The following is a 72,089-nucleotide window of genomic DNA, read 5'->3' as shown; positions in this document are numbered from 1 at the left end:
ATCCCTGGTCAGACCACACATGGAATATTGTGTACAGTTTTGGGCACCAGTGTATAAAAAGGATATAGTAGAGCTGGAACGGGTGCAGAGGAGAGCAACCAAGATTATTAGGGGAATGGGGGGATTAGAATACACTGACAGATTACAAAATTTGGGATTATTCAGTTTAGAAAAAAGACGACTGAGGGGAGACCTCATTACAATGTACAAATACCTGAACGGACAGTACAAGGATCTCTCCAAAGTTCCTTTTATACCCAGGCCTGTGACCAGAACATAGGGGGCATCCTCTGCTCCTAGAGGAGAGGCGATTTTACCATCAACATAGACAAAGGTTCTTTACTGTACGAGCATGGAGACTATGGAACTCTCTGCCGCAGGAGGTTGTTATTGCGGACTCTATGTACATGTTCAAGAGAGGCCTGGATGCCTTTCTGAAGAGAAAAAATATCACAGGTTATTGGGATAAAACATTTATTTAATTCTTAAAGGTTGGACTTGATGGACTTGCGTCTTTTTCAAGCCTTATATACTATGATACTATGATACTATGTATGTATGCTAAATTCAGTGGGGGGGCCTCCCAGCAAGATAATGACCTTAAAAATACTGCTAAGGTGAGCTCTGTCTTGGTAAAGAAATTGAGGGTATAAGTTCTGGACTGATCAAGCATGTCTCCAGACCTAAACATGTTTGAGCATCTGTGTGGCATTCTCAAACAGAAGGTGGAGTAGCACAAGGTCTCTCACATCCACCAGCTCCACAATAACATCACAGAGGATTCCGGTGACAAAAAGTGAAGCTCTTGTGAACTCCATGCCCAAGAGAGTTCAGACAGTGATAGAAAATAAGGCTGCCCACATTAAATGTTGACACTGTGATCACAATTTGCTAATTTTCTCTTAGGGATGTATTCATATGTGTTGCCAGTGGTTTTGAAATTATTGGTGCAGATTTACTTACCCAGTCATGTCGCAATCCCGAGGTGCGTTGTCCGACGAGGATTCGGGTCTGCTGCGATTCACTAAGGGCGTGCGTCCAATTTCCTGCATATGTCACTTCTGTGCTGAGATCCACCGGAGTTCACCTTTTTCATCCTGATGTATGTGAGTGCTTGATCTTGTGACACAATTCCATTTTTAAATATCACGGTTTGTTCGAATCTGTCGCGTTGTCCAACAGCCACGCCCCCTGATTTATGTCACATGCCAGCCGGCTCTGCTGCGCCACAAGACCCGGGGCAATTCAGGGCAAAATGGAAATATTTGGGAAACCCGACGGAATCGCGGTCCGCGAGCCCTTAGTAAATGAGCCCCAATGTGTTGACAAGTTTTTAGGGCACACCAAATTTAGAAACATCAGAATTTATTTATGTGCATGAGAGGGAAGAAACCACCTGCACATACAAGAACAAATAAGGAGACAACTCATCTTCTTCTTGATCAGTAGAGGTAAAAAATTAGGAGCTAGAGTTTTCATTAAAGGAATGATTCCAGCATATGGCAACACACCAAACTCAAACTGCGACTAAACCTGTGCACTGACTACTTTACTTTGTAACAAAGTGCATATATCAGTGATGACCCATGGAAAAAAATATTATAAAAGATTTCCAAAAATTTGAAGGGTGTATGTACTCACTATACCATAAATCAGAACCAGCCGGTTCGAAACATGTAGGTCCAGTCCAGTGTCACCAAGACGCCTGTACAGCTTACTATAATAATAAAGTTTTGATGTTTTATGGAAGTGCTGCAGCTCCTGCAAAATATTTTCTATGCATGTACTCGTATCTTCATATCAACAACAAAGTGTACATTAAAGAGCAAAAATATTGAATGAATTATGCAATGATAAATGATGTCAGTTTCTGTATCACATTTTCCTATATCTTCCGTAAATGGCTATCCGTGACTTATCGTGTTGTCGTAAACTTTATTTGCATAGCTGTTATTAATAAAGTGAAAGGTAAAGTCTATATACATTTAACCATAGAAGATTTGATGAAAGAGACTGGGCACACATCAGTGTAAAATTTGCTGTTTATTAGATCCTTCTAGTTAAATATTCCTCATCCTTCATTGACTTATAATTATGGAATCTGAAGGCTTAATTAAAACCAAAGCATCATCAAAATTCTCAGGGCAATAAATGCACAGTAAATGTTTGCGTAAGTGTCAAGTTTAATTTCACTTCGGCGTAACTGTCTGCTCTTGTATATTTAGTGGGAATGAAGAACAAATGGCTTTGCATAAAAATGACTCTTTGACTAATGCAAAATGTTTAGAAATTAGTAGCATAGGTAACGGGCGGTAAGTGCCATTCAGTCTGTTTAACGTCCCATTCATTAACCTTTTCCAGGAGCTCTTCAAATCTATAACAATGGTAAGATGGACAAAATCAACAGGACGCTCTGTTTGGTTTTCTTGTTTTCAGTAAGACCAGGGATTGAGCAGAGCCTCTTAAGAGTTATCCTTGTAACAGGGCTGGAAATGGGGCCGTTTTATGTAACACCACTGTCTATATAATGCACAGAGTAGTGCATCGGTTACAGGATATTTTTTGACCCATAATGGTGGAATCTTGGTGCTCATTGTCGCCTCTTATCCACTTTGTGGCCATTTCTCCATCTCCTCGAGTTCCAAACTAGTCATTTTTAGTACAGTATGTTTTTTCCAGTTTGGAAAACTATTTTGCCCTTTTTTTTGGAAGGCATAGAGCTTTATATTTCATTTAAATGTCAGCATTTTCAGCTATTTAGAATATCTGGAAGAATGTTAATGGCAGGTAGAGAGTACTAGGTTTCCACATATTTGTATTGCCACAAACTGCAACTAAAGTAATATTTCAATTATTATGCCGAACTGACCATAATAGATGTCATAAATTGTACATTGATGTCAATGGGATTTCTAATTGTTAGGTTAAACCTCTGTTCTTTACTTGGTAAAAAATGGATGTTTGAATGGTAGTGTGAACTTAGCCTTAATCTGTTTAGTACAAAATTTAAGGTTGTCGAGCAAGGTGTGGTCCGTTTATAAAGTTACGTGACACATTTATTTCTGTATTCCTTGGAGTCAGATCAAGAGTTTTCCAGAAGGTAGCAATAAAGTCAGATTCACTGCAGGAACAAGAAGAGTTTTTAAGGAAATCCACCATCAAAACCAAGCATGGAGAAACCAGGGACACTTGCTCATAGATACAGGCACCCTGACTGTGGTAATCTTCTTTTATGTGTTATTCATGGCCTCCTTCCTTCTAAAATCAACTTTAAAAATTATGCTAATGAGTCAGAAGGGTTCTGGGGGTGTTACCAGGCCCCACCCCCTTGAACCTTCTTACAGTGATACCTGGCATAGGAAGAAACAGAAAAGGAAGCAAATTCTGACCAGAATATAAAATCATTTAGAGGAAACCTGTCACCAGGATATCTATTTTTAGCACCCCCCACCTCTCCACAGAGCATAGTACATACACTGCAAAACTGTTTTTGCTGAAAAAAAGATATGTTATACTGTATTATTCAATTCCATGTGAGCTGTGACTATCCACTTAACCCCTGGGCTGGGAGTTCCGCCCCCTGTTCTATCCCCCCATGCAGAGGTCATAGATGTTTGGCCCACCGTCTGCAAGTAGTATATAGGCACTAATTTACCTAGCACCTCCTGCTACAAGCAGCGTGTAGAATGTAGAATCTGTTCTACTACATGCTGCTTCTACATAGGACATTGGGGCACATTTACTTACCCGTTCCTTGGAGTTCACAGAAAGTGCATTGTCCGATGAGAATGCACTCTACAAAAAAAGATTGTGCGCCCGATAACCTGCATATGTCGCTTTCTCGCCCAGGTCCACCGGAGTTCAGTATTAAAGTGCATCGCCTTACGACACAATTTGAATCTTAAATCCCGCGCTCAGTCCAAATCAGTCAGCACGCTCCTCCTCCACACCCCCCCATTTCTGTCACATGAAAGTCAGTAAAGCTGCGCCACAATTCGATCGCGTACCACACAATGTCAGCACAGACCCCTTTTTTAAATACCTGTAAAAGTTGCGCAAATCCCAAAACCGCCAAACAGTCCAATTAAAGTGCAATCCACAACCATTATGTACATATGTATGATGTGCATGCAGTATAGATCAAGTGTGATATAGTTGGAGCTTTGAAATCTATAGCCTCTATGTAAAGATTATCCTACACTACTAATTTATCAAATATTATGTACTACTCATGGCTTTATTAAAGGTTTATCATTTATTCTATGTAAACGCATGATATTATGCTATACTATGCTGTGTAGGACATGCACGGTGGTCATGTCCAATCTATAGAGTACGGCAATGAAGAAACACTGAGTGGACAAACAGGTGCTATTCTTCTATTCCGGCACGTGAGGCCATTTCTTAACACAGCAAATAAACAATAGGAGTCATTTTCCTTTTCAGCCCTCTCATTGACCACCCAGCAGGGAGAAACTTTTTTTTTCTTCTTTTCTTTCTTAAGACAGTGAGAACACAGCATTGAAATCTCCTACTGAATGCAGGTGTGCTCCTTGACTGCAAATGTTTCATCTGACTTGCCGAGCTATTAATTTTCTGCATTGTTGTAGTTTGTTGCCTATTCACAACTTAAAACCGTTGAAACTAACCCAGCCGTCCACTATAGAACTGCACGTGGCTCGGCCTTGCCAAAATCAACAACAGAGCCAGCGCACAAAGGGCAGAAGTACACATCAAAAGCAGAGAAATTTACATAAATAGCTCAAATTTCGGCTGGTATTTTTAGTCATTTTCAATTTTATTTTTATTATCACTATTTGTAATCCTTTACATCTTTTAGAATTTTATTTATTCTCAAAGTCAAGCTTTATCATCTCAAAAAAATGTACCGCTCATTGGAAAAAAGAAATGTATAAAAGGCGGCTTAATTTACTCTCAATGAAATTCCAATTAGACGAGGAGGGTGGGATTTAGATATACTGTATAATATAAGACGAGATGGGTTTAAGGTCTGACTTAGCTACAGAACTGCAGCTGTGCTCTTATCTGGCTGGAGGGAAAGGGATGAACAACAATAGAAGCTAAGAAGCCCAAGTTGATGCATGGGAAAGCCATTGGACGACCATTGTAGCTGTCCTTCTGCTGAGCAAATAGTTCAAACTGTTCATTCCCATCTTCCATTCTCTCCCCGGAACATTGTTTGTGTCCTTGCATTTCATTCTGCAAGGAAGATTGCTCCCTGGGCCTATAAGCAAACAGTCCAGAAAAGAGCCAACTATCCTGTTCTTCTCCCTGGAGATCTAGCATTTTTATTTCAGCTCCAAGCTGTCAAAGAACTGGAGAGTTTATGTCAGTGGCATGAATTCATTGTGCTAAGCCGGGGCATGCGATATGTGTCACCAAATGTCCAGAAAAATAATTGTCAATAATGTTTCCTTTACTATTTACCTCCAATCTGTTCATTCGCCCAGGACGGCGTTTTAATACTGCAGCCGTGTATTAAACTCTGCCAATTTGAATGAACATTGCGAATGACAAATGGACCAGCTTGGCAGTAATAAAGCTGGGCACAAGGAGCCAAGTATATAAAAAGGAGATTCAGCAAACTGAACAACATGTCATAGAGGACAGCAGCGGTCCGGGTATAGAGGGCAAGAAGAAATCCAGCCTCATTGTTCATTGTTACCCAAGCATTTCTTTGTGCCGCTGCCAGGAAATAAAAGTTTGGTGATTTTGGTGTTAGAAAATATCATATATTAAACTTATCCAGATCTTAAGTCACATTGAAGAGCTTCTCAATATTTGCTTTAAATAAGCATTACATTCTGAAAAGCATTGTTCATCTCATTGATCCAATTTTGAGTTCATTTTTTAAATATGTCCACCCGTTGAAAGTATAGTATATAGATGAATTAAATGACACTAGTCATGGGGGTGGTAACCTTTCTTTTTCACCTAGGATGTGTCTGCGTGCTGTATAAAAATCAAAAATTACCACCCTATTTTCTAGTATGAGCTAGAAAAACTATATAGCCAATCCTTGACTTAAGAACACCCGACTAACAGATGACACCCAGTTACAAATAGACCTCTCTGCCCACTGTGACATCTGGTGAAGCTCTCTGGATGCTTGTGATTTACTGAACTTTAGCCTCCAGATGCAATGGTCAACTGTAAGAGTTAGCAAAGGTGTCTGGAATTAAGATTTATTGTTAATCCTTGTTCCTATGACATCCCAAAATATTGAAAATCCAATTGTTAAATGGACTCTCTGGAGTTACAAATAAAAAATATACAAGTTCTGACTTACATAAAAATTTCAACTTAAGAACAAACCTACAGAACCTACCTTGTATGTAACCTACGTAACCCAGGGATTGACTGTACTGCTGCTTGAAATGTTTAAGGTGACTGACCAGATGTAGATTTCCAGGTTAATGAGAGATTCTAATATGTTTCCAATGTCCTCCTGATAACGTATATAGGATAAATAAAGCCAACAGAGTCATACAAAGTTTGTTAAAGCCAGTCATCTTGGCATACCTTGATTGGGAGTCAAGGACATATATGTATATAACAATATGATATCGCTAACGACTCTCAGCTGTCTGAAACACGGCTACATGCACAGTGCCATGTGCTCGCCCGGCCGAATCCTGGGCAACCCGAGCACTCCTCACTCCTCCCATCTGCATAGAAAGCCGAGCAGTGCAGTGAGACAAAGTGTGCTCAAAGCACCTTAACCTTGACCTCTATTATGGCCTGATATGTGTTAGCTAGATCACAGGCACATTGTATTTTACAGGATCTGCTGAATAAATAGTTCAAGTTTTTTTTACACCTTTGGATGCTTTCATCATCTTTCTACACAATTTGATTGCAAAACCCAGATTTGGAGAGAAGCCACCTCCAGAACTAAACATTTGCTCATTACAGGTTCCATATCTCATCTCAAGCCTATTCTACTCCACAGTGCATGAAACTGCCAGCATAGAAATGTCTCCATAAGATACAGAAATATCTGATGGTGGTTTACTCCATTCTAGTCATTCACACCACATACACGCTCAGCTAATAGGAGCATGCATGTGGTTAAAGAGTTTGATCAAAATACCAAACTCACATTTAAAGGAAATCTACCATTTGTTTTCATGCATTATGAACCTAACATACCTTGAGAATGCTGTAGCTACAATGATGCAGAAACATATATTGTTTAATCCCTTATTTGAGTGGCTTTGCTGAAAAATAAATATTAAATTATGCTGTCACTCCTGTTGCTGGCTGGGCGCTTCTCCTCTTACCCTAATTATGCACTGCTCCAGAGAATGCTGTAATCACTGTGTTGTGCCTGACAGGCAGAAGTAATCAATCACTGCACCATCCCCCAGCTGCTGTTTATGAGTCATCCAGCTCAGGTTGATTATTCCTGTCTGGACAGTTTAACCCCTTATCACCGACACTAGTTTTCAGCTCAATGACCAGACTCGATTTTTCAAATCTGACATGTCTCACGATAATTGGTTATAACTTCGGAACGCTTTAACATATCCTGGTGATTTTGAGAATGTTTTCTCGTGACACATTGTACTTCATGTTAGTTATAAAATTTAAGTGATAAGTTTTGCGTTTCGTTCTGAAAAAAAGTGAAAATTTGGCAAAAGTTTGTAAAAATTCTTCATTTTCCAAGTTTGAAATGTTCTGGTTTCCAGACAGGAAGTAAAACTACCCAAAAAGTTTGATAATTAACATTTACAGAATATCTGCTTTATGTTGGGATGATATTTTATCCGTCCTCTCCTTTTTCTAGGATGTTATGAGGCGCAGAACTTTAGGTGCGATTTTTCTTATTTTCATGAAAATTGCCATAACTCACATTTTGAGGGACAACTCAGCTTCCAAGTGACTTTGAGAGGCCTAAATAGTAGTAAAACCCCATAAATTACCCCACTATAGAAAGTTCACCCCTCAACGTATGTAAAACAACTTCTATTAACCCTTTAAGTGTTTCACATGGGTTAAAAAATATGGACCTGCGATTTAGAAACTATGGAATTTTTTTGGAAATACATTCATTTAGGCCAAAACTGACATTTTCAGGAATAAATTAAATGATGAAACGCACTGCAACGCTTGATGCCCAATTCCTCCCGAGTGTACTGATACCCCATATGTGGTGGTAAACTGCTGTACGGGCGCACGGCCGAGCATAGAATGAATGGAGGCGCCATCCACAGCAGATTTGTATTGTCACATTGTACGACCTATAAATTTTTATTTTTTTTGGTAATGCGATCATATGAGGGCTTATTTTTTATGGGATGAGATACAATGTATAAATAATTTATTTTGGGAGTCTAAAGCTTATTCATGAGATTTTATTAACTATTTCAAGGGGGACACAAACAAAATCATCAATTTTTATTTTGGATTGTGAGCATACCCCCCCCCCCCGCTCACCGTAACGTAAAAATAATATTTTATCTTTATTCTCTGGTTCACTACGATTGCGGTGATACCTCATTTATATAGTTTTTCTTATTTTGCTCAATTTTCCTGAGCAAAACCAATATTGGAGAAAATCGCATTGTTTTTACTATTGACAACTTTTCAGGGCCATAACTTCTGTATTTTTCTGTTGTCAGATCTGGTTGAGGGCTTATTTTTTGCGAAAACAGTTCTTTTCAGTCGTATCATATTAGGTACCGTAACTTTTTTTGATCACTTTTTAGAACATTTTTTGTGATGGTGTTTGATGAAAAATTGTATATTATGGGAAGTTTTTCGAGTTTTTTTTTTACGTAGTTCACCGAGCGGGTTCAATATTGATTTAGATTTATTGTACAGATTAATACGGATGCGGTGATACCAAATATGTACGTGTTTTGTGTTTTATATACTTTATTTGCATTTTATGTGTTACTGGGGAGATTATGGGACTTTTATTTTATTTATTTATTTAATTATATTATAAAAAGATTTAATTTTTTTTTTTTACTTTTTTACATTTTCTACTTCTTGGCTTGAATAAGCGATCATCCGATCGCTTATTCAAGCCTTTACACTGCAATACACTTGTATTGCAGTGTATAGTGAAAGTAACTGAGCATGCTGCGCATGCTCAGTTACTTACAGCCGGGTCCTGCCAGGAAGGCAGGACCCGGTGAGAAGAGGAGCCGACAGCCCCGGGTCACTCGTCGGAACCCGGGGCAGTGGCAGGAGGGATCGGATCCCCCGGTAAGCACACCGGGGGGGTCCGATCCACGGGGGACACACTTGCACGCCACGGTCATGCTTGACCGCGGCGTGCAAGGGGTTAAACACCCGGGATCGGAGTTTTTCCGATCCCGGGTGTTAGTGCCGGGTCTGGGCTGTGATATCAGCGACACCAGCGAGACCCGGTGTCCCGAAAACTTCTTCTGATGCGCCGCCGTAGAAAGGCGTCGCATCAGAAGAAGTACCCTTAATGACCGCCGTAAAAACCCGATAGGGCGTTCATTAAGGGGTTAAGAAGCTCTGTGTAATGTGTTTATGAACGGCAGGCAGCTTGCAACCCAGCTTTCCCAAGGTCCTCAATTTTATAATTGTATTTTGAGCAAAACCACTCAGCTCAGGGATTAAACTAGATATGTTTCTGCACCAGTGTAGTTACAGCATTCTCAAGGTATGTTTTGGTCACAATGCATGAAAATAAACTTTAGATTTCCTTTAACCAATAGTTATAGTATCTTGATACATCTGACAAAGCTAAATCTGTACCCTGCCTCCCAATTACAATTTGTAGTTTAAAGCATCGATCCCCTTATCTGGGGACGGGATGATTTATAAGGTTACTGTATGCCTCTATTGGTGCCACTCAGCCCATGTTATTTCATCACTACTAGAGATGTGCGAATCTATTCATTGGTTCGTACATTTGGTATAATTCCTGCATTTTTCAGACTCTGAATCAAATCTTAATCTTTTCTGATTTCTTTTAAATGAAATTTTTTTTTAAATTATACAAAATTTCCAAATGAGATAGGAGCTTTTCATTAAAAATAATTTTTTTAAAGGATTAGGAGGATTTCTATACTTATAGTATTACCGGGTTAATTGGAGAAACATTAGTACAGATCCAATAGATTCAGACCTGAACTCGAATCTATAGAAAAATCATAAAAATTTTCTACAAAGTGAATCTTTACTCTCTAATCACAATCCATCTTACCAAATGGTACTCCAAATAGTATTCAATATAGATAAGCATGGTACATATTCAGTATCTAAAAAATGGCTTACTCCTAATAGATTCCACATCATGAGACCAATCCAACCTGCACATGGTTCCTTCAGCCATAAAAATCCCATTTCAATATGGAGTATATATCCAGGTTGACTTTTCCTTAGCATTTCAACCTACGCCTATGAGTTCTCCCATTATTTCTGGACACAGTAGAGATTATTTTTATCTGTTTTCCTGCAAGGAAGTTTTTTCTTTTTGGTCTTCGAAATAGCATGATCAAAACCTGCGCAAGTTCAGCAAATAATAATCCAATTTATATACCGGTAGAAGCCCAAGATCGTGAGAGCCATTGTGTAAATTTTCCACTTGACTTTTCATTATCTACCTGAACAAAATCAATCTATATGTATGGGATCACCGTGCAATTCATGAGATAAATGTTAAGTACAATACGCTATGCATATCCCACAGATAAATGTCTCGGTATGACTCGGTACTTGTCTCTTTTCTGTTTTGTCAGATTAATTTAAGGACAGATAATTTTTCATCCCAGGCGGGCCGCCATATGTTTGCTTATTTGTTTGCAATATCGACCCTGTAAAATTGTGCTTGTTAATATGTAACTGTAGGCAGATATGGACACCACTTCTACTAGTTGAGCTGGATCTTCTTGCTCTTACCGTTCTCTCAAGCCCTGTCTTTACTTTTCCTATACCATGACCTTAAACAAACAGGACTTTTAAATATACATCAAAATGCAGTAAAACCATATAAACTGACAATTACTCAATACCGTCTTCTTTACTTTATGTCAAGTTTGATTAATTTGTTGCCACCTTTAAAATAAATCTCAGGTAGGCGCACAGGTTATTTTGGATGAAAATAGATTTTGACTGGAAATGGATTATAAATAGTGCAGACCCACAAAATGCGAAAAGGCCCCCTGCAGTCACACCCACGATCGATGCCACCACTGACCGTGCGGGCATACTGCCGTGTGCTGGAGAGGAGGAGGAGGTGACCCTTCCTCCCTCCATAGAGAATAGCGGCGCACGGCCGCACACACGCCGAAAGATAGAGCATGCTCTATCTTTTTGCGGTGTGCGGCCCGGATCGGTGACACACATGTGAGGCGCCGTATCTGCGCCGCTCCGCTATTGCCGTCTACGGGGACGTACATGCAAATTTGCGGCCGCATGTACGTCCCCGCAGACGGCCATGTGAATGTGCCCTAACATGTAATGACAGATTGTTCTCCTGTCTAATGCTGCACTGAGCTCCACTCTGCACTTCAGTCCCTCTCCTTGCATTCCAAGACAAGCTCACACACACACACAGACTTCCTGCTTACAAACAGCAGTGTGAGGAGAGTAAATCTACAAGCTACAGGCAGATAAGGTCTTTATCCGGAGGGGGGGGCATGGTGTTTGTTATGGCTGAGATATAGTAGAGCTTAGAATGTAATGATGTGTTAAATGCATCTCATGAATCTCATCTCTGATCTGTCTTATTTCTCTTTCTATGTATCAGATGCTAGTGAATGTTCAGAAGCTAAATGAAAGTGTATATAAACCTGGACCCTGATAATCTAACTACATTGTCAGCACACAGCACCTCATACCCCTAGAGGGATCATAATGTGGCTGCTTCCACTCTGGAATTTTGTTGAATTGTAAAGTAAGGAGTTAAAAATGATCTTTATTGTGTAAACATCACTAGGGGATTGAATTTGAAAATTGTCTTTCATGAGCAAACCCCTTTATGTTTTCTGTGAGAAATGGTACAAAACTGAAACTCTTCACATACTTTGTACATCTATTGCCAATACTTGAGTGGTGCCCAACACTTTTTATATATTTTCCTTGAAATTTACCAAAAGTCTCTGAAAGTAAGGCAGTGCAAAGTAGACGGATAGTCTTAAACTGATGATAAATCTGGAGAAGGACAGGACTCTCTAACTTTGCACCTCCTATTGTGTAATTAAAAAATACATCCGATTTTGCTACATTCTTGTCAAACTTTGGAGCAATATATTACACACCCCTATTACAGAGGCCACGCCTATTTGCCACACTATACAGATTGATACTTTTGCCTCTCCATTTTTTTTAATTCTATAACATCTCCTGCAGCTGGTTTAATTTCTTATTCTCTCAGACAACTCTTTAGACATTTTCCCTTTTCCCATTAGTCAGATTATCTGACATTGATACAATAGGTAGTGGGGTGAATATATGATAAATGGTGCAGATGATGTAAAATGTTGCCTGACATCTCTTTGGCTGAAGAGAGGGTGTTCCATATGACTCACTAGAAGGACTAAGTTCACTTCTGAGATAGATCCAAATTCTTATAAAGCCTTCAAAGCCTAGCGCTTCGGCCCGTGAGAGACAAGTCGCAACTGTGATTCATCATGCTGACACAAGTTGTTTAAATCTTTTGTGCTAAAATATGTGGGGTGCCACAATGTAGAGTAATGTTCATGACATTGGAGTTTGCCTATATATAAATATATGATATCCAAGGTTACTAGATACAAGTAGCATACCAAATAGTATCTAAAAAGCAACACACACAAAAAGGTAACATTGGAGCAGTCATTACTCCTGGATTCTAGGGGTACATTATGAGAAAGCGAGTGTGCAAATAGTTGAGGGAAAGAGTGTTATGTTGTGCTAGTTGTTTTTATGAGTCGTTTTTATGTAACATTATTTTTCAAAAATATGGCCCATAGTGGTTGTTCTTCTGGGAGTTTTGGGAACCTCTTGAGTGACAAGACATAAGTCTTGTTATAATTTAGATGCGCAGCTTGCCCAATCCCTGCACAGATCCTGACAGGCAGTTTCCTGGTGTGTTGATTATAACCCTGATGGAGGCCGGTGATCCAGCCCATTACCGGCCCACGCATGAAGGAAGGGTCAACAGTATCAGATTGGTGTCAACGCCTAGGACCGCACAGATCAGTTGTCAAAAGTTGAAAAACTGAGAATGGAACCAGAACCAATAGCTCAACCGATGTAATGGCGGAACCAAGTCATTGCCGTAACCTCACGCTGAAATGGATCAGAGCTGATCTGCATTACTCTGGTCTGACCACATGATTATAATAGTATTAACACCATAATCACATTGCCTGCAGAAACATATTGCTAAAATAATAGTGGGGATTTATCATACAATGGCGCAAAGTGCACCAGCATATGACACATTCCTCACCCCCACCTGGCACCCACCTGATTTATCAGGAGGCTGGAGCTCCTGATAAATCCAGCGAGTGCCAGGGAAGGGTGCGGGTGAGGATTGCAACAATCTGGGTTGGGCTGCTGGCATTTCTAGGCAAGATCCCACCAGAAACTGGTGCAGGTTATGCTGACCGTGCCCCACTTCACACACGTCCTGGCTTGTGATAGACACAGTTTCTGGCCATACCCCAAGAACTGTGCCTATTTCAGAGCTTGTACGCCAGAATTCTGGCACACAGGCTTGGGCAGGGCAGGGGGTTTACTGATTCCCAATGCAGAGCCAGGAATTGCACTTATATCTCCCTTTACTCCACTTGGGCAATTTGGGGGTGGGGCCAGGACATGGCGTCTGTGCCCTAGCTATAGCCTGTGGTAGGTTTGGGCACAGGCTAAAGCTCAGTTCTACACCAGCAAGGGCCAGCGTGGAAGTCAGCTGAGCACACAATGCACCCGGCAGCTGTGCACCGAATATCTAACTAGAGGGCGCAGCCCCGGATTCATCAGGTGTGTCGCAGGGGGTGGGGTTTGAATCCAGCCCATGATGCACCAGCGTATGATAAACCCCTCTTAATGTAACAGATAAAAAGATGAAGATGCATAAATATATGGATGACAAATATACACTGTAGAAGAAAGAAAGAAATGTGGGGTAGAAGATAGATGTCCAAATGTCAATGGTTTTCTGTAGAAAACTAAATATATTTATATAGAAATAAAGAAAAATAGACAAACAGATAAGCAAAGAATTGTAACATAAATGTTTATAATTAAAAAATCCCACTTTATTTTTCCTGATCACAAAGTCTGAATACACTGGGTGTATATTTCTCGACATTTTTTACAGATTTTACAAAGTTCTCTTTATTCATACACTTTATACCTTGTACCTGGATGTTACACATTTTCTGTATGCTGTTTTCCACCTGTAATGTCATCTGTGCAGTCAATATTCCCATGGAAAAGTTGGTGCAGAGCAGCCACACATCCATCCTCCATAGCTCATTGTGAGCCTGCAGTTCTTCTCCAGAGATCCCACATCAGGACAATGTGCAGCTCCTGACATCCCCTGATGAATGGAGGCCAGGCAGGTGCATCTGTGCCATTATACCAGGCTGCCTTGTCATTGTCACAGCTGCAAAGGGAGAACCAGGGGACAATGAGCCTGGACTTCCATCTACATTCTTCTTATTGTTTGTTTGTTGTTCCTCATGCATTTGGCTCAGGCACTTGTAGCACTGAGAAGAAATTAAAAAATGTTTATCTCAATGACAGTTTAAAGGCAGAAGTTGGGTTTGGAGACCAGGAATCTGCATTTTGTATTGGCTGAATAGGAGGGAAATAACTGTGCTATATAAATGAAATGCAAAAATAATATTGTATTTATTGTTACAGTTACAATTATATTAGCTAGTAATGTGGATGAATTAAATGTTATATGCTGCTATATAATAATGTAGTACTATTTTTTTACTAAATATATTAGATAGATAGATAGATAGATAGATAGATAGATAGATAGATAGATAGATAGATAGATAGATAGATAGATACTGTACATATTCTTTAATAAAGAATTTGTGACCCCAATTTCAGAAGAATCCTCATCATCCTCAATCCATTCTCCTCATGTGGAGGCCGATGATATAAGGGCTTATTAGCACCCTGCTCTCATGAGGTTAAGTGTTGATCCAGATACTTTCACCAATGACACTCTGGAGACCCTTCAATTACAGATAAGAGGCAGTCACTTCCTTCAGGTCCGTCAAAGGAATATTCTAATATCAAGATCGAAGCTAAATAATGGTCCAGGAACTTGAGGACATTCAAAGCTTCACAAACAGTATGATAGATAGATTATAGAAAGATAGATGAATGGTAGGGAGATTGATAGGTACATAGATAGATAGATAGATAGATAGATAGATAGATAGATAGATAGATAGATAGATAGATAGATAGATAGGAACGTAAATTATGGGAGGTAAGAAAGAGAAAGAAAGAGAGAGAGATAAGAAACGAAAGAAAGGGATTCAGTGAGAGAAATATAAGTAAGAACTATCCTATTAAGATAATGAGATAGATAAATATAAAAAGATAGATATAGAAAGATAGATAGATAAATAGATACATATATATATATATATATATATATATACATACATACATAAAAAGACACACTTGCAACCTATATTGTCACTAGGTTTTTAGGTATCTGAAAGATCATCGATTGATACATTAATAAGAAGAGAGACTGACAAAACAATGTGAAAGGCAGGATACAACGAGAAATGTAGGATTAGAAAAAAATTTATATGGAGAGCCATGTAGAAATATAGACATAGATGATGATAGATATGAGATAGATGGCTATAAATAGACAGAAGAGATAGATAATACAGTTATCTTTTGATGATAGATGATGAAGATGTTGCAATAGATAAATAGAAAGATACATCATAGAAATAAAGATCTATACTTTACATATATTAAGAGACATATAGCCATGATAAAGTATAGATCTAGAAATAGATGGATGATAAATAAATAACAGATAGATAGACAGATCGATAGATAGATAGATAGATAGATAGATAGATAGATAGGATATAGATGGATGGATGGATGGATGGATGGATGGATAGATAGATAGATAAATAGAAATAATCCATGAGATTATCCTTTTTTTAAACCTCGCAGGCTAGTATGAGGATGAACAGTTTTAAAACTCACAAAAATCCTTTTATTTTTAAAGAAAAAATATTTTAAAAATCACACATCAATTAGTGAATTAAATCAACAGAAAATCTTCCTGTAGCACAATCTCCATACCGGCTGAGCCTGGTGTCAGTAGGGTTTTACCTAATGGCAGAAAGTTAACAGCAAATACAAATGTAATTTTTCCGCCTACAATGTGATATTTCCTGGTCACGTCCAGTACATCGCGGATAAAGATTTATCTGTACACCCCAGTGTCACATTACCTGTCTGCTATTTCATTATTATTTTCTGAAATGTTGTATTTTTATTGTCTTTTAATTCCCCATCGCATTTTCTTTAGATTAGATTTGTTATTTTTTTTTCTAAATGTTTAAACAATAAAGCATTCCCAAAATACTATTCCACAACACAAGTGTTCTGTTATTGGGAGATATTTCTAGCTGTCCCTTAGTTCATTAAGGTGGTAAATATTAATTACCATGTAAATAGTAAGTGTGCCCTTCCATCCTGGGCGCCATATGCTGGAGCCTATAAACCTCTCTGTCTATAGGTCCTTATTTAGGTCCCTGCTGCTGTTATTGCTCTGACCCTTCACGTTGATTTAATCTGCCATTTACAATGTGACTTTATGTACTGCAGCAAGGAAATGAAATTACACAGGGCTCTTACCAATGTGCTGAGCCAGTGATGCCTCTTATGGGAATTATAGACAGCAAAATGACCTTATAATGGTTTATCATATTATCCTCAGTTCTCTAAATGGCTCCCTCTAAATTTTTATCTGCGAAGTCCCTGTCCACAAGTAATAATACTATTAATAATAATAGTGTATTTAAAAACAAATTGGAGACATATTATATTTCACATATGTTGAATTTCATTTTCTGAATTTTATCAAAACGTTATAGCAAAAATTTTTTAAATATAAAATTATTTATATATCAAATAAATTACAGAGAAAGAACGGGATATAAGAAATTACATGATCGATTACTAAATCGATCACAACATCGTGTAGTTAAGTGGAAAAAAAATAGTCATGATAGCAGAAGAAGTAAATTATGATTTATGATAAATGAAATATATAATATTGGCGGAAACAAAAAATAATAATAAAAGGTAACATAAATAAAAATATAACATATAGAATTAGACCTATTGTTACACACAAAATGATTACAAAATTATATATATATATATTACTTAAAAAACACTAAATATTATAATTATTATCATCACCATTATTGTTTTATACCTAATATGCAGGAATCTAATAATAACGATAATAGTAATGACCATGATAAAAAATAATTAATAACAATAGCAAAATACCCAATGTAACATAATAATAATAATAATAATTATTATTATTATTATTATTATATGGGTGCGCAATTTAAAATATTAATGTACCTAATATACGGTAAACTATAGATATACCTAAATTAAAAAAAACAATTGCAATAAACCAAATAAACATTAATGCTGCTACACTATTTGTATAATATATAGAAGATATATTTATATATATATAATAGAGCAGTAAAATGACAAATATATATGTAATTACAATGGTGTATTATCTTCCAGCCATGTCTTCACCTTCACCTCCAGGGTTACAGTTACACTAGTATCACTATCTCTCCATATAACCTGACCTGTATGTAGCTCTATTTCCTGTCCTGACTCTGTCATCTTTGTCACCAGTGTGTGAGATGTGGCTTTCAGAGCAGTCAGTATGCAAAACCCAGACTTCTAATAATAACCCACACGGCTCCACTTAACATGTCCCCTGCCAGAGGAGAAGGAACCTATGCATGGCAATGGCAGCAATTCATTCATTGTTCTCTCTCATATCCACTCCCTCGCCTATTGTTTTATGTTGTCTGTGAATATTTAGCAGCTACTTATGCACCTGTAAACTTGACATAACATTAAGGTTATGATGATGGTAGTTCTTTCACTTCCACATTGGGTGATATAAATATAATCATAATGAGTAGATGTATATTATGGCATATGGGTAAACATATCAAACAAAGTTTATTGGTAATATACTATACACTTGTGTGTGTGTGTGTGTGTGAGTGTGTGTGTGTATAGATCATATACATTGTGTACAAGTGATTTGTTGATCCAGCAGGAAAATATGGAATACCCTTGAATAAGCTTTCTATAAGACTGAAGTTTTATTTACTTATTTACTTTATTTACTTTATTTCTCTATACTGCAAAAAAACTACAGAAGTGAAAATATAGTTTGAAGGTTTGCACTTCTCTCATGTCCATTCCACTTAGTTCCTGGACAGCAAATGTAAATACTATAATGTAAATATACTGTAAATACATTGCATTTGTGAATGATTCATTCTAGAGATGGATAAAAGAAAGATGATGGTAGATAGAGAGAAAGATAGATAGATAGATAGATAGATAGATAGATAGATAGATAGATTGATTGATTGATTGATTGATTAATTAATTAATAGAGAAATAGATATCAACATTTATAGAAATAGATTGATAGTTTTGGGGAGAAAGGAGATGTAAAATAGAAAAAGATGCATAAAATAGATAGCAAGATATATAGAATAGGTGGATATGGATATATGGATAGCTTAAAAATATTTGATAAAAAAAGAAAGATTAATAGAAAAATAAATAGACAGACAGATAGATAGATAGATAGATAGATAGAAGTACAGAATAATTTTGACCTTAAAATTATAATGTTAAATTCTCTTATATAACTATAGTTAGAATTTTTTTTTAAGTGACAGTGAATAAAAATATGATTTAATTTCTTACATTTTCCATGTAAGCCATGTACAAGGGGTTAATCCTATTAAATGTTCCCTACCCTCTATATGTCCCTATCAAATATTGCCCAACACTTTGTCTTCAATTAGAAATGTGGATAAAGCATGAAGGATTTGGCTGCATTAAAGGTAAAAAGGTCAACCACATATCATCAGGGTGTCTGTCACTAAATGAGTATTTGGGCATCTTATTGCTAAGAGTATCAAGGGGATTCCAGTGTGAGGAAGAAGCAGGGCTGGGAATGTGACGCCTGGGTGCGAGACTCTGGCCCGATGTCAGTGGGGAAGGTCATCCTTTAGCTCTTCAATCCAATGTTGACTTTTCCCCTAAAATACAAAATGGTTTTTATTTACTGGGTATGTAGGGAAGGCGTCAGCGGGTTGGGGGTTGCTTGGATGCCTGTCGGTGTAATAATGAATGTAATATTGGAATGTAAGGAGAAAGAGACAAGTGCCCAGACTCAGTGGTGTGGAAAAAGACATGGGTTCTTCTCCAGTTGTTTACAAAGGAAAGGAACGAGCAAACTCCGGCTCTAAACCAATCAATGGCAGAATGGAGTCTCCAGTTACAAGGCTGACCTCTGGAAATGAGGCCTTCCTCCTGATAAGTGCAGGTTAGACACCTGAGATAAACCCCTTTCTGCTACTCTGATGGGGACTCAGATAGGGACAGCTCAGTCCTTATCTGCAGGGAGATTTAATTGCTTGTGAGCCTCTGTATAATAGAAAGGAAACTGTAAAAGGAACTTAATTATCCTCCCTCCAAGGGTAACTGTTATTGCAATGCCTTATACAGCAATACATCTTCTCAGGATATTGCCGAATATCCATGGATCCAGACTATGGACCCATAAAGAGCTGTATGCTAAGTGCTCCGGGCCCAATTGCTTTATTGTCATTTCAGCTATGACACAAATTAGGCCGGAGCCTTGTAATGTGACAGGGACAAAGCAGGTTAAGTAACATGAGAGAGCAGCAGGAAGTTCTGGTGCCAAGTATTGACCACTGAATGGGTGGCAACTGTGCCATGTCTGATAATATCATCATGCATCGGTTGTTTAGGTTCATTTTAGACTACAGTTCCTTCCTCCATTAAAAAATTAAAGAATAAAGGTTTAACAGAGGTTTAACATATCACTTAAAAATCTTATTGACATCAATGTAAATTTGATGTTATCCATTATGTTCCTTTATTCAGGTATCCGTCATCCATTAGTTTTTTGGATGGAAAAAGACGCCTGGATAACAGATCCATGCCAAACTGACCATAACGGATGACATATAATTTTCAATAGTGTCAATGGGAGTTTTAACTGATACGTTCAACCTCCGTTAAACCTCAGTTTTTTACTTTTTTAACGGAGGGAAGGAACGGTAGTGGGAATTCAGCTACTAGATGACATATTTACATACATGGGGATGGCTGTGAACTGAGCCTTTCCAGTAGGAAAAGAAAAGCTATAAATAGGCAGAGGTGTAACGTCAAGCTACTGCACCCCAATGCAAAATCTGTACCAGACCCACCAGCAATAAGGCATTGTTTGTTCTAGCATTCTCTTCATATAGGGGCCCCCTAAGATCAGAATCAGAAGATGGGTCAGCACTCCTAAGAATGCAGGAATTCAATGTCACCTATCACAGTCAAAACTGCAAGTCCAAACTGGGTGAGTAGACATTAATTAAATCCTTGAAAATTACACAACATAAAGATACAAGTATATAACAAGGATGCAAGTGCCACTAAACTATGGGCAAATTTTGATCATATAACCTTACGTTCCTGTGGACGCCAGTTATAAACTGTGGTTACCATATTTGATTTGCCTATTCCTCCTCTAGTCTGACAGAATACTCCATGGGGGTTGATTTAATGGCTTATGTCAAGCAGTAAAAAAAATAAATGAAAAAAATAGAATCAGGCCCTGTTGGGGTGGTCTTACCGGTAATGGATGATGTTATCTGTCCTTTTTTCTGTATCCATGTTGGGTATCTATTGATGTCAAATTCAGTATTTTTAAAGGTTCTTTATTGCTTAGGGGAATAAGGCGGATAGTAACGCAAATGGTATGGGAATTGGGGTTAGCGTGTAGGAATAGGGTCTAACTGTCCTTAATGGTCCCTATTCCGAGGCTAATTTACCCTCTATGTCCTACCTATCCAGATATCCCTTATCAGTTATTGTATAAGCTTATTATTTCTGAACCTCCCGACATGCAATGTTTGACTCACTTCCGGCACTACCGAGGGAGTAGACCAGAAAAGTAAACCAAATATATAGGCCTCTAAGGTTTAAGGAGCTAGTTGTGAAATCTGTATTTGTAGCTACACACGGTGCGTTAGATCGATTAAGCCCTAAGGTTATAAGATGGGTCTATCTTAGAGATTCTGTTTTTAAATGTGCTATCAACACTTGTAATGTAAGGAAGGGGGGCTTTCCTTGTATCCCTACACTATAAGCGGTTTATGAAAGTGAGGCACAGTCCGTAAGCTCTAGGAATTATAGAGCTGATAAAAATAGAGCAGTGCAAGCAGAAGTTATTGGTTTCAGTTCTTTCATTGAAGATTGTGTATAGGACCATAGCTGTCGGCTTGAAGAACATTTGGCCAACATCTATTTTCCTTGAATCTTTCATACACATCCATGATTGCCTCAGCAGTAAGTGGATCTGTAATAAATGGAGAGCAAGAATTCTTCCAGGCATGGCTTATATATCTTGAGCAAGGTCTAAAGGGGGGATCATGACTCTAAGTTCTAGCATGGTTTTAGAAATACAATGAAAATGAGACATGTTCCTCCCTTCAGACCTGGCATTAAGCTTTATTCAATGAATTACCTTTAACTGGAGTGTTCCTTTAACCTTGTAATTGTAAGTTAAAGAAAAGAGCTGGCACAACCAAAGTACAAATGGTCAACGCATCCAATAAGAAGCAGATGGATGCGTATGAACACACCCAAATATGTGTAAAAAAAACTGATTGATTGTTTACACATATTTGGGTCTGTTCATACGCATCCATCTGCTTCTTATTATTTTCATTAACCTAGTAATTGGTCATACACAGAAAGAGACAGCCCTCATTTTGGATTTAGCCAACCATCTAATGTATATGCTGACCCACAACTCTCCTCCATGATGTTGGGGGCCATAAGGATCAGTTAGATTTTATGACACATGCATGATCGGCCGAGCTGGTATGGGTATGGGGAAATTGGCCAAACAAGCACCAAAAATGGAACACCAGCTTTAGTCTGGAATAACAAATTGCGTTTTTTTTTTCTTAATTCTTTTGAGCCAAAAACAAAAAGGGAATTAAAACAAAAATAAAACATATAAAAGAAGGACTGCTGGATCCATTTCTGCAGGTTTTTTGCCCAAAAAATAGATAAAGAAACTGTACCTTTAATTCGTGTAGACTATAGTCTAATTGGGTCAGTGAAATACAAATGCAAATAAACCATAAAAAATTAACAGGGTCAACAATCGTCAAAAGTCTTGCAAATATAGTCTAAGGCTGCATTAAAAACTGCAGTAGTCACTGGTCATATTTTTTACTTTTTTATATTTTATATTTTTATGTATTTAATAATAGCTATTTATATTCATCATTATAGTGTGTTTTACTTATGAATTATGAAATAGCCTTTTTGGGGAAAAAATCTGGAATAATATTTGTTTTACGAGGCATCTGGAGTACGAAGGTGCATCCTTGTGCTACGTACTAAGGAGTGGCCACTATGTCCGGGCAGCCGGCAGTCAGTGCCATAATAAGCCCTGAAAGTAATAGAGGACCTGGTGTTTGCTGAGTCCATCAGGTAGGGTCAGGCAGAGTTCTGGGCTCCCTCCTTTCCCTGCCTGTCACTTTTTTTTCAGCAAGCTTGAAAATTAACTTCAGCAAAGAGAGATTATTGTTGTTTTCCGAGCATTCCAAAGCACTACAAACTAATAAAAGCCTAATACTCCTAGCAGGCTACCCTAACATATGTAACCCAGGAAGGCTCAATAAAGACCTATTTCATATTTACATAGAAAACAAGAGGAAAATAGCAGCTCAAGCCACGCTGTGTACCTTTGCAATTTACAACTTTACTAGCAAGGTGTGAACTTTACCCAGTTACTTACCATGTTTAAATATGAGTAGGTCACTGCATGTGAACATGAAAGCCATTGGCTAAAGTTCACACCTGGCACAACATCCTGTAAGTGGGAGACGTACTATTAGTCAGCTGCCTCTCACATCAATGACTCATTCTGGAATTGTGCCCCTTGTCCTGGATTTTTTCTATGTGCCTTTTAGTAGAACAGACTCTTTTCTCTATTATTCTGTTTTATACATTGTCCTTTTGCTTTCACTATTATGGCATTTAACCATTAAGGATGCAACAAGTGAAAATCATCCTCCATTTGGTAACATGGAAGCAAATGCTTTTAAAAAATATTAGTCGGATCTCCTAAAATATCAGTCTTTGGTCTTTTTGTCCGATTTGCACTTTCTCTACTTGCACATGTAAGTGTCTGCAACACAATTGTGTCATGGCTGCACTATAACTGGTGCCAGGGCTGGTACCAGCACTGGGCATACTTGGGCAAGTTCTGGGGCCCAGAGCTGCTTGGGGGGGGGCACATAAGGCTGTAGATAAGGAATATATGGGGGTGAGGGGAACTGTATCTAACTAATTCATAGGGAGTGGTGGGGGCTTTATTTAAAATAACCATGAGGCGGCTGTGTATGAGATAACCATGAGGGGGCTGTTTGGGATGATAAAGTAGGGAATATTTAAGGGAACAGGAGACTGTATTAGTTTCTGAATTTTTAGTGCCGCCATTTGAGTTCACTGCAAAGGGGCCCACTGTGGTTCTGTCACCAAGGGCATACTGAAATCTGGAGCTGACCCTGCCTGATGCAAAATTCTGTTGAACCGTGCACTTTAGGGGCAGTTAACAATGTTTTTGATAAATGTGGCCCATTGACTTTTAGGGGATACAGGATGGGGGTGTGATCTCATATACAGGCCAGTTACCTACAAGTTCTGCAGGTTTATTCTTAAGTCAAATTTGTATCTAAGTCAGAACTTTATACTTTATAACTGTAACCCCAGACAAAAATTTTTTGGTCTCTGTGACTATTGGATTTTTTAAACTTTTGGATTGTCATAAGAACAAGGATGAACAATAAATCTTTAGTGTAGACACCTTTGATAGCTCTTACAGCTGATCATTGTAGCCTTGGACTAAAATACAGTAAATACATCCAGAGGTTCGTTTGTAACTAGGGGTTGTCTGTAAGTCAGGTGTTCTTAAGTAGGGGACCACCTGTAGTTTGATTCTGTCCAACAGTGTTACCAGTGTCCGTTTCTTTTGATAAATAAAATGACACCCAATAACAGAAGGAAAGCACAACATAGAGTTCTATGAAAAGATGCTCCGGATTTATCAGATAACAGATAGGTCAAAAGAGGTGACAATTCTTCTTAAAGGAAACATGTACCCCTCCAAAATCTACAAACAGTACCTTGTCCAGCAGGTTGGAAGTCCTCGGTATGTTGTTATAGGTGAGGAATGTTATAATACAACCAAAATTTTGAATAGAATATAAAAAGCAGCAATAGAAGTATGAAAACAGAGAGTGCCAAATGATCACAAAGTCATAAGCTAATTGAGGAAATCAGACCTGGTACATAGGGTATGGTGTAAATCAGAGCCAAAATAGAGATCCCATAACTAAAGGGGAAACATTAAACCTCATATGGAGCTAGCACTGAGACATACTGAGACCAGTAAAGCCGGCACACGCTGTACACCCTGACACATGTTTAGCAAGTAGCTTTCTCTAGTGGAGGAATGTTGCTTCATTTCTCCAAAAACAAATTAAATATGGAGGTAGGCTCGAAAGTGGAATTGGCCGGCACTAGACGGGGTTGCTTGACTGCATCTTGGGCAAGAATAAAAATAGTTTTTGGAGAAAACAAATAATCAGGGGTCCTGCAAAATGTGGAGCCCTGCCAAAGCACTTCAGCTTAGTTTGGATATTCTAAAGTGATATTTTGGCACAAAAGAAGCAGCTGGAAAATGAAAACAAAGGTATGGGTGACACATGTTGTAGTAGCCCTATGTAAAATAGCAGTTACTTCAGGTAGGTAAATTGTGATGACGGTTGCCCTTTACAGCCATAGGGGCACATTTACTAAGGGTCCGCAGCCGCGAATCCGTTGGGTTTTTCCCGAATATTTCCGCTGTGCGCTGTATTTCACTGGATTGTGGCGCACGCTATCGATTTTTGGCGCAATCGCGCCGACTTTCGCACGACAGAAATCGGGGGGCGTGGCCACCGGACAACCAGAAGGATTCGGAAAAACCGCAGAATTTAAAAAGCCATTTGTGTCACAAGATCAAGCACTCACATACACCACAAAAAAGCAGGTGAACTCCAGCGCAGCAGCGACACCTGGTGAATATCGGCGCACGAACCTTAGTGAATCCCGGCAGAACCCGAATCAGCGTCGGAGAACCCGCCGCTGGATCGCGACTGGACCGGGTAAGTAAATGTGCCCCATAGTCTCCAACTTTTTGACTCCACAATTAGTGCTTTATTTAGGAACTTTAAAATGACAATTATATATATTTCCCAAAATTAACGGTTATGATAATTAAAACAACTATCTCAAGCAGAATCGATTTCTGTTCAGAGATATAAATGACTAAACAATAAGGCACTGGAAGGAAATTGAGGTTTTTCAGGGAAGTAATTCTTGACCACAGTCCTGTTGCTGGTTTATGTACATACAGCACTCATCAGGACTGTATCGAAATGGGAATAAACCAGTTGTTCATACTTATATAGATTTACTCATCTGCAAAACATTTTCCATAGGCACATGGTATATCTGGCAGAAACATGGCTGGTCAATACACTTTCCCATAACAGGTAAAACCTGTTGTTGGACAAGGACTGGTTACATATGTTAAAGACAACATTTTATTTTAAAATTAAATAAATGTTGAAGTGTCTTTTCCCCTTTTAAATGAATGAGTCCGAAGACATCCCCATTTGCACTAATAGATGTGAAACTATTTCTAGACTTGTCCCCCATTGTCTGGATAAGTGGTTTCTGCTAATGACAGCGCCAGCAAGTGACAGTGTTTGTTCCCAGCTGTGTACACTGCACTTACTTAAATACTTTTGTAGGACTAAGAGGGACAGCGTTTCACTTGAGCCCATGCAGCAAAATGACCACGTTCACCCCTTAATGACAGGTAAAGTCATTAGTGACAGAGTGATGGTCAGGCAAAAATTTTAGATGATAGGCAACTTTTGATATCCTTGGGGAGTTTTTGAGATAAGTTTTGTACCTTTCTGAAGTTTGTACCAACTTTATCATACATTGCATCATATATTGTATGATGCATAGAATGCATACATTGCATACATTCCCCACACCCCCCTCCAATCACTGATAGGGCTATCATGGTGCAGACAGTATTGACTGCCTGCCCACCTCTATTCCCCGGAGCCAACAGGATACAAGACATCACAGGGACACGGCCGGCTAATCGTGTATATACACATAGTACACAGCACACACTCATATATACTGCGCCATCCCCAGAAATACATATACAGCCTCCCCCAAAACACATCTGTATGCACAACCAGTAACACATCTATATACAGCCTCCCCCAAGTAACACATCGGCATGCTCTCCCCAGTAACACATCTATATACAACCTCATCCCCAGTAACACATCTATATACAGCCCCTAGTAACACATCTACATACAGCCTCATCCCCAGTAACACACCTACTGTATATACAGCCTCCCCAATGTAACATATCTGCATGCAGCCTCCCCCCAGTAACTCATTTGTATGCAGCCTCCCCCCAGTAACACATCTATATACAGACTCCCTGATGTAACAGATCTGTATGCAGCCTCCCCCCAGTAACACATCTGTATGCAGCCTCCCCCAGTAACACATCTACATACAGCCTTGCCCCCAATAACACATGTATATACAGACTCCCCCAGTAATACCTTATATACAACCCCCATAACACATCTATGTACAGTCTCATCCCCAGTAACAAATCTATAAAAGCCCCCCAGTAACACAACTGTATACAGCCTTCCCCCCAGTAACATATCTATATACAGTCTCCCCCTCAGTAAAAAATATGTATACAGAATCCCCTCTTATCACATCTATATATAGCCTCCCCCCCAGTAACACATCTATATACAGCCTTCCCCGTAAAACATCTATATACAGCCTCAACCCTGTTTTTTCAGGGCTGCCAGTCAACAGTCATTTCAGAAAAATCGAAGCTGCACCATGTGACCACTCGAATCTCCGAGGGTAGTATAAATGCATCAAATATAAGAGAAAAAAAGAGAAAAGCCTAAGATAAATGACCCCCAGTGACTCCCAAGCAACACTTCCTCAACCTCCATAGAAATAATATAATTATACCTGTTGGGTAGAACTTTGGATGGAATTGTCCACGTTTAGCCTTAATTATATAATTATTAAAACTAAAATAGCCAAAAAAACAATAAAACCACGTGTCACAACTATGACGTCAATGGTCTTCTGAAAAAATGATTCAAGTAGGTATCTCCTGTTAATATTTGTATTAACCTTATTTCTTTTTTCAGCAGAATATTGGGAAGGAATATGAATTTTCACTTCTCCTACTTAAACATAACAGCTCAGAATATTTAATTCTGTTTAATTGCCTATGGGAAGGATATATAAATTTCAGCCGTTCGCCCTTCATTTGTATCACTTACATATAATTAAGAGCTTCAATTGCAAAGCAATTTCTTTTTCAAACAGGTCACTAGCAGAGATGATTGCAATGCAGCTCCGGGACCAGATCCACCACTAACAAAGGGCTAATCCATTGGGAATAATGCAGTCGGCTTGTAAAGACAGCATGATCAAAGTAGCCTGTTAGAAACTGAATTTTAAATGTCCAAATTTCTAAGATTTTTAGAGACTGAATGGCACTGAGCTCCGTAAGATGTCAGGTAATAATAGGGGAATACCATATGACACTGTGAGCTGTTACCCTTTAACATCAACAATGTTGCAAGTAAATACCCAATTGAAAAAATTATTCCCCCAAAATTCCAACATTTTGTGATGTTTCCCTACATAATTATTTGGCCTTTACTTGAAATCTGGGTAAGAAAAACTAAGAATATTGGAGATTTTGTGACCACTACAAATAAAAGGGAGATATCATTTACGATGAAAAGTCAGACAAATTTCAAATATGTCCTGAAGGAAAACTTTATATTATTCACAAAAAAGGGAATATTTTGTATATTAACTATTCATTTCAAGAACAGGTTAATGAACTAGGAGGAGATTAAGGGGAATTTTTCCCTCCAAAAACCTGGCAGAGGGGCCTTGACCCCATTTATCAATTGCTTAGACATTATTATAGCGGTCACACCCCCACATCGCAAATAATTAGGGTCTTGATCTATCCAGTGGGCGGTGTGGCCGATGAGCAAACAACACGGTCGGACCTGGCATAGTTTTGCATGAAAACCAGGAAATCAAAGTTTGCGAGTTTGATAACATAGCCTGCCCCCTCCACCAGCTGCCACGCCCTCTAGGCCCCCTCCATGCCCACATGGCTTGGAGGTGGCATATTCACGATTTTAAAAACTGGCGTAGAGGCAGTGATACATTTTCAGATACGGCTCAGTTCACACCTGCATCGGGGTTTACGCTGTTCTCCTCAATTTAAAAGAGTGTAATGAAAAAGAATGGTAGACATGGGGGGATTCAAGCTGCCATGGGCCCTGGGCGGTATGAATATTTTAGCCCCTACAAGTCTAGTCCGTCCCTTCTGCCTGCTCGGTTTCCGGAACTTCAAAGGTCCTAAAATGGCTCTTGTGTACATGAGTAGGAACAGATGTACAAGTATTTTCATGGGGGAAGGTCATTTCTCAGTATAAAATTTGGTGGCTGATTTGGGTGGCCAAGGGACCTCTTGAAGGCTTGGGACAGGCTACTGCCCAAACCGCCTATATTGTAATCCACCACTGATGGTATGTGAATGAAAAGTCTCCTTTCACTTTATTGACTCCAATGTACAGAAGTTTGCCTTCCTTGTAAACTACTTGACTCACATAGGTAGAAAGGTGGTTGGGACAAAAGAAGGACTGCTACAGTGGTAAACATATATATATATATATATCTATATATTGTGGGGAATTGCTCTGGTAGTTGACAGGTAGCAGTGCAAGAAGCAGTGACACACGCAGGTTTAAAAGTCCAACTTAAGTGTTTATTCACACTTGCAAAACAGAACACAAATTCAGCCTTGGCTTAGGCACATGCAAAAACATTATAAAAGTAATTCCTGCCCGGCTAGGCGCTGTCTAATACATTTGGAGGACCCTAGCTATCCGGGTACCAGGCTGCCTGGCACACGCTCTGGGCCAGCAGCAAGACAGGAGACCCTCAGTTACCTTTGCTGTGAGAATGCAATCTTGCTTTCAGCTCTCCAGGTAGGGCCTCTCCTACTGCTTCTGGCCTGCAGACTAAATCAGTCTCTAACGAGGCCTGTGACCTGCACCTGTGGGCTATACAAAAGCCCAGGACCGAAGCCCGGGTGGAGTAGGAGTCCCACTACCAGCCTACCCCTACTCCATAATAAGCAGGCCCAGTACGGACATTACCAATGTGTCTGTGTTAGCTAGGCCAACACAGACAAAACAGACTATTCCTGCTTATCATGTCTGCATTAACCCTTGGGTTACTGCAGACAAACCCAGGGCTTTTACCACATGTATTTCATCTGCCTGTAGGACAGATAGCGGTTTTCCCACACAATACCTCTTACTTTCTCACATACCCTCCCCCTCAGTTCAGACCCACCGGGGCGAACTCCTGACATTAAGCAATGCGTTCGGGACAAGGCATCCGCATTGCCCTGTAGTTTCCCGGCTCTGTGCTCCACCGTAAAGCTGAAATTTTGGAGGGACAAGAACCACCTAGTGACCCTGGCATTCTTCTCCTTAGTTCTACTCATCCACGTGAGAGGAGAGTGGTCAGTTATTAGACGGAACCGTCGTCCCAGCAAGTAGTACCGTAGGGACTCTAATGCCCACTTTATCGCCAGACATTCCTTCTCTACGATACTGTAATTTTTCTCTGCTGGCGTGAGCTTCCTGCTCAGGTAAGTAATGGGGTGTTCCTCGCCATTCACCTCCTGAGACAGGACAGCTCCCAGTCCTACATCTGACGCATCCGTCTGCACAATAAACTCTCTCTTGAAGTTTGGCGCAATGAGGACGGGAGATCCACACAACGCAGACTTCAATGCCTGAAAAGCACCTTCTGCTTGTTCATTCCACCGCACCATGACAGGCCTTTTACCCTTCAGCAGGTCTGTCAGGGGAGCGGACATGGTGGCAAAGTTTGGTATAAACCGTCTGTAGTACCCTACAATGCCCAGGAATGCCCTGACTTGCTTTGTGCTCACTGGTTGAGGCCAACCCTGTATAGCGTCAATCTTGTTGACCTGAGGTTTAATTATACCTCGACCAATCACATACCCCAAATAGTGTGTCTCCTCCATTCCCAGCGCACACTTCTTGGGGTTTGCAGTCAGGCCCGCTGCCCTTAGAGAGTTCACTACGGCCTGTACCTTGGCCAAGTGACTCGCCCAGTCTTGGCTGTAGATGATAATGTCATCTAGATAGGCTGAGGCGTATCTCCTATGTGGCTTTAACACTATGTCCATTAACCGTTGAAAGGTAGCGGGGGCCCCATGAAGCCCAAATGGTAACACAACATAGTGAAAAAGGCCCTCAGGGGTGATAAAGGCTGTCTTTTCTTTAGCCCTATCTGTCAGGGGTACCTGCCAATATCCTTTAGTTAGATCAAGGGTGGTGAAGTACCGAGCACTCCCTAGTCTCTCAATAAGCTCGTCCACCCGGGGCATGGGGTAGGCATCAAACTTAGACACCTCATTCAATTTTCTAAAATCGTTGCAAAATCGCAACGTCCCATCCGGTTTGGGAATTAGAACAATTGGACTGGCCCACTCACTTTTGGACTCCTCAATTACCCTTAGCTTCAGCATCTTCTGAACCTCCTCTGATATGGCTTGTCTACGAGCTTCAGGGACTCTGTACGGCCTTAATCTTACCCTTACCCCTGGCTCAGTGACAATGTCATGTTTAATTACAGATGTGTAGCCTGGCAACTCTGAGAACACATCTGTATTTCTTGCTACAAACTCTCGAGCCTCTCGCTGTTGCTCTTTGGTTAGGGTATCGGCTATTCGCACTTCTGCCTCCGGCACAGGCTTACCTGCAGCCTGTGAGGGTATCGCAGGAGGTGGACTAGCCAGAACCATCTCTGTATGCAGACTCTCTCTGTCTTTCCAGGCCTTTAACAGATTAACATGATAAGTCTGCTCGGGTTTTCTCCGTCCGGGCTGACGTATCCTGTAGTTCACCTCTCCTATTTTCTCTATAACCTCATACGGTCCTTGCCATTTAGCGAGAAACTTACTTTCTACAGTGGGGACTAGCACCAACACACGATCACCGGGATTAAAGGTCCTTACTTTTGCTGACCTGTTATAAACCCGGCTTTGAGTTCTTTGTGCCTCCTCCATATGCTCCTTGACAATGGGCATGACGGCCGCCACCCTGTCCTGCATATCTGAGATATGGTCTATTACACTTTTGTGGGGGGTGGGCTCTTGTTCCCATGTCTCTTTGGCTATGTCCAGGAGACCCCTGGGATGTCTGCCATATACTAACTCAAACGGCGAGAACCCAGTAGAGGCTTGTGGAACCTCTCGGATGGCGAACATTAAATATGGCAACAGTACATCCCAGTCCTTCCCATCCTTGTTTACCACCTTTTTTAGCATACTCTTTAAAGTTTTATTAAACCGTTCTACCAATCCATCCGTCTGAGGATGGTACACAGAGGTGCGTAACTGTTTAATATTAAAGAGCCGACATAGCTCCTTGGTGACTTTTGACATAAAAGGAGTCCCCTGATCTGTGAGGATCTCCTTGGGAAGTCCCACCCGGCAGAACATGGCAAACAACTCTTTAGCAATTAGTTTCGCAGAGGTGTGCCGTAGTGGGATGGCCTCAGGATATCGGGTAGCATAGTCCATGACTACCAGGATATGCTGATGCCCCCGAGCAGATTTAACTAAAGGACCGACCAAATCCATGGCGACCCTTTCAAAGGGTACCTCAATAATGGGCAGAGGTACCAACGGACTTCGAAAGTGTACCATGGGAGCATGCAATTGACAATCAGGGCAAGTTTCACAATACCTTTTTACCCTATCATATACTCCTGGCCAGTAAAAACGCTGCAAGATGCGTTTCAGAGTTTTTGTGGTACCTAGGTGCCCTCCCATCACATGCTTATGTGCAAGGTCTAACACCATCTGACGATATGGCTGAGGCACCATTAACTGCTCCCGGGTTTCACCGTGGACCTTATCAATGCGGTACAACAACTCCTGATTTACCACCACACGAGGGAACAACTTATTCGCACCTGGGTGCTGAGGTACACCATTAATCTCTACCACATTTTCTCTGGCGCGGACCAGAGTGGGGTCCTGGAGTTGTGCAGTACCAAAGTTGTCACGGGATACCTCCAAATCCGACAACTGCGGTCCTGTCACTACCTCCTCAGTTTCGCCTGCCATAACATCTAGGGGAAACATTACACTTCCATCTTCTGTGGCGGTCACCCCTACGGCAGGAACTCCAGAGTCTGGGTCATCAGGCTCGGCTTCAGAGATCTGACCAGACAACACAGGAGAACAACCCCCCAACTCTTGGTTTCCCCGCCATAGAGTCCAGAACATGGGGAAGTCCCGTCCCAAGATAAGGTCATGGGGCAAGTTCTTGACAACCGCTGCCTCATGTAGTGTCTCTCCACAAGAGGTCTGGAAGTTAATAACTGTGGTGGGGTAGTCCTTTACGTCCCCATGGATGCACAGGACTCCAATTGTGCGCCCTGTGACTGCCTTGGGGTCTGTGAGGGACCCATTAATCAAGGTCACCCGACTGCCTGAGTCCAGCAGGGCCAACGCTGGATGCCCTGCCACAGTCACCCGGCACAGGTGGCGCTCATCAGCAGAGTCGGGGCTAGTAGCTGTGTAGACAGGGGCAGCATAGAGAGAAACCCTTCTGGCGGAACTGCAGTCCATGGGCTCTGAGGAATTGGGGCAATGGGCTGCAATATGACCTGGCTCATGGCAGGTCCAACAGGTGGGAGCCTCCCCCCTCCTCCTCCCCTGGGGTACTTCCCGGACATTGGGCGTTGTCCTGCCCCGGGAATTTGTGGGTGACAAGACCTTCCGTGCCTTAAGGCCTGTCTTGGTATAAGGGGCTTTCTTTGTTAGGGCCTGAGTGGCACAAAACCTCTCCACCAACCCCACCAGCGCATCGGCATCAGACGGGTCCCCGTGTCCCACCCATTGTTGGATCTCACCCGGCAAGGCCCTCAGGAAACGGTCCAAAACAACCTTCTCGACCATCTGGGCTGGGGTTGATGTCTCCGGCTGAAGCCACTTGCGGACCAAGTGAACAAGTTGGTGCATCTGCCCCCTCGATGGTAGCGCCTCCTGGTATCTCCAGCTATTCACTCTTTGAGCGCGTAGATGCTGATCCACTCCTAGTCGGGCCAAGATCTCTGCCTTTACCTTGGAGTAGTCCCGGGCATACTCCTCGCTCAGGTCGTAGTATGCCTGCTGGGGATCAGCGACGAGGAAGGGGGCCAACACCTCTGCCCAGTGTTGCTGTGGCAACCTCTCTCGGGTGGCCACTCTCTCAAAGCCTGTCAGATAGGCCTCCACATCATCCTCGGCGGTCATCTTGGTCATAGCTTTGCGGACCTCTTTCCTGGCATCCTTCACCGTCATTGCTGGGACAGTCCTTTGCTGAGCAGCGGTCAGGGCTGTTATCTGCTGGAGCAGCAATCTGTTTGTCTCTTGCTGCTGCACGTTGGACTGGACAAGCTGCTTGATTAACTCCTCCATGGCTGTGGCTTGCAGCTTCAGTGCTGTCAACTTCCAGGACATGCACTAGTGTATACTTCACTGCACTTTGCCCGCTCCAATTCACCATATGTGGGGAATTGCTCTGGTAGTTGACAGGTAGCAGTGCAAGAAGCAGTGACACACGCAGGTTTAAAAGTCCAACTTAAGTGTTTATTCACACTTGCAAAACAGAACACAAATTCAGCCTTGGCTTAGGCACATGCAAAAACATTATAAAAGTAATTCCTGCCCGGCTAGGCGCTGTCTAATACATTTGGAGGACCCTAGCTATCCGGGTACCAGGCTGCCTGGCACACGCTCTGGGCCAGCAGCAAGACAGGAGACCCTCAGTTACCTTTGCTGTGAGAATGCAATCTTGCTTTCAGCTCTCCAGGTAGGGCCTCTCCTACTGCTTCTGGCCTGCAGACTAAATCAGTCTCTAACGAGGCCTGTGACCTGCACCTGTGGGCTATACAAAAGCCCAGGACCGAAGCCCGGGTGGAGTAGGAGTCCCACTACCAGCCTACCCCTACTCCATAATAAGCAGGCCCAGTACGGACATTACCAATGTGTCTGTGTTAGCTAGGCCAACACAGACAAAACAGACTATTCCTGCTTATCATGTCTGCATTAACCCTTGGGTTACTGCAGACAAACCCAGGGCTTTTACCACATGTATTTCATCTGCCTGTAGGACAGATAGCGGTTTTCCCACACAATACCTCTTACTTTCTCACAATATATATATACATATAATATATACATGGCTAAACATATATGGAATATCCTGCTAGTAATGCCTGCTGAAGGTAGACATGCTGCTGCCGCTAATATTGGGTTATTTATTTGGCATGAGAGCTTTATTCCTATTTAGTAAAAATTAGACTTCCATGAGGAATCTTAAAGGACATTTACCACCAGGATGAAGGGTTGTAAACCAAGCACACTTACATAATGGTATATTTCCCCTCTGGCAGGATGCGCTCTTCTTTTAGCTTCTTAAACCATTGCTTTTATTAAAAAAGAGGGTTTAAAAATTATGTAAGGGCTCCATTAACATCTATAGAGCCCAGGGGCATCGTTTGCATCGTTGCATCGTTTTTAAAACCTTTTATTCATAAAAAAACGGAAGGGGCACACACCAGCATGTAAGTGTGCTTGGTTTACAATCCTTCATCCTGGTAGTAGTTGTCCTTTAATATGTGTTGTCCTCTGTTTTTACAAAGAGACACATTTATCAGAGCTTATGAATTCTGGTGTATAAGCCCTGAAATAGGCGGAATTTCCTGATAGATCGGGCGGGTGCCAGGGGGCGCGGGCCCAACATACATTGGCGCCCTTAGTGATCCTTTGAGAGTAAAAGGATGCAATTCCTCCATATTCTGGAAACTCCTTACATGTTTTATATCAAAAGTCATTTTTAATTTTAAAAAATTAAATGAATGCGCTTATTTTTAATATTATGTGAAAAATATAAGGAATTCTTTCCTCTGCAAATTTATTCGCATATTAGTAAGCAATAATTTTACAATGCAGCAGCCAAGGAAAATATTAAATCCATGTTTATTTGCCTTCCTTGAACTGTGGCTTTAACATATGCTCATGCAATTTGTCGTAGCAATTATGATGCTAAATGAAGGGATTTTATTATGAATGCAAATCTAAATTAATCAACGCTCATGTAAAATTAGCCACAAAAACTGGCCAAGGTTAATTAAGTTTCCTGCATTATCTGCAGTAAGCTTTTAATTGTGGTGTATGCCCTTTGAGATTTAATTGAAATCCATAGAAAAAAAAATTAAACGCTATTAGATTTCCTTGATGAATAAGCCCCGCTGATGTATTCTGCTGCTTTAAGGTTAAAAACATTTACAAAAAAAATCTAGAATTTAAACTTAGTCTCTTGTGCTTTCTTTTTACGGAATGTTTTAGCATTTGTAGTGGTTTTGCTTTTTCTAATGTTGAAATTTTGAACCAGCCCCAAAAATGCTTCTCCAAAGTCCTATGCAAATAAGTGGAAGAGTCACATTTTTTTTGAAGAGTCATGCTGAGATGCTGAAGATGGACTATCTCTTTAGACACTGATTTTTTGGGCTCTATAGATCATAACAGTTTGCTTCTAGTGTCATTTTAAAGATGAGTTCTTCATGCTGTAGTAGCAAAGTTATGGGCAGGTTTTTATACATTGTTGGAATTTGGACCTTTATCTGCAGCTCATAATGCTAAGTCAGTCTTTAAAGGAAATCGACCATAAAAATCAAGTAGGATAAACCAGGGGCACCTACTCACAGATCTGGGCACTGTGACTGTGGTAATCTTCTTATATTTGTTATTCATTATGCCAATGACCCAGAAGGACTCTAGGAGGCTTTACCAGAGTCCCTACATGCTGCAGCTTCAGAGGAGCACTTCCCCCTCCCACTTTGTGCCGAAAATTCCTCTGCTTTCATGAGATTACAGTAGGCAGAGGGAGGGGAGTGCTGACGGAGAAGAGGGTGGCAAGGCAGTGTAACAGTGAGTGAAGCAAGATGGTATATTATCTATAATTGTCCATACACCGATTCAACAGAACATCAAAAATTCGGTTGTGTTTCTAAAGCTGGGATTCTTTTCTTTAAACTGACACCAGAAGCTGATGCCAGCACTTGGATACCATTTGTTACTGTATAGTGTCTCTGTGATAGAAATGCATATAGGAGAGAATGAGGCACATTTTCCAAATCAGTGCAGTCTATACTATGTGCAGTTTGTCTGCGTAGAGTGCAGGGGGCCCCAGGTTCATGAATTGTGGTGCATGTTATTCATGAATTTTAGGGCAACTCATACCAATGTCTTTCTCACACATTGACGGGACTGGAGTGTTTTTGCACAATTATTTGGCCCTCTTAGGGACAAGTCAATAATAAATCATGCGCAAACATCCGGAAGCATAAGAAATCCAAAAACAAATTTAGTACAATGCAGGATAACTGCTACCAGGACCGGCGCCAGCACAGGGCAATTGTTGGGGCCCGGAGCTGCTGGGGGGCCCACATAAGACTTTACATAAGGAATCCATGGGGTTGAGGGGGGTTCTATCTAATGAATCCACTGGGTTTGAGGGGGGCTTTACATAAAATAACCATGAGGGGGCTGTTTGTTAATATAAACTAGGGAATATTTTAGGGAACAGGAGACTGTTTTTCTTTCTGAATTTTTAATACCGCTATGTGAGTTTACCGCAAAGGGGCCCATTGAGGCTCTGTCGCCCATAAAACCTAATAAAACCTGGAGCTGACACTGACTGCTACACAGCAAACTCCATCGTACTACTTGAAAAAAATGCAAAAAATTGTGCAAATACTCCAATGCATCCATAAAGTCACAAAAATACAGCTGAAAAACCTGCAGCAGACTACGTTGGGGGAAGTTGAACATGAAGACACAAAAAAGTTGAAGCTTTGTGCATCATAAGCCGCAGATATCAATCTCCTCTTGCATCTATGCGAAGTTATGGGAAACCATGTCCAATCCATGAAGGGCTCTCCTCTAACTCAAAAGACTGAATGGATCTACTTGTAATTTCATGGTGCCAGATTTTAGGACCTTTCAAATGTCTTGTGAAGTTAATGTGTCGCTTGTATAAGAAATATAATAGTCACCACGTACCATGTGCCATTTATAATATACAAGAGATTTTCCCCAACCTCAAACATCAGAGCCCCTCTGCGCCCCTTTAGCTACGATATTATGACTAGACATTTATGAACCATATAGTAAAAACAGGTGCATGCTATGGGGACCGCACTGAAATGGGAGCGCGTGAATGTTATTGATTTGTTTACTTTTTCTAATAGGGTAATTGGGCACAATGGCTGATCTACATCAACAGCAAATACAGACGTGGCCACAAGATCATACCCTGTGTATCTTTATGACCACTGTGCATCCTAAGATTGGATATTAGACAGACATAGTTTTCTCCATAATAAATCAAAATGTAATATTTCGCGTTTGTTTTGACCTTCCTCTGCCATCCTGGAACTGATAAGACATCAACCATGGGACGTGATGGAAAGGATTTTTATCATGTGTGTTCAGGCACGGTACATATCAGAGCCCCGTACCACCATACGGTTATGTGTGGAAACAAAGAAAGAACACATAAAGACTTCCTAGAATGAAAACAATAGTACTGGCAAGTAAAGGCTATAAAATAGAAATATTTTTGGAAACAGAAAAAAATCTTAAATTTTGCATTTGTAATTGTATTTGGAAATGCCAAGTTCTTTGAGTTAGAATTTCCCAAATTAGTTAGGGGACGAGGTTCATTTACATAAACTCCCTTGTTCATTCAGTTGAGGCACAGCTCTCCTCCTCCCCTCGGCCCCCCTGGCAGTGAAAGGGTTACACAGAAAAGTGCACGTGTTGATGGGTCTTTAAGAGTTGGTAGGAAGACTAATTATAGCTGGTGCAAGGAAGCTGGAACACCCAAGTAGATGTGTCTCCCGGGATACTGATGGAGACCTATTTTACAAGCTGTAATTCTGCTTTACCCTATTGCATGGGAGGACAGTTCACACTACCCTGGTTTATCTCCTATTCTTTGGGAATATTCCTAATCCTATATTTCAGCAGGGGAATCTTCTCTCCTTATCCCTCGTTCCTTACATAACTCACTGAGCTAAAAAGCACACAAACAGGTGTGTGTATACGAAGGATCCCTAATTCCAGACTTACTGCACCAGTCCTTGTAACCATTTAGCTCAACACCATTTCACAGCAGGGATTATACATCGACAGCTACTTTGCTGCTTTCCTTTAGGGAAAAACAAAAAAAGGCATATGATAGACCAAAATCTATATGAAAATGAGGGATAAAAGGATAGCTAAAGAGTTAAGTAATGGAGAGAAGATTAGGAAGGAATCTGGAAAATACTCTAGAAATGTGTGGAATTATTTATGGAAAATGTCTGGAGAAAAATATTAACTGGGGACCCCATTAAAGGACATCTACCACCAGGATGAAGGACTGTTAACCAAGCACAGTGACATACTGGAGTGTGCCCCCTCTAGCAGGATCCACTCTTCGTTATGCTCTGTTTTTTTTCAAAGAAAAGGCTTTTGAAATTATGCAGATGAGCCTGAGGGGCTCAGGCTCCATAGGTGTTAATGGAGCCTGGAGCCCTTCAGGGTCATTTGCATAATTATTAAAACCTTTTTTTTTTCTAAAAAAAGCAAGGGCATAGGAAGCTTAACGAAGAGCGGATCCTGCCACAGGGGGCACACATCAGTATGTCACTGTGCTTGGTTTACAATCCTTCATCCTGGTGATAGATCCTTTAAATTTCGGTCCTGACAAGTTCGGCCAGACCCAGAGCTAGAAATCCTTTCCTGTCCAGGTATCGAACCCAAAGCCCGAACAGTAACACCCGCGCTTTGTGGGTGCTATCTATTTAAATAGATTTTTCTGACTTTGCAAACAACATTAAAATAAATAACACAGCGATCCCTGTTATTAGAGGCAGTGCCGAGCCGTACCTGGAGACTTCAATGTGTTTGTGTTCTGGTTCAGGGCCGAACTTGCAAAGTTCAGTAAGGTCCTGAACTTTTTGGTTTCGAACCCGATCAACACTATAGGGGAGATTTGAAGGACTCAATATTGAATTATTGAGAATTACCCTTTGAGAATAGAGAAGCCAACATGAGCTAGGCAACTACAGGCGGTCCCCTACTTAAGGACACCCGACTTACAGACAACCCATAGTTACAGACGGACCCCTCTGCCCACTGTGACCTCTTGTGAAGCTCTCTGGATGCTTTACTATAGTCCCAGACTGCAATGATCAGCTGTAAGATGTCTGTAATGAAGCTTTATTGATAATTCTTGGTCCAATTACACCAAAAATTTTGAAACTCCAATTGTCACTGGGGCAAAAGAAAAAAAAATTGTCTAGAACTTCCATTATAAAATATACAGTTTCGACTTACATACAAATTCAACTTAAGAACAAACCTCCAGACCCTATCTTGTATGTAACCCGGGGACTGCCTGTATTCTGCATACAGCCTGGACATAGGAAATCGAAAACCAAGGGTTTCCAGCCATTGAGGGTCTATTAATTCCTTGGATCTTGAAAATGTTATCAAAAATTATAGTGATATAGGCGACTGCATAAATTGTGGTAATCATCTCCAGCGGAAGGAAAAAGGGTGAAAAAAGTTTTCATATCCAGTTCCCCTACAATAGACTTCAGCCCTAGGTCATTTGATTTTATGCAAATCCTTATAAAATCAAAAGGATCCATATACAAAAATTGTACAGTACAGTTAATGCGACCTATTGTTACTTATGGGAAGTAACTGTGATAATGGAGGGAAGGGAACTAGAGTATTAGCTCCAGATAAAGGTTTCCAGCCTTTAGATATTGATGGCCTACCCTTAGCATTGGTCATCAATATTAGAATGGTGGGAGTCTGACTGTAGGGACCCCCGTGTTTAGCTGACAACTGGCACTTCATTGGTGCTGAATGTAGGCACCATGCCCACCATGTGTAGTGGCTCTCATGTGAAAGGGTTGACCGCTATGAAGCGTAGGGAGCCATCTGCTCTGTAGACTGTAGTAGTGCGACTGTAGACTTTAGTTTTGGTGCCAGTGGTAACAGATATCAGCTGATAGGCGGGAATATCAGGCATTAGACCCCACCACCTTTTCTGCTGCACAGTATATGAGGTAGTGGTTTATAGAATATTTTTACTCATCTTCTTATTTCTGGTTCTCCTATCCAACCCACAAAGTAAACTTCCACGTGAATCCTTAACTATACATGTTAAAAATATGGACACAGGTCAAAATAATTTCCCAAAATATCAGATGAATTATATCAAACTTCTTAAAGCCAAATTCTTGTATTATTATACATTTGTTGTTCTACATGAAATAATTTACAATACTAAAGTTTTGTAGATGGAGATATGTCAATTAACACTGTCCAACCAGTGCGTCTCAGACCAAACAGAAACACACCCCTCTGATAAAGGGAAAGGGTAACACCCTAATTTACATGTGTAGATTAATTCATATATATCTCAGAGAAAAATATGCAAGGACAGACAAACTTTTAAAAAATTGTTGAACTACAAATAGGCAAGTCATGAGAGCTGAGCGTCCTCATCAAAACTTCTCATCTTCATTTATTCTTCGCAATGTGATTCATTCTGATTCACCGGGATTCAGTTTTATCATCTTTATTTGTCATATTTGAGATATTTTTTTTATTTTGGAGATCAGAGCATATCTTGCCACCTTTATGGAAAATAGATTAAGGACACATTCACTTTCCTGCACCTCTTACCAATTCCTTTCTGATATCAGGGGCATCTTTTCTGATTTGGGATATTACTCTTTGCAGAATGGGAAAACACAGCATGGGTGTCAGATCGATTTGTTGCGGCATTAGTTGTGCCCATATAACCCTTTGTCCAAATACAGTTCATGTACATATGTATATGCATATACATTGTGCCGATATCTGTCCTAGGATCTTTTTATACCAAGCCCTGTGGCCAGGACAAGGGGGCTTCTTCTACACCTAGAGAAGAGGCGGTTGTACCACCGCCATAGACAGGGAGCATCCTCTACACCTAGAGAAGAGACGGTTCTACCATCTCCATAGACAGGGGGCATCCTCTACACCTAGAGAAGAGATGGTTCTACCATCTGCATACACAGGGGGCATCCTCTACACCTAGAGAAGAGATGGTTCTACCATCTGCATACACAGGGGGCATCCTCTACACCTAGAGAAGAGACGGTTCTACCATCTCCATACACAGGGGGCATCCTCTACACCTAGAGGAGAGCAGGTTCTAGCATTGCCATAGACAGGGAGCATCCTCTACACCTAGAGAAGAGACGGTTCTACCATCTCCATAGACAGGGGGCATCCTCTACACCTAGAGAAGAGACGGTTCTACCATCTCCATACACAGGGGACATCCTCTACACCTAGAGAAGAGACGGTTCTACCATCTCCATAGACAGGGGGCATCCTCTACACCTAGAGGAGAGGCAGTTCTACCATCACCATAGACAGGGGGCATCCTCTACACCTAGAGGAGAGGCAGTTCTACCATCTCCATAGACAGGAGGCATCCTCTACAGCTAGAGAAGAGATGGTTCTACCATCTCCATACACAGGGGGCATCCTCTACACCTAGAGAAGAGACGGTTCTACCATCTCCATACACAGGGGGCATCCTCTACACCTAGAGGAGAGGCGGTTCTACCATCTCCATAGCCAGGGGGCATCCTCTACACCTAGAGGAGAGGCGGTACTACCATCACCATAGACAGGGGGCATTCTCTACACCTAGAGGAGAGGTGGTTCTATCATCTCCATAAACAGGGGGCATCCTCTACACCTAGAGGATAGGTGGTTCTACCATCGCCATAGACAGGGGGCATTCTCTACATCTAGAGGAGAGGTGGTTCTACCATCTCCATAGACAGGGGGTATCCTCTACACCTAGAGGAGAGAAGGTTCTACCATCTCCATAGACAGGGGGCATCCTCTACACCTAGAGGAGAGGCAGCTCTACCATCATCATAGACAGTGGGCATCCTCTACACCTAGAGGAGAGGAGGTTCTACCATCTCCATCGACAGGGGGCATCCTCTACACCTAGAGGAGAGATGGTTCTACCATCTCCATAGACAGGGGGCATCCTCTACACCTAGAGGAGAGGCGATTGTACCATCTCCATAGAAAGGGGGCCTCCTCTACACCTAGAGGAGAGAAGGATCTACCATCTCCATAGACAGGGGGCATCCTCTACACCTAGAGGAGAGGAAGTTCTACCATCACCGTAGATAGGGGACATCCTCTACACCAAGAGAAGAGGCGATTCTACCATCTCCATAGACAAGGTGCATCCTCTACACCAGTGATTTTCAACCAGTGTGCCGTGGCACACTATTATGCCGCGACACATGGTCGGGTGTGCCGCGGGGAAAGTTCCCCAAACTATGGTGCCCCCTGTGTTATGTTTCCCAGCAATGCGCAGCGATGTAAAATGAGAAATATTATAGTCATGAGGCTGGAGTACTACAAGTACCATCTCATATGAGTATATGAGCTGGCACTCGTACTCTGGCCTCATGGCCATAGTACTTCTCATAGTACCCCTTTATTTTGCAGTAAATGAGCCACATAATAATCAGCACCATAAACTAAAAACAGGGAGAAACTGAGAACTGTTGAGGAAGAGGTTTCACACTCACTCACTGAGTGAGTAAAATAAATTTAGAATCTATATTATTAACTATATGTATAATATGACTGTTTTAGTGTCATTTTGTGCTATTTTGGTTGGTGGTGTGCCCCAGGATTTTCTAAGTATAAAAAGTGTGCCGCGGCTCAAAAAAGATTGCAAACCACTGCTCTACACCTAGAGGAGAGGAGGTTCTACCATCAGCATAGACAGGGATTCTTTACTGTAAGAACAGTGAGACTATGGAACTCTCTGCCACAGGAGGTTTTAATGGCTGATAATTTGTACATGTTCAGGAGGGTCCTGGTTGCCTTTTTGGAGAGCAAAAAATGTCAAAATACTTGTATGGGCTTTTGGCTTCTTCTAGATGGACACTATTGGATGTATAGGTTGGACTTCATCGATGGATTTCTTTTTTCAACCTTATCTACTATGATACAGTGATCCTTCAGTGCATCTTAAAAGGAGAATAGAATAGTCGATTACTATATGGGTGCTTTGGGCTGCTGACAGGGATCCAAAGCTTCCATCAGGCTCATGGCCACCAAAACTACCTAGAAAGTTTAATACTGCCCTGTAGGAACCCCATATCTGAACTCTTAATACAGTACAGGTGTGCTGGCTCTCAACATACTTGTAAACAACAGCCCTTCCAGGACCCTTGAAGTTTCTCTAAAAGTCTTTAAAGTCCAAAACTGAAAGGTGACAGAAAGGACCTACCCTGCTTTCCGATAAAGCTTGGTTTTATTCCATATAGTAGGAAGTAAATGTTAAACCAATAAAAAAAAAATTAGACTTGCAATTTTCATACAGCGGTCCTAATCCCCTACTGGGATTAAGAGAAAATTAGGAGAAGACTAGGTTCAAAATATATTATGAGTAAAGGGAGAAATAGAGGGTAAAAAGGTTATCCACAAATTTAGGAATTAAAAAAACATTAAAAAGAACTATCCGATTTTCTTCTTACACAATTTAGCAAAAAAAAAAAATTGGGGAGAAAAGTGTTTCTTGCTTCTGTTTGCTGATTTATGCAAAACTAGTGACTGGAAAGAGATGTAATTAAATCAAGTTACAAAAGTGAGAAAGATCAACAAGCTGTAGAGGAGACCATAGTTGGCCTTGTTCCTATGACAACCGAATAGCTCCGGCCTGTGATGTAGTTGAGACTTAACCAAAGGCATTTCTGGCTCAGCTGACATTTTAAACCTTTTTGTGAGAGATCCGTCTGATTTCTTTCGGAATAGAGAAGTGCCTTCTCGCCTTTGATTGATAAGAGTAACCTTGCACATTGCAATCCAGTTTTGGAGATAGGGAGCCTAAGGCCAAACCCTTTCTCAGATGTAAAAAGGAGCTGCAAATTATCTGTATGCACAAATCCTCTGTGAATTAGATGAACCAAAATGAATTCGCCGTTTGAAGGTATTAGTTTGGCTGACAAAACAAAAATCACATTTTTAGCATAATCAATTAAAGCCCCGCTCTAAGGATATAAAGGGGGCTTTGAAAATGATCTGGGGGATTACACGATTCCAATACTGTATGAAAATGGTTGGGGTGATGGATACAAAAACACACAATGTGAGACTTATGAAATCCTCCACATTAATCAGATTTTTTTTTTTTCTCTAGACAATCGGCCTGGATAAGAGAAGGCCGCGGCTCTGTGGATAGGGGGTAATGTAGAAATTCTTAAGATGGTCAAGGATGTGGCAATGTTTGGGTGGGGTAGTTTCTTACTAGAATACAATGCTTTCCACTTAAAGGAGCTTCTATAAATGGAACATAATGTGGATTTTTTTTTTATTATGGACATCACTCCTATTGAGGTTAATAATAGATGTGTGCGCTCTAACTTGGAAGTATGAATAATCCCAAAAATCAACGTAGCATTTTATTAAATACCGAACAGCAGCAAAGTGGGACGTGTGTATTATTTATTCATTTTGTGCACTAACATACCTAGAATTATTTTTTTAAATCAACATTAGTGAAGAGTTTTGATTTTTATTTTAAAAAAGCGACTTTACAGGTACTATACTGTATGTCAAGTTGTAACATGTATATGTTATCTTCATGTCAGCTATGAATAAATGTATAAAGATGTATATTGGGAACCTTTTACATGACCTTACACTTTACATTGAGGAGAAATGTATAAAAATGTTTTAAAATTTAGTTTTTTTGACACCATGGACTAATTGTATGCAGAAAACACTATTTAATGAGACATATTATTACAGTAGGATATTACAGTTATTAGGCATATCTGATCTAATCTAATAAGAATATGGAATCTATATGCTTCCAAACCGAAATCACTTGTTGTAAGCCATGGCTATAGGCCTGGTTTTTCTCACAAAGTACCATTGCATTAGGTAAGTGCCTATCCTGAACCTGAGCTATCAAAAGGCCATTCCCATCTCAGGCTGCACTGAGTGGCCTCTGCTGAGGTTACTCCTCCATCAAAGGATTGGAAATGAAGTACGTGGGTATACACTCATTTAAGGACAAGTAATTGACAAATCCAAAGACCTGCATTACTAGTGAAATGGGAAGATATTAATTATTTATAAACGATTAGCCTTTCTGTGTGTCCTGTACAAATTCTATCTTGTACTGGAAATATAACTTGTCATACCAGTCAGGGGAAAAGGGGGTTGAAGGGATGACAGATATTATATAAGGGTTGGGGGAGAGGGAGTTATGTAATAAAATAAGATACATAAAAAATAATGATATCAAAATGAATTGACTTTAGTTATATTGTAGTGTTGATGATTATTATTTATGATAAATTGTTATCTAGAAATAGATAACAGATCCTGTGATTTAGATTCCCTACAATTCACTTTTATTTATATACATAGGCGTCTATGACATCAAAACTGCTGCAATGCATACATTGTTTCCTGTCTTTCTATTAATAATATGTAGTGATATTGAAGAGTTAATACTATATTATGTACTAGGTACCGATAAAGTCATTAAAAAGAATTTCCGCCTATGGAAAGGTTTTCCTAACTTGCAATTGAGGGCTCAAATGGAGTCCTCTTGGGTTTATTTTATGTATATAATGTCTTGATTTTATTAAAGAAATTATAGATATGAATTGTAATAATATAAGAAAGATTCACAAATTGCAATTTAAATGACAGCAGTAGAAGAAACATTTTACTAGCTCTGAACAACAGTGACAATAAGAAAATTATTAAAGAAATAATTTTGAAATAGTTTTGTTAATATAATATATTTTAATATGTTTAATATATTAAAAAGAGTACAATTTAGAACTGAAAGAGTTTTGTAAAATGTTATTATTTCTAATATTAAAATAGTATTTAAATAACACATTAATAATATATTATTTTTATCATTATTATGTCTACATTGTTATTACTTTTGAGAATATTGTTGCTATTATTATTATTATTATTATTATTATTATTATTATTATTACTATTATTATTGTTGTTATTTTTATATTTTTTCCCAGATCTGAATTGGAGCAAATTAAGTGTTGAAATGCTATAATATTATGATATAAACAAAATATGTATATAGTATTTTTTAATCCAGTACAAATTGAAAAAAAAACAAATACACTTATGTCTTTAATTTTTTTTACTTGTTCTTAGTTGCTATGTATGTATATATATATATATATATATATATATATATATATATATATATATATCATATACTAAATGAAATAATCATAAGTTATGTCGACATGAGAAAATATGTTATGAAAAATAATCATTTGATAATAAATTATTATTATATGTTAATGATGATAATGACACATATGTCAAATATGTAACATAATACATGTAAATATAATACATAATAAAACATAAAATAGAATACATTAAAATACTAGGAACACACCTTTAGAGAATCCAAAATGCAATAGAAATTTACATAAATATAGTTGTGAAAAATTAGAAAAAGAAAGGTGCAGGCAGCCAAATGTCATAGTGAAGATCAATCTAAAAGACTCCAATGACATAAACAGGGACTTGGGAGCTGACATGTCTCTGCTGTGCATGGGGCCAGTCAGTGTCTGGGTTGGAGGAGTCCCCTACCTGGTTGCAGCCTAGTAGTTGCTGGTGACAGCTCCACAGCAGTAAAGGCTTCAGCTGCCTGGAGTTGTGACTTCTCCTCCTGCCTTTATTGGAGAGCACTGGCTGCTTTTGTTGACTTTAGTACAAAGCAAAGATTTCTGCTGCCTTCCAGTTTACAGAAAAAAATGAATATTTTACTAAGATATTGATCAGCTATATAAAACTCACTTCAAGCTAATGATGGGAAAAAAACAAGTGCAAAAAAATCCAGAAGTGTGTGTGTAAAGAATGAGGCAGGGTGGAAAGTTTACCCTCCTGGAATTTGGATCTCCAATTTTGTGTTTACTGTCTCTGTTTATTCACAGATCACGGATGCTTAAACCAGTAAGCACTTGGAAAATAAATGTAGTAGTGCCTAGTGTCACCCCCCACCCTCCCTCAGTACAAAACCCCAGGCCCCTGGGTGGCAGACTGCAGAGGAGCCATAGGGTGGCTATGTGGGACAAGGCTGACAAGGCTGTGACATCCTTTTCTGTGTTTGGGGGGACAGAACTACATGTTATCTGTTAGGATCAGTCAAGTGAGAGACACTAAGTAGTTTAAAACGAGCAGTTAACAATGGACAAGTGATAGGAACATAGCAGGTTATAGCATCACATTCACAGGGCATTGTTCCCAAATCAGACCCATTCCTGGCTCCATTCTCTCTCTCCACAGGAAGCTTTTATGTGCTAATGAAACACATTTCATGCTCCTTCTCAACGTGTGTGTCCTTGCAGTCTGTGCCCTGCCACCAGCTACACAATGTGCATGGGAAGGAGGATAGCCTGCCTGAGCTGCCCTGCCCTATCTCTGCCTGGACGCGTGGGAAAAATCATTCTTACTGCTGGAAATGATATTTTCTTAGGAATAATCTGTGGTTGTTGCAATTTTATGTTTAAGTTTTCATTTGTGATGTAGTTTGTAGAGTTGGAGTCACAGTTCACAACTCTGTACAAACTGTATCCTGCAAGTGCACCAGGAGGCTCTGTATGACCTCTAATCATGGGATTCTACTAATAATACATATTACTAAGAGATGTACACTGGTACATGAAGTACAAGGCAGAGATAGATAGATGGATAGATAGATGACAGAAAATTATTTGAACATTATACATGAGAAAGAAATGTATATATATATATATATATATATATATATATATATATATATTAGATAGATAGTTAGATAGATAGATAGTCTGTAAATTACAGTAAAGTGGCATTGAATTGCACTTTTCTCTAGATGACACAAAATAAGTTGGATACTTATAAATGAGAAAGAAGAAATAAAAAGAGTGAAACATTTCTGAGATGTGTATATGTGAGATAGATAGACAATAGATCGTATGTAAGAATACAGTTATGTATTTAGTGGTATCCAATTGCACTTTTCTTGATAGGATAGGTGTTTTATTGATAAAGGCTGGATATTTTAAAGGTTACAGCAAAGTACACAATACAAAAACAGAAAGTAAAGAAATAAAAAAATTAAAGGAAGAAAAACTTTGAGAAAGAAATAAAATAAATACAATAATAGAAAAATGGAAGAATCGGATGAGATAGAGATAGAAAATAATAAAGTAAGAGATCGATTCAGTGCAGTGATTTTTTTTTTTTGTTCAAAATTAAAGCAGATTATATAATATCGGTGGGATTTAAAAGGAATTGGAAATCTAAATCTAATATAAAATCAATTATAGGATTGGTTATAAATATATAATACAAAGGTAGATGGATAATGTAGAGACAGATAGATGGATGGAAAGATTGACATAGAATATTAGAGAGAACTGATAAAACTGAAGACAGTAATAAGCGAAAGCAGTAAAGAAAGAATGACAAATGTATGTGATGACACAGGTAAAGATATATAATTATATATAGAGAGAGATAATTATAAAATATAGATAGACAATTTTGATCAAGTCTTTACAGGCATCACAGGAACAATAGAATGTATCGGGTTCTAAAAATAAATATTTGCGGTCAGGCTTTACATCTTAAACTCGCACTCTTTGTACATTGCCTGCAGTGAGATTATCCTTACATGTTTTTCTCCAATTTCCATTCTCCTTATTTTACTTTTTGATTATATAACAAGTTGTTGTGGGATTACACCGGCTGTACTAAGATTCCATCTTCTGAAAATGTCTAATTAATAAACAGTGTGTACTTGGATCTAGAGAAGTTGTTCTAGAAAGATTTTCTGGGAATGACAATTTTTCAATGTCCTGCACATACCTGGCGATCCTTAGGATAGGACTCTGTTCACAATAGGTAGAAAATAGATAGTGACAGCTCTAAACGTCATAAATGCCGAAAAGCCCAAAGAAAACCCTTCAATAAATGCAGAATTTTCCGGCATAGCTGTCATGATTATTCTGCTATCAAGCCCCAAGACAGAAAATTCTATATCATATCGATCGTCACAAATATTCCCCTATTTCACTGAACTCATTTATTCCTCATTTTTCACGTTTCATGGAAACCCCATAAATAAAGATCAAGAAAGAAATGGCAATACGATTTTAATAGAGATTGTTAAAATCTGACTGGGACAGGTCAGAATACATAGTCATAAATAAAGAGTACATAAACCATAAATTAAGTCTTTTTCAAGCATTTTACTTAGAAAAAAAAAACATTAAACTTTTTTTTTGTGTGAATTACAACAATATTTCCTTTTTTTACATGGAGAATTTTACAGACTTTTGGTCCTTGGTAGAAACTACACAGCATAGAAGGAGCCACCACATTCACAAAAAAAATACCCCCCACCCCCAGCAACAAAGTGGCAACACAAAATGGAATCAACAAACCTGACAGCTAAAAGGGGCTCAAAACAAACTGTACAGCTCAAGGAAAAGGGGGCAGGGGGGCACATACTATTGTTGTACATCGATTTATACAGTCATTGTCAGCAAGTCCATTGTGAATGGTGTCTAGAATTAGGAAGAGTTCATTATGGGTCTGGAATACACACCTTGATAGTATGAGGTGTCAGTGGAGATGGGTGAAGACTCTAAGCCAGTTTTGTTCGTTACTGAGCTCATTGCTAAACTACCTGCCATGGGGGAACCATATCCTGAATAATGCATGACCTGTTCATAGGCTTTCAAGTCCATTTTATGGTGGTGGTGACTGTGGTGATGGTGGTGGTGGTGGTGTTGCTGTTCAGAAGACATTAGGTTGTTGATGGAGAAAGGGTGGTTGAAAGAATAATGGTGTTCTGGTTTAAGGTGGGACTGGGCGTCATGGGACAACACAGAGTGGTGTTGGGACAGCAGGTGTTGGGCTTGCGACACAGGAGAAGTCGTATGATCTGGGCTGAGACCTTGGTTGGACTTCATGTCTACGAGGGTCCTCTTCTGCTCCTGGCATGGGGATGAACTTGAATGTGGAGACTCATTGCCACCAGAACTTTCTGAGCTGCTGTTGGCTGCAGAACCCACACTAGATGCCCCTTCAGAGAGTTTCTTACCACCACTGTCCCGTGGGCTATGCTTTTTGTCGCACTTGAATCGCTTCTGGCGTCTAAGGTAGCAACCATTCTCAAACATGTTGCCAGAATCTGGATGGAGAGTCCAAAAGGAGCCTTTGCCAGGTTTATCTGGAGACCTGGGCACTTTGAGGAAACAGTCATTGAATGACAACGAATGGCGGATTGAGTTCTGCCAACGTTGCTGGTTCTGCCTGTAGAAAGGGAATAGGTCCATGATCCACTGATAGATTTCACTCAAGGTGAGCATCTTGTTAGGAGACTGCTGTATGGCCATAGTGATAAGTGAGATGTAGGAATAAGGAGGCTTGGCATGGGTGTAGCTCCTTCTGTAAGTTTTAGGATCCCTGGATCTGTTAATATTAGATTGTCCATATATAGGGCTCATAGAATTAATATTGGTATAGGGTGCCAATGCGTTCATGGATGTTGCCTGGGCGCTCATGGGGCTCATGCTAGGACTTAGGTGAGTAGCCATACTTGGTACACCAGAGCCCATGCCAGCCATAGCACCAGTGCCAGGAGACATGCCAGTAAGAGATGGGCTCATTCCGGTGTTCACATAGGACATGTTCATGGAACCTGCTGTCATATTAGCCGAGGTGCTCATAGCTGACATACTCATGTAGGTGTTCATGGTGTTCATGCTTAATCCAGCATTCATGTTACTGACTGAGGAATAAGCCTGGAAAATAAAAGAGGCACAGTTACTAGTGAGATAAAGACATCACAATACTATAGAAATTAATGCAATGCAATATAACAAATAATAAGTTATATCTTGCTACTTCTACTATAGATAAATCATAAAACACAAGTAAATACTGATTCCATCTTAAAGGGCAAACTTTTACTTTTAGTTGTGGATTACAACTAACTCTAAATTTAATGCGTACTCCATGTGGATGTGGATTTAATGTGTAATCTATGTGGATAACGAGTGTATTTGGATTGCTACTGTAGTATGTGTATTGCATGTGGAGTACTACTATATGTAAACTCTATGTGGATTCTTACTATATATATATATATTCTACTAGATTACTACTACATGGACATTTTATGTATACTATGCTACATTATGTGAAATAAATATGTGAACAACTATTGTTTGTATGTGCTGAAGCAGAAGACATCAGAAATATCTCGTTTAAACCAAAGCAAAGAGCCACAAATTGAATCCAAGCAACCCTAGAATTGACCTAAGTACTGGTCAACCAAAGTGCATTGCATCCTAGGGAGGTGACTTACATTTCTATAATAAGATGAAAATGTCATAAGTTGCTTCTCTTGAAATCTTGATTACTTGTTATATTTACAAGAAGAACTTTTTTTTCTTTAACTTTCTCTCTCCCCCCACCCCACCCCATGCCAAACATAACGTTGTTGGGATAGTGTGTGGCTCAGTCATCGAAGAGGATTTGGAGGCGCCACAAGTCAATATTTGATCACAAAGTTAATATTATCCCAAGGCTAACAGTGTGCTATAAAGAGAGAGAATGACAGAAAGTAGAGAGAGACAGAGCTGGAGGTTACCTCTGGTTCTGTGTAGTAGCTGCTCCAGTCTGAATGTTCATGTCCTTCCATTTTCACAGCTCCTAGCATACTGGAAGCTCAGTGCAAAGCAGTTTAAAATTTAACAGCAGCAACAACCAACAACAGTGATAGCAACAAAAAGAGAGAGAGGGAGAGAGAGAGGAACCCTCCCTCCCCAGCACTCCCTCTCCCAACTAGGAGGGGGAAGGAGAGAGCTGCAGCTTGGCTTGTGCTACTGCTGCTGCAGAGCTCAACTGTGGCTCCTGGGCTGGAGACGGAAGGGTGGACAGTAGTAGGGAGAATGGCAGCTCCTATTCCTCACAATGGCAATGATGATGATGATGATAACAGTGCTGTGGTGACGTTGCTGCTGCTGGGTGATATAGCTTGCAGCTCTAGAGGAGCCTCCAATCCCAAAGTCCTCAGCAGCCCATTTGAATAATCAGCTCACACCTAGGCCCCCCTATTGTACACCTGCCCTACACTCACAAGAAAGACCATTTGAATAGATTCATTAAGCTTAAATCTGATTGTCCAGTGCAGAGGGGAGGGAAGAGGAGTTGGAAACGGAGGTTCTGTTATGTCTGCCCTGGATGATTTGTACTCATTCTTCATTGTAGGATTATTTTAGAACAAATATTGATTAGTAACCTCTGTCACAAAGGAAGTCAGTGCACCCATACAACATACACAGTATACAGGGGAATCAGTGCACCCATACAACATACACAGTATACAGGGGAATCAGTGCACCCATACAACATACACAGTATACAGGGGAATCAGTGCACCCATACAACATACACAGTATACAGGGGAATCAGTGCACCCATACAACATACACAGTATATAGGGGAGTCAGTGCACCCATACAACATACACAGTATATAGGGGAGTCAGTGCACCCATACTACATATACAGTATACAGGGTAATCAGTGCACCCATACCACATACACAGTATACAAGGGAATCAGTGCACCCATACTACATATACAGGGTAATCAATGCACCCAGGAATTCTGCATAATAATATATATATATATGTGTGTGTGTGTGTGTGTGTATATATATTTGTATATATATACATACACATAGCATAACACAACACATATAATCAGTGCAACTCATGCACTAATATATATATATATATATATATATATATATATATATACACACACATATATATATATATATATATGTATATATATATACACACATATATATATATGTGTATATATATATATATATATATATATATATATATATATATATATATATATATATATATATAATCTACTTGTACACCTGGTAATGAGCGGAGTGCAACCACACTGCATATATACAAGGTATAATCAGTACATCCATACAGAATATATATATATATATATATATATATATATATATATATGTATGTGTGTGTGTGTGTCTATCTATCAATACTGTTTTCATGTACTATGATATATACATTAATACAAGATACTAGTACTCGAGGTAAACAGTATATTTACGTTTATAGTATATTTATACTGTACACATACACTATAATACACATACACATTATTGCTACATGTATACAAGGTAATAAGTACACCCATACACAAATATATGTATATATATATATATATATATATATATATATATATATATATATATATATGAATATTGCACCCATAGACTATAATTTATACGTTATTCTGCATGTGAACAAGGAAGTCGATGGATCCGTGATATAATCCATATATTAATACTGCGTGTACACAAGGCAGTCCATGAATCCTCACTCTTTGCTATACACAATAATAATAATGATGTATAAATACACAACTGTGTATATATACAACATACAATATTCTGGGATACTGCTTGTATACAAGGTAATAAGTGCCCACATATACTATACTTTATACATTGTAGGATTATACATGTGAACCTAGAATGTATGTTATATTATATATATATATATATATATATATATATATATGAGTGCATATGGATCACACTATACATATGTATAGCATGAGGAAATCATTGAAATATAGTATTAACATACATATATACAGAAAGAGATAGAAAGATAAATGGATATATTGCAGAAAAACTGCATACATACATCTACATACATGCACACATAAATATGCTCTATATTATACATATACATGCTACACAAAACATACAAGGGAAATTCATATAAACACTACTGTATAGCACACAATACATGCAACTACCCTAAATACTATATACACATAGGCTTCCATAAAATACATATATTAAGTAGACAGAAAGACAGACATAAAAGTTCAAGAAAATCGGTGGATAGCTGTATAATATACATATATAAAAAAGGAATCACGGAAATAGCATTCATTATATTGACAAGGAATACTAATATAATAAAGTGACTATCATTGTAATGTAGTATTACTGCAAGCAAATTATAGGGATGCTGGGGAATCAGAGAATTCACAATAGAAAGATGGATTAGATATCGATCATAGATAGAAAGAAAGATCGAGGATAGATAGAAAGATCAAGGCATTTTACTACTACTACATCATATACAGAAGATAACTATAAACTGTTCATTTTGCAATCAAAACAATAACATCAAGTTTCTAATAAAACATTGAGGGAATATTATTTAAAAATGTCAAGTTGTCCAGAATGTTCCCACTATAGAAACATTGCATAGAAATGTACAAGTATATATATACACATATCCACATACATCCACACAAATATTCCACATTATCATTACTACAGTCCGGATACTTTGGCGCATTCAGATTGCGCTGCAACAGATGACAATGAATTGGCGCAAAACAAAATCCATTCTCTTCGCATCAGATTTTTGTCTGCGGCCATGACTCCTCTTTGCTCTTTTAGGAAATAACAGAAAGTCATCATGACAGAAGCAAAGTACAAGATCCATCAGAAATCTCAGTAAGTAGCAGTGATCTCCAGGACAGGGCTGCCCTTGAGTCCAGTGAAGGTCCAGCAGCTGCAGCAGCTCCATCCCCAGCACTGCCTTCCCCAGCTCTGGGCACAGATCGCTGCTTGCCTGCTGCAACATATATTTATTCTACAGGAGACGTTTGCTGTGTGAGATATTAAACAAAGTAAAGTTTATTTAACGTGTTTGATCATCACAGATTTAGCAGATCGTCTCAGCGATGGTCAATAAATTGGGCCTTAGGAAAACAAGGGAATTCTCAGCTAGAATGGAGCTGTGAGTTTGGTTAGTACAATCCTGTACACAGAGCTAGTCATATAGATAGAAGGGATTATATCTAAATATTTGTGTCTCTCTATTTATAGACGTCCACATACATGTAAAATACACAGACAGGAGCGATCAGACCCTGCTGGAGGCTGCTGGGAATGGAGGGCTGCAAGATTATTAATAATCTGACAAATTGTTTCATAGTTTGTAATATTTTCATGGGGGAGGTTCTACTAAAGGTAATTTCTGCCTAATAAATGAGAGAACATAGGATTTATGTGTTTTTAAATAAGTATGATATATTAGAATAAGATCTTCGTTCGTGTTACTTTATTCTATCATGTTTATTAAATAAAACTATAAAGATCTAGATCCATCTATCATCTATATATCTATCATTTATCTATCTTTCCATATATATAGCTATCACATGGTACATGAAGAAGTAGAGGTGAACTATAGCAATGGAGCATCTGCTCCATTGCTCCATTTTCTCTTTCACTCAGGTGAAAGAAAATTTTTAGGAGGAGAGCTCCCCCTTTAGTCTTTTTAATGTACTTCTACCTAGAATGCCACTTACTATTACCCTGTATTACAGTCCAGTGTTATTATAAGACATTGTGCGTGTCTATATTGAGAAGAAACATTATATTTCAGGCATACATCCTACAGATTTTCTATAAACTAATACAACAGATCATTTCTTTCTCACTCAGATCATTTAAACTAGATCCCTAGGAACATATTCACACACTCAGGATTCGTTGACTTAATCATGAAAGAACCCACTGACATCGCACAGTAATTGGGAAAATTTTTGTTTTATTTTATGAGTTGGTCATTATTTTAAAACATAAAGCACAGTGTGAAAAAATTGCTAATAATCAGTCGTAAAGAAACCAGGTTTTTTTCAGTTTTTTATTGGCTGATTCAGGTTAAGTTCACACTACCATTCAAACCTCCATTAAAAAAAGTAAATAACAGAGGTTTAACATATCATTTGACATGAATGTAAATTTTATGACATCCCTTATGGTCAGTTAGGCCGGTATCCATGCGTTTTTTTTTTTTTAAAGAAAAAATTATGGTGGCTGCAGTCCTTTTTTTTCCATTTGAAAAAAATGCATGGATAACGAATTCTTGCTTAACTAATTATAAGGAGGTAACGGGGGGAAGGAATGGAGATTTGAACTGTAGTTTGAATTTAGCCTTATATCAGTCTGTATCCATTTTTTTTTAACAGATCCCCATAAACAATGGTCTATAAGTGATCAATGAACTATGGTTCGGACTAGGATGTGCTCGGTTTTTTAACAGATCGGTGGCATGGGCAATTAAAATAATGTACTGTGTCGCTGATTAGTTAAAAAGTACTGCAGCCATGTGCCATCCATTCAAAACAACCTCAGGTTTCATTCCCATGGCCGTGTGCTCACCTGGATTGGATCCTAGGCAAGTACAGGGCTGGGAGTAGGAGGTGGGAGGGATGAGTACTTTGCACCCCTCCCTTCTCAATAGGTGCCGTGACCAGGAGCCATAGAAGTCTATGGCCTCAATAGATCAGTGCCTCCATAACGGCCTTCTGAATGAGGCCTTAGGCTACTTTAAACTGTTTTGGAATCATTTGAAAGCAAATAGTAATAATCTTTATTTATATAGCAGTTTATATCAGTGATAGAGCAGGAAGCAATAGACTCCTTGTTCTGTCATTCTGAGTGGAGTTGGGCATTTGTAGTGGGGGGCAAGACTGCGCTTGGCACCACTGAATTGCCAGATCATGCCTTGCTGATGAGTCTTTATGACTTCACTAGTATAAACTGGGGACCCTTTTACTATAAAGGAACATGCAGATTGTGTTAATCCCGTGGTGTGTCTCCCCACCGCTCTTTATTTACTTCTGTGCATGACATATATTTTATAATTACAACATGTCACACCACCAGGACGACCAATTGCAATAATAATAATTCTTTTATTTATATACGGCACACAGATTATGTAGCGCTGCACAGAGCTTGTCAAATCAGTCCCTGTCCTTAATGGGGCTCAAAATCTAATCAACCTACCAGTATGTTTTGGAGTGTGGGAAGAAACCGGAGGACCTGGAGGAAACCCACACAAACAGAGAACATACAAACTCTTTGCAGATGTTGACCCTGGAACTTGAACCCAGGTCCCCAGCGCTGCAAGGCTGTAATGCTAACCACTTAGCCACCATGCTGCATTGATAAATCATCTATAATAGGGTCATAAGCGACTACTGTGGTCACATGATATACAGTATTATTAGTATGTACACACAGGGAAGATCCTGTTGTTATATCCCCACAAAATTCTAATGTGCTTTTACTGTACGTATAAAACACATTGTGGGGTCCAGTTAACACCTCATGGCCATACTTTGTAAATTGAATCAATGCCCTCCCTCCCCCCCTTCTATGCAAGGCCAGTAGAGTAAGAAAACTGTTTACGATCCACGTACACATATATAATCTCCCAGTCTCTTTCCCCCCAAGTATTTGCATCCTATACTTTATGGGCACCAATGACATGACTGACTTAGTATATACAGTACTTGAAATCCCTATAAGATAATTCTGGAGCATTATTTTTATAACTTTATGTTGAGCTCTTCCTTTTGTATTCCTCCTAGAAATCAATGAGTAAATTGCCAAGTGGGTGTTAAAGGTTTAATGGATCAGTTAAAAATCCATTGACATTTTTTGGGGGGAATTCTCATACGCTGGTGCCTCCCCTCCTTAAAACCTGACTGGGGTTGCACCACCAAAAACGCTGGAAACTGGGAAGGAACACAACTGTCTGCATCCCCTTCATACATGCCCACTTGGTTTGGTGGTGGCATAAAGGGGGAAATAGGCACAGTTCCTGCCCATACATCAGAATTCTAGTGCCCAAGCTCTGACGAATCCTCCCTTTTGTATCATTGTAAAAAAGAAAAACACATCAGTCCAAGAAGACCAAACTTTACATCATACTGCATTAATCCAGAAGAAGGCAAAAACCCTGCAAGGCTGATGACAACTGTGCCAAAGAAGGGGGCCGCCCTCCAGTGACCACACTGACCCCCCATCCCCCAGCAGACACACTGACCACCCCCTCCCCCTGCAAACACAGACCCCCTCCCCCTGCGGACGCACTGATCCCCCCCTCTCCCTGCGGACACACTGACCCCCCACTCCCCCTGTGGACACACTGATACCCTCCCCCCCCCCCCCGCGGATACACTGAACCCCCCCTGCAGACACACTGACACTCCCCCTCCCCTTGCGGACAACTGACCCCCCCCCCTGCGGGCACACTGACCCCCTCTGGGAAAGAAAAAAAACCCTCACCTTTCCTGGTTCCCCTGGAGCAGCGCCTGCAGCTGCCTTCTTTCTTCGGCCTGAAGACAGCACACGTGATCTGATGACGTCACCATGTGTGCTGGCTTCAGAGCCGTCGCATACCATGCGGAGCACAGCTTTGGGGGAACCAGGACAGGTGAGTCCCGACGAGCGCAGCATAGAGGCAGAAAAGTAATCGATCCGGATGGTAATCATTTGTACCAGTGTCTTATAGCGACACTGATACTATTGATCCGGGGGCCCAAGTGGGCCCCTACAGCACCACGGGGTGACGGCACTTGCCCGGGTTGGCCAGGTGCTGGCGCCGGGCCTGACCATATTATTTTTGATATATGATATGATATTTTTTCTCTCCAGAAAGGCATCCAGGCCTCTCTTGAACATGTACATAGAGTCCGCCATAACAACCTCCAGCGGCAGAGAGTTCCATAGTCTCACTGCTCTTACAGTAAAGAATCCCCATCTATGATAGAACGGCCTCTTCTCTAGGCGAGGAGGATGCCCCCTGTCATCCGTTATGATTAGTTAGGAAGTCATCCGTTACGTATGAGGTTTTTTGGGGGAAATGTGACGGTGGCTGCAGTACTTTTTTACCGTTTGAAAAAAAAACACATAACGGAGCTTATCATTTTTACATTGAAGTGAATGGAAGATAGAAAGTGTCAGTTATTACATCAATTTTTTTTTACATGGATAGAGATAGATATAGATATAGATAGACAGAGATAGTTAATCTATACATATGTATATGTAGAAAATAGATAGCTTGATTATAGATAAATGGGAGATTATAGATAGATGAGATGGATAGAAGAGATAGAAATAATAGATAGATAGATAGATAGATATTGGGCCACATTTATGGGCTTGTGCATATGAAATCTGGTGTACGAGCCCTTAAATAGGTGCTCAGCTGGGAATTGTGCCTATTTCCCCCCAATAAGCCACCTCAGAGGCAAGTGGGTGTGGAGGGGCATGAAGAGGGGCATGCCTGGGGGATTAGTGCGCCAGCGCCGAGCAAGTACTGCTTGTAGCCTGCACGTGAACAGGCCTGAAAGACCAGGTCAGGCATGGCATAGAAGTGCCCCACCGGCGCATGGCACCGCTGCCACCTGCTGGATTTATTAGAAGGGCAGAGAGCCCCCTGATAGATCTGGTGGCTGCCGGGGCGGGGGACGCTTAGCGCCATCTTATGATAAATGTGCCCTATAGATCAATGATTTTTCATAAATGTTAAAAACGGACAGTAACTAATATGTGTACAGTTTATTTATCATCCGTTTTTTTGTGCGTTTCTTTTTTTAAATGGAGATAAATAACAATAATGCTGATGTTAGTGTGAACTGAGTTTTATTAAAAAACAAATAAAGAAAACCACAAAATTTTTTTTTTTTAATGTGGAATAAAGGTATCCAGTAAACCAGACATGTCAATAGAGGTGACAGACCTGCACCAAAGAGGAAACTGTAATGACAGTGGATGGGACAGGGAGAGGAAAAGAAATCAGTGATTTTTTTTGGATTATTTATTTTGCTTTTCACACATTTTATGAAGATGAACAGAACAGAACAACAATCACAACATCTGCAAGAAACAACATGGATCTAAATTTTCTGAAAAAGAAGAACTTAACATTTCTTCCCCAGTGATCTCATAATCTATTCTTTACTATCCTGACACAGAACAAATATAAAGTCATAGGAAAACATGTGTTAATGTAAGATATGGCCCATTTCCAGACAGCTTCTTTCAAGGAAGATAAATTGAGCATCTTCAAATCAAGCAACATTTCGGAAATCTTTGTATGTTAATGTGCCATAAACCACTACCTCTTTGTATGGCTTCCTTTCTAAGGTTAATGGGGGATTCAGGTGCTTAACTCCCCCGCAACAGAAAACGAAACTATAAGACACTGAAACAATGACCCATCCGATATCCAGCAGTGGGATGTGCTATGCTATTTATATGTAACTACAACAACTTGTCTAAGCATGAAAATATCAGCTAAAATAGTTCAATGGAAAAAAATTGGACCTCATTTTTGTTTTACCCACAAACATGAATTTTTTGGCAAACATTGTGCAGCACTGCGTAATCTGTGTGCGCTATATAAATAAAGGAATTATTATTATTATTTTTTTTTACCTTGTTATCTCACTTTATGGGCCAGTGCACATATCAAAGCTACAAAGATCTCTGTGAGCTTCCATACATAGAAATCTATGGAATCATGTTACCGATCCTACATTATGGATATTAGTCTTAGGTAGTGATGAGCGGATCCACTGATTTAGCCAAATCCGAAAGCCCATGACCAATGGTAGTGTATGTTAACCCTTGAAATAGGTTTGTTTACCCAACGGTAATACACATGATCGGTGCTGGCCATTTTGGCAGTCATTTTGTCGCTCCCTGTGACATCATTAGGAGCAACAATCCTCCCAGCTTTGCCCGAGGCATATAAAGGATACCACCTGCGACTACCGGTGTAGGGGGAGGGGGTGTTAACCAAATCTGGATTTCTGACTGAAGTCTGGATTTATGCTCCTTGGACCCAAACCCACAATGTTCACTGAGGTTCGGTTCTACCTATCACTAGACTAAGGGACCTAAAGGATAGGTTCTTGAAAGTGTCCAAGGTCCAAGTCCTTAAATGGAAACTGTCACCAGATTTTACCACATTAAACTACCAGACCCCTTAGGAAGGGTCTGAAATGTCCTTTCAAGAATTTTCTCTTGTATGTGAAATCTTACCTGTTAACCCATCAAATATATGTCATATAGTCATATATGAGAAGTCAATACAGTTTTATAGTACCTAGAAACATGCTAAAAACCAGAGATATAGGAAGTTTCCTTTGTATCCTTGGTTCTGTAGTTCACAGAACCACAAGCATGTTGTGATAAGAAAAAGATTTTTTATCTCTAAAGGGGTTTTCCCCCGAAGACAAGTTAGGCCCTATCCCCGGGATAGGGCCTAGCTTACTGATCAGTGGGGTCTCATTGCTGAGACCCCCATAGATAGCAAAAAAGGTGCATGACCGTTCTGCTCCATTAATCTCAATGGAACTAACAGATATCAGTGAGCGCAGCGCTCAACAATTTCCGTCATCTCCATAGAGATCAATGGAGCAGAAAGATCATGCGCAGCCATCTGCTCCATTACTCTTATGGAGCGATGAGGGAGTCTCAGCAATGAGACCCCACTGATCAGCAAGTTAGGCCCTTATCCCGTGGCCTAACTTGTTTTCGTGGGAAAACCCCTTTAATGTGACACTAAAGCATGTTTCTAGGTACTACAGAACCAAAGATAGGGGCATGTGAAGTAAAGCTACCAATGCAGCCTCTAAACTTGTCTCTTCTCTGCTCATTTTGATATTACTTCAGAGGAGATTTTTAATAGGTAAAAGGGTGAGAAATTCTAAAAGGACATTTCATACCCAACCTGAAGGGACTAATAGTTTAATGAGGCAAAATCTGGTGACAGGTTTCCCTTAAAGGAAATCTACCACTAGAACTGAGACTTGCAAAACAATCACACTTACATACTGGTGTATTACCTCTCTAGCAGGATCCACTTTTCTTTTAGCTTATTATGCCCGTGTTTTAAAGAAAAAAGGCTCTAAAAGTAATACAAATGAGTCAGAGGGGCTCCAGGCTTAATTAACAGCTATGGAGCCCAGAGCTCCTAAGGCTCATTTGCATGATTTGAACGCCTTTTTTTTTCTAAAAACAGGGGCATAAAAAGCTAAAAGAAGAGCAGATCCTGCCAGAGGAGATAGACACCACTATGTAACTGTGTTTGGTTTACAATCCTTTATCCTGGTGGTAGACATCCTTTAAAGTCAAATTCAATTTAAAATTAAAGCTCAGCAGCAGTGAAAGTTTAGGATTAGAGATGAGCAAGTGCACGTTACTCGAGTCGAACTTTTCCTGATGCTCGAGTGCTCGTTTCGAATAACGAACCCCATTGAAGTCAATGGGAGACTCAAGCATTTTTCAAGGGGACCAAGGCTCTGCAATAAAATGTGTCATTTTATTGAGAAATAAGGAAGTCACTCCTGTTTCTTCAATTTTTTTATTCAATGGAATATTCGTGGAACTTCAAAAAGGAGAATGACCCGTGTTAAACATCTGCAATGTGTTCTTCACACATATTGTTCTTCCCATACTATTGGGAAGAACACCTTCTGCACTCATGTCTTCTGATAAGTTAACAGATGTATGGAAACATCTGCAATGTGTTCTTCACTGTGTTCACTGTGTTCTTCACTTAAATGATCCTTAAATTTCACTGTTCTTCCCTGTGTTTACTTAAGTGAAAGCTCGTTATCGAGTAGGCGAAATACTCGTCCGAGCAACGAGCCGTTTCGAGTATGCTAATACTGGAACGAGCATCAAGCTCGGACGAGTATACTCGCTCATCTTTATTTAGGATTCATGTCTACAGGCTGGAATTTTTGGCTACATCAGTATTGCACCAGAAGAAGGATATAAAACATCTAATCCCATTTATATTGGGAAATGTAATGGCTTGTTTTACAGCGCCATAAAGCGGAATACTTACATTGTTCATTGTATGATGGACTCACGAAAAACACCTGTCGTGAAAGACACAGATCTCTATGAATAATCCATTTATTGAAGTCCATCCATTTATCCATGTTTTAGAACTCAATGCTGAAAAATAGGACAGGTGTAGGAGATATTGATTTGTGCAGATAACAGGTGTTCTTATACATCGTACATGGGAAAGTCAATACTGCAGTTTATATTACCCTCCATTGTTAGAAAATGCTGCATATGATATTCTTCAATCTGTTCTTATATGTACACCAGAAGGGAGGTCTCCAGGTAAGTTTCCATGATTCCACTTGGAAGCGGAAGTCAGATACATTTTATTCACCCGTTAAATATTTTATACTTTACATTAAAGGCATTTAATACTTTCCTTTTTTTAAAAAAGCCACCATTTTCTTCTCTGTTGAGTTGGGCTTGTTTTCTATGTAGTGAGTAGCATATTTCGATGGCGCTTTTTGAGGTACATAGATTTGGTTTAGTGTTAGTAAATGGTTATTAGAGGACTTCAGTATCTGTAATGGAGAGCAGGTTGTTGATCCACTGGGCCATCTGTAAATTACCTAATATTTGCAGTACTGCATTATTATTCTTTTCACATTTACCATACATTAAAATTTTCATAATACATTATGTCGATAAATTTACCGTGATGAAGATGCCAAATTTATCGGGGTTTTAATCATTTTCTTAACTTTTACAGAACAAAAACTTAGGAAACACACTTCCTTGGGGGCACAATATTCTATTCAGTTTAGTTTTTCTCACTCATGGGGGGCACATTTATCAGGGCTTGTGAAGCTTGTGAAAGCTGGCGTACAAGACCTGAAATAGGTGCATTGTTATCATATGACCACAAATTGTGCCTAGTTCTCCAGTTATGGCCACCTCCATTGAGGGTTATTCATGTTGTCCATGTCTGGAGTAAGTGACCATAACCCCAATAACCTCTGAAGTAAGAGCAGGAATTGAGGCTGTAGGTAGCTATATGACGTTATGCCTCACAACACTGCTCAATAGCTCTGTGCTCATTTTTCATAGGCATGAATTAAGACAAAGGTTTATTAAGTCTAACTATATAGTGTTGGTCTATAGGAAATTGAAAAATTTAACCCACAAGGTAGACGTCAACTGGGTAAAAAATTATTTTTACGACCTTAACATCCCACCCAGGGAAAATGACTTGTGACAATTTTTGGACAGTAAAGCTAAATCTGCTGAAAAAGTTCTTTGCGGGGACTAGTCAAATTCTTGACTCTTGCAGCTGGTTGTGTTGTGTCTCTACAAAATCAGCATAAATCTCAGACACTTCCTGAAGATCGCCTGAAATACACAAGTTTGAAAGCTGTCACCAGGGACTTTACATTCTGCCATCTCTAACCAGTGTTTGTGCACCTGAGTCACACAACCACCACCAACGCTACATAGAGGAGGAAACGGCAGCTGGATTTGAAGTTGTCAAGGAAGTGTTTTCTGCTCCCCAGGATAGATCTGCATGACAAGGAGAACATTATTTCCTACAGGTGGAAAGCTGTGTTTGTCTTTTACCCCAGGGAGCTGATGAGTTGGGAATGTGGAGATTGTCATTTCCATTCTTCCTTGGCTGTAAAATACTCAGCAATGTGAGTAGAAAATTACTGTGGGTGATTCAAGGCTATGTAAACACAGGTTGGACTCTTACATTGTCACAAGGGAGCAACATGCTGCTAGAACATACTGTGAGGCATTCACATATAGAGGGACATTGAATGACTTGAGTACTGGACTAGACTCACTCACATGTTGAAGAGACTGTACACATTCCACTGCGTGCTTGACAGAGAAGACGTGCTACTATGGAAGGCAAGGTTTCCATGAGAAGGCGTCTTCCAAATAATGCCTTGGAGAAAGCAAATGTTGATTCAGACATTAGTAAAGAGAAATGGCCATCCAATCGTATACACACAGGCTCGGACACAAAGACCTGAAATATCCTGAAATATTTAGGTTTCGTAACAAATATTTAAGGAGGTAATTTATCAAAGGTCATGCCTGTTAACAGCTAAGATTACCTAAATGGCATAAAAAACTCAAAGTATCAAGGTTCTCAGGGCTACAACAGACTCCCAGCCATTTACATCAGATTTTTCTGGATGATGACTGATACATGTTTGCACCTTCAAACTTGACTTGACCAGATGATTGTTCATGGAACTTTTATTCATTCATCAACTGATGTGATGGGAGAATGTCCAGACATGGTGTGGAATATAAGAGGGATATCTAAGAGGTACATTGGCCGGTGGAGGGAGTATCACAATTGGCGCACACTGGGGGGTTTCTATTAATGGCTTTGTACAAGTTTTTTTTCTGTTGTGGTTTTTTTTTTGTTTCGTGTCATGTGCACCAAATTTGTAATGTGTAGGCCTGATAATTTAGTTTTTTCTCCAACACTACAAAATATTTTTGTGGTCACTAAATTTGGGCACAGATCTTCAGCCCCGACACTTTTCCTGAACTTTTACGATCTTTTACGATTTTTTTACGATCTTACTGAATCGCGATACAGTGCATTCCCGTAGGACAGTGCACATCAGGGAACGTGCCAGGGACGGGTAGGTAAATGTGCCCTAGACCCTCAAATCTCCCCTCCTAGAATCTGATTGGACAACCTATTGTCCTTAATGACTCTTTACCATATAGAAAGAAACGGGGCATTTATCACTGGCTTTCTGCCAGATTTTGGCTTTTTTTTTCCTTGTGCACCATATTTATGAAGTGTCAGTGCCACAATATTGTTCCTTTTCCGACACTCATGCCTTTTTTTATTTTGGTTGCTCAATTTGGGTGCAGCTTGGGAATCCCGGCACTCTTCCTGTGCTACTTGGTTCCTGACACTTTTCTTTGCACATTTTTTGGTGCACAATTAGAAAAGCTAAAACCTGGTCTACCAAGTTCCATTTAACCTTCAAGAATGTGGAGTCAGTTAAGACCCTTTTTGATCTTTTGCCAATGTATTAAGCCCTTACGCCAAAAACTGACATCCCAGTCTAAATTATCGCACAGTGGGGGTCATTTATCAATTTGGGGGCAGGGTGGTGCAGGAAACGTGCTATATTTTTCTGTGGGATGTAAATTTGTGGCGCAAGAGATTAATGGAATAGGAATAGATATTCCTCGATGAAATTTTTGCTACTTTAATTTTGCACCGCAAATTGCACCACAAAATCCAGAAAAATGTTGGATTCACAAGTGGCGCCACAATTTTGGACACAAAAACAGAACAAATTGTAAGTGTCGGAAAACCACTAAAATTGTGGTGCCGTCACTTCATAAATAAGAGGAGAGAGGTGCAGCAAGGGGGAAAAAAATCTGCCAGTTTTCCGTTTGAAAGGCCATAATAGATGTCCCCCGATTTGTGCGCTAAAGACCCTGCAACATTATTAATGAATGCCCATGACTATCAACATGTATACAAAATGTTTTAAGACATATGATAAGGAACATTACTGAAAGGGTTATTAGGTACCAAATAAGTGGGGCACCAAATAGGGGTATGCAAGTGGCTCTAATAGGTTTGTGGACTTGTTCTTAATATTATGTAAACCTCCTTTCCCAGGTTCATGTGCACGATAAAACACGTCCATCTATATAATTGAATCTGCAATGGGGTATGTATAGTTTATTTTCAGATATAGAAATAAATTATACAGATCCTAATTAAGGTTATATGGGGCTTATTCATATATGCAGGTTCTTCATATTTGGAAGTGGCCTCCAATGTCCTAATCTGATTTTTTTTTAATCAAACACATAATGCATTTCTTATGTAAAGGCATTCACCAGTCATGTTCTGGTGTGTGCTGGTATTAGCATTGTAAGACTGACCTTTCATAACCTACACAGCTCATCTAATAGAAGGATCTGTAAAAACTCATTACATGGATCATGCATGCAGATTCCATTTTTTGTCCATAAGTTCTGTAGGTCAATGATAAATGAGTGAAATTAAGAACAATCCCGTTCATACATTCCGCCCATGCACCCGCTGCATTCAATTATAGAACAGATTGGAAGGAAATCTGCATATCATATAATAATAATGAAATCATATGGAAAAATGGAAATGTGTAATATGAAAATTTTATGTTATATGATGTTTTTACACATGAATGCACAAGATCATTTTTCTAAACGTAGACATTTATATCACTGTATAAAAGGAGAAAGGTACAAAGGTATCTTTATAATAAAAAAAGGATATTTCATTTTTATAATTTATCATTTTATAAATTAAAACAATTACATCTTTCTGCAACCCTCTTTCTAATAACTCATACGAGAGGAGGGGCATTAGTAGAAACGATTGGACTCCATGACATTTTGGTTTGCGATTATATAATGCTCACTCTCTTTTGTCCCCCCAACCTTTTCCCTCATCTTCTCTAGTGCCCCCTCATCTTATGCCCCCATTTCTGTAGCCACCTCATGCCTTTAGCCACCATCTTTGTAGCCCTCCCCCCACCTCATGCGCCTTTAATCGGTAGCTAACCCACCAAAGTATAGTTTCCTGTGTCTCCATCCTCATGCCCTATCCCACATTTTTGCCATCAAATTGGAATACAAATATCTGATACTTACCTTTCCCTGTGTCCCCTGCAGTAGCTATTTCTTCATATCTGCCACTCAGTGGCTCTGTAGCCAGTAGGCATGATTACGGCATCACATTGTGCACGCCATTCCTTACGCACACAGCAGCGGCTCAGGCTCAATGTGTTCGGCGCCCTACTTCACCATTGTAGTCAACTCTATCTGCATCACAAGCTCCCTAATAGCCACATAGGCTACGGCAGTTGCTCTACCAGTTGGCCAGTGTTGAATTGCCTAGCTATAGGCAATGCAAAGTTTCCTTAGTTTCACTGTATTGTTGGCGCATAGAAAATTTAAAAAAGATATTCTGGGATATAGATATTGAATATTATTAACCATTAAAAAAACCTTTACATGGGTAGAATGCTGAGGGGACGTCCATGGACTCTTTTCTCCAGATTCTACATTTACTAAGAGACTGGTGTGTCTTAGTTTTGTGCTCTTGCCCCGGTACTGGGAGCCATGAAAGGGTTAATTAGAAAGTCACCTTTACAACTGAAGTAAAGACTGTTTTGAGTCCTAGATAAAAAAAAATCTCTTGCAGTGCAGAGTGCATCAGATTCAGGATTTGTGCGCCACTTTTTTTTGTGCACCTTTAAAATAGGGTGTGCAACACATTTCTGTCGGACTTTGCATGGGAAATCTGTTACGCCCTTTTCTGTGCAGAAATTTTTGTCGCATGAAGCCTAGTACAGCCGCACCACAAAATGGTCACGGGCAACACAAATGTGGCGCAGGCACTTCTTCAATACCCATGCAAGCAGTTTGCACCTAAAAAATGTACAAAGTCCAACAGAAAAATGGCGCACGGCCCTTAGTAAATGTGCCCCATTGGGGGTAATTTACTAAGAGCCCGATTCGCGTTTTCCCGACGTGTTACCCGAATATTTCCGATTTGCGACGATTTTCCCTGTATTGCCCCAGGATTTTGGCGCATGCGATCAGATTTTGGCGTATCGGCGCTGGCATGCACGCGACGGAAATCGTGGAGCGTGGCCGAATGAAAACCCGACAGATTCGGAAAAACCGCCACATTTTTTAAAAAAATGTGTTGCGAAACTTGCACTTACCTTCACAAGGTATAGGCCGGTGAATTTCAGGGCATTCCAGCGTGCCTCGGGGAACTTCATTGCAGCAGCGGCATCTGGTGGACGGCGGAGGAACTACCTTAGTGAATCGCCGGAAGACCCGAATACACCGCAAAGAACGCGCCGCTGGATCGCGAATGGACCGGGTTAGTAAATCTGCCCCATTGTGTTCTACTATTCTCTCCATACATAGGTTAAGAACATTGCCAAATAGGACCATGTATACCAATTCCGTTGTGCCACCCATATATGCAATGGGTTTTGACTTTTCCTTAACCTGAGGGAGCATTCATATGTTCAGTTATCAGATGCAGTTTTTGAAGCCAAATGCAGGTGTGGATGATAATGGGTGAGAACATATCATTGAGAGAAGCTGTTTCGTTTCTTTTTTCACTCCACTCCTGGTTTGGACATCAAATACGGCATCTGAAAAACTGAACTTGTGAACGCACCGTGAAGATGAAATCTGATGTTAGTTTTATCATCCCTGGACAGCTGTCATGTATCGTGGTTACCCATGAAACCATCATGCAAATGTATTCAAATATCTGAGGTAAACTGATGTGTTTTTAACTAAAGCATTCTGGTCATAACATGAAAACTAAAACAACATATGCTAATACGTAACAAAAGAACACTTCACTACACCTGGAAAATGTAATGATGTCCTTAGCAGAAGCCCAGACGACTGGACCCTACAACATCAGGACTGGTCCTATGTCTATGACTGGAAGTGTTGATAACACATTCATCATTAAAGGGGTTCACCGAGAATGACTGTTACAGTGATTGTAGCACCTCTACCAGGCATTCTAGCTTTCTGACAGCATGTTGTAGAGAATTATTATTTCCAGCATTCTTTTATTATTTGTATCCATTATATCATTTTGGAGACATTCACGATTGAATCTCTATGCCAGTGCATCAAGATTTTGTCCTCAGCACCTGGACCACTGCTATTCCCACCTAAATCCCTCTAATCACAAGAAGCTTATATTATAGACAAGGTAGTGGCCCTTCCAGTGAAGGAATAACAGGTGCTCCAGGTGTTGAGGGCACATGATGGGTGCACCAACTACATCATTAACATATGGATTTAAAATGGGTGTTTCTCAGAGACGACTTAAATGACACCAGTCATCAGCAATTGGCCTAATAAACCACTACCAGAATATTGTCAAGCAGTGTAACACCATCTAGTTTTTGTTTCTTATTGGGTCCAATGTGGTGACAGCATCCAGAAAATCAACTTTGAAGTGAGCTGTAAATTGGTTGTATCAAGTCAATGAGGAGGAGAATTTAACACTGAAGTGTCATAGAAATCATAGAGATCTGGTTAGTGATGTCTCCGGATGCAGGACCATCATTTACAGTGAAGGGGGTTTTTCTGAGAAAGAGAAAGCTTGACTTCAGTGTTAAAATCTCCGCCTCCTTGACTTTATAAATCAATTTACATTTCACTTCAATGTTGATTTTCTGGATGATGTCACCACACTGGGCCATGAAAGAATCACAATCAGGAAGGTATTCAGCTGCTTGACAACATACTGGTAGTGGTTTATTAGGTCAATTTCTGCTGACAGGTTCCCTTTAATGGATAAAAGTAATGAAGGTTGTTTTGGTGTTCGATGTTTCACCACTGATCTCATTTGGAGCCTGGGGTGCTGCTTCTTCCATGACAATAGATTAATGATAGATAGATAGATAGATAGATAGATAGATAGATGATAGATAGATGCATGATAGATAGATTTATTTAAATGTAGGTCAATAATTGAGAATTTCCACCTGCATACGTTAATTGGCTTGTGTTCCCATTAGTTATGTCTTCCTACCTATATATTATAATACATAGGGCAAATAGTTTGCATGCGAAAAACAAAGCATTAGACGGAGCAGACACGCAAACAGCATAATGCAAATGCACGGAGAAGCCGCCCTGGATGTTTGCTGACTTCGATGTAGGTTTATGTCACCGCTTGTATTGATGGATCCCATTAAGCTGGAGACATTTTTGCCCATGGTGATCGCTACTGAACAAGTATATGGACACTTTTCCCACGAGAATAGCATATAGGGTCTCAAATATAGATAGTTTAGATAGATAATTTATGCAGTGGTCATGTACACAGTGTCTGTCCTGTGTCTTTTCAGATTCACTCGCAGGTAAACATCCAATGACAGGGCATGGACCTAAACCCAACACGAGTTGTCACAGCTGTGCCGCATAATGAGCCATTCCCCCTCCTGGCCCGTTCAGGAATGTTTGCTGTCACCACAGGCTATAGCTAACAAATATGTGTTCTTGGGACAGGTCTTTTACCTTGTACATCACACAGATCAGTTAAAACACTTGTGAAAGCCGAAGTCAGATGTCTGGGTCATCAGTAGTGGAATGTGTTTAGTTGAATATTATAACGTATTTCATGTACAGCCCCAATGTGAAAAGACCAAGAGCTGCTCTGCAGGTGTTTTACCTAATGGATGATAGATCTTGATTGGGGGTGCCCATTTTTTAAGGACCAAACACAGCCTTTTGGGACAGAAGTCCAATCATCATAATTATACACAGAATCATTGTATGTCCACAGCATATCAATAGTGAAAACATGGAACCAGGGGAATCCGGAAACTCCTCACCCCATGTTCATCTAGGACAGTGATGGCAAACCTTTTAGAGACCGAGTGCCCAAACTACAAAAAAGACCCACTTATTTATCGCAAAGTGCCAACACAGAAATTTAATTTGTGATTTATAC

General features: G+C 39.9%; 1 protein-coding gene and 1 long non-coding RNA gene across 3 annotated transcripts; both read right to left on the bottom strand.

Annotated features, from left to right (window-relative positions):
- Positions 1–14,227: 14,227 nt before the first annotated feature.
- On the bottom strand, positions 14,228–47,593 carry LOC140120457 (uncharacterized). The gene is made up of 2 exons (XR_011853804.1): positions 47,393–47,593; positions 14,228–14,702 (listed from the first exon to the last, which is right to left on the bottom strand). It is a non-coding gene; the product is annotated as an uncharacterized lncRNA (long non-coding RNA).
- Positions 47,594–49,924: 2,331 nt separating this feature from the next.
- Positions 49,925–53,276, bottom strand: FOXA2 (forkhead box A2). 2 transcript variants are annotated; one of them, XM_072140608.1, is made up of 2 exons: positions 52,449–53,276; positions 49,925–51,597 (listed from the first exon to the last, which is right to left on the bottom strand). In XM_072140608.1, exons 1-2 carry the CDS (start codon positions 52,515–52,517, stop codon positions 50,362–50,364), a joined length of 1,305 nt encoding a protein of 434 aa, XP_071996709.1. In that variant the 5' UTR covers positions 52,518–53,276; the 3' UTR covers positions 49,925–50,361. The 2 variants fall into 2 exon arrangements, with proteins under 2 accessions (XP_071996709.1, XP_071996710.1); XM_072140609.1 differs by lacking the exon at positions 52,449–53,276 and adding an exon at positions 52,164–52,267.
- Between the last annotated feature and the right edge of the window lie 18,813 nt (positions 53,277–72,089).

The sequence above is a fragment of the Engystomops pustulosus genome, chromosome 3, assembly GCF_040894005.1.
Source record: "Engystomops pustulosus chromosome 3, aEngPut4.maternal, whole genome shotgun sequence".
Taxonomy (NCBI): Eukaryota; Metazoa; Chordata; class Amphibia; order Anura; family Leptodactylidae; genus Engystomops; species Engystomops pustulosus.
The sequence above is the reverse complement of the archived record's forward strand: the minus strand, read 5'-3'. Positions and strand labels throughout refer to the sequence as shown.

Coding starts and splice junctions, on each gene's coding strand:
- FOXA2 (XM_072140608.1), bottom strand. CDS start 52,517: ATGCTAGGAGCTGTGAAAATGGAAGGACATGAACATTCAGACTGGAGC. Junction 51,598..52,448: donor GCTACTACACAGAACCAGAG/GTAACCTCCAGC, acceptor TTTATTTTCCAG/GCTTATTCCTCAGTCAGTAA.